The sequence below is a fragment of the Emys orbicularis genome, chromosome 1 (genome assembly GCF_028017835.1).
Source record: "Emys orbicularis isolate rEmyOrb1 chromosome 1, rEmyOrb1.hap1, whole genome shotgun sequence".
NCBI lineage: Eukaryota > Metazoa > Chordata > Testudines > Emydidae > Emys > Emys orbicularis.
In genome coordinates, this window is record NC_088683.1 from 322,279,318 (window position 1) to 322,351,406 (window position 72,089).

Below are 72,089 nucleotides of genomic sequence, written 5' to 3' on the forward strand. Positions count from 1 at the left end.
ATTGCTAATGAGCCATAGAGCCAGGGTTCTCAAACTGGGGGTTGGGACCCCTCAGGGGGTCGCGAGGTCATTACATGGGGGGTCACGAGCTGTCAACCTCCACCCCAAAACCGGCTTGCCTCCAGCATTTATAATGGTGTTAAATATATTAAACAGTGTGTTTAACTTATTAGGGGGTTGCACTCAGAGGCTTGCGATGTGAAAGGGGTCTCCAGTCAAAAAGTTTCAGACCCACTGCCATAGAGCCTTTCCCCTGTGCATCACCAATTTGATTTCAGCCCAGCTCAGCAAGATTAAAAAACATTCCCATCTGTTGGAAGTTTGGTGGGTGAGTGCCAGCTTCCACCTCACAGACTCACAAACAGCGTATGGGTATGTGGGAGGACAGGTGCAATATCGGGGGGGGGGGGGGCAGATACCATGTGGGTATGTGGGAGGATGGGGGAAAAGTGGGCTGTGGGGGGACAGGCAGCGTGTGGGTACATGGGAGGACAGGGGACAGGCGGGCTGTGGGGGGATGGACTGGACAGGCAGCCTGTGGATACATGGGAGGACAGAGGTCAGGCAGAGTGTGAGTGTTGGGGGGGACAGGCAGCGTGTGGATATGTGGGAGGACAGGGCACAGGCAGGGTGTGAGGGGGCAGGCAATGTGTGGGTGTTTGGGACAGGCAGTGTGTGGGTGTTGATGGGACAGGCAGCGTGTGGATACATGGGAGGATGGAGCACAGGTGGGCTGGGAACAGGGGCGGACAGACGGGGTGTGTCTGTGAGTCATCAGACAGGCCAGAAATCACCATTTCAGCTTTTTAAAGTATCAGGGGGTAGCCCTGTTAGTCTGTATCTACAAAAACAACAAGGAGTCTGGAGCTTGTTAAACAGTCTCATGAAGGGTGGTGTCTATGGAGTCGGGTAACCACCACCCCCGGGTGTTGCTGTGGGGGGTGGAAAACGCTGCCCCCGGGTGTGGTGGGCGGAGGTAAGTGGGGGGGGGGTCTGTGGGGGCGGGTAACGCTGCCCCCCGGGTGTGGCGGGCGGAGGTAAGTGGGGGGAAGGGTCTGTGGGGGCGGGTAACGCTGCGCCCCGGTGTGGCGGGCAGAGGTGGGGGGGTCTGTGGGGGCGGCCCCCCCGCCCGGGTGTGGTGAGGAAGGGGTCTCAGTTCCACCCACCCCTCAGGGGAGACCAGCCCGCCCCCCCTCACCTCTCTCTGGGCGGGGGGCGGGGCGGAGCAGCGGGATACCCAGGCACCATGGCCGGGCGTCGCCCCTCGCCGCCATGGCAACGAGCCGCCGCCGCAGCGCGCACGCCACGGGCTAACGGAGCCTGCGGGCTGCGCCCCCCGCCCGCGGGCACGCACCCAGGGTCAGAGGCGGAGGTGACTCCACCAGGTAAAGGCAGGGGCTCACTAGGCGGCGCCCATCGAGGCTGCTGGGGCAGGGACGCGAAACAAAACCTAACAGGGGCCGCGGCGCGAGCGGCGTTGGTGACTGAACGTTCCTCTGTCCTGCCGGCCGCGGGGGGAGGGAGGTGCGGCGCCTCTGCCGCGAAGCAGGATGGGCGATGTAGTTTTCTGGGGTTCACGCGTTCTGTGATGGCCAGCAGAGGCGCGGGCGGGAGCGGACTACAAATCCCAGCGCGCTGCGTGTAGCCGGGTGGGGGGGGGGGGCACAGCTTGGCTTTGCCCCGGCAGCTGAGCCTTTGGGGGGGTCGGGGGTGATTTGTTGGGGGCCCGGAGGTGGGTGCGGCACCGGGGCCTGCGGCAGCGCAGACTGGGCCCCAGCGTGGGGCCGCTGCAGCAGACTGGGCCCGTGTAACGGTGCTGAGGCTGCTCCCCCGCCCCACCGTCTGTCGGGGATTGTGGGGCCGCATCTGGGGCGAGGCTCTGCGAGCGGACAAACCAGCGCCCAGAGCCAGGCAGGGGGCTGGGAACCGCTCCCCTCCCCGGGGCCGAGGGAAGGGGGGAGTTGTGCGTAGGGGAGCTGGCATGGGGGGGGGGGGGGGCGTGAGTGCTGTGTAACGAGGATGGAGAAGTGGGTGTGTAACGGGGTGGGGGGCTCAATGCTGTATAACGAGGATGGAGAAGTGGGTGTGTGTTGGGGGGGTGGGGATGGGGGCTGAGTGCTGTGTGAGGGCACGTGGGAGAATGAAGGAGCTGTGTAAGGAGGGAGTGAGGGCCCTGGAGTGTCATCCAACAAATGATTTATTTTATGTTGTGCATTTCTAATGCACCTCTCAAACACTGACCCTGTTGCATTAGCCGCTCTACATATGCACACATCCAGTTTTACTTTTTCATAGTTCCTTTTGTCTTTGTAATGCTCAGCTCTTCCATCCTGATTGTACAGCCTCCTCTCCCAAGGTTGCAGATTTAGTGTGTTCTGCAACTTGTCCCTTTAGAAAAGGCAGAAAACAAAGTTCCTGCTCCAAAGAGATTTAACATACAAAAGTCTATGTTCAGTATAGTAACTGGAGATGGAACAAAATGTTAGGTCATGCTTTGTCCTGTAGGGACTAGTGCAGGATTTTTCCTTACAGTATATTCTTTAGTGGCTTGTGTCCTCTATTTTTAAAGTGATGGACATTTGTTTTTAGTATCAGAGGGGTAGCTGTGTTAGTCTGGATCTGTAAAAAGCAACAGAGGACTCTCTCTTTGTTTCTAGGGGGAAGGAGAAAACATTTCCAATCCTAGACACACCCTATTTTGTGCATTTTACTCTAGTTGTAGCAGATGCACCAAGATTTTACTTGAGCACCTGCGAGTGGTTTATGATGTGTCCAAAGAGGAAGGATTGATTGGTGAATAGGCATGTGATTTAGGACTCTAGGGATTTCTTTCCCAACCATTCCTAAGATATTTACAAATTGTAAACATTTATAATTTAATGACATTTGAAAAATTATCTCCTGCTGTAAATGCAGTCAATACATTTAGTATGCTGCTCAGTTAGGAAAAGTTAAATATTTTCAACTTATTTATTTTATAGTACTCAAATGTGTGGTACATTCTTCTGGATAGGGACAGCATTTTTCCTCTTCTCTGAAGAGTTGGCACTGGTCTACACTAGAAACTTAGATTGACCCAGCTATCTTGCTCATTGGTGTGAAAAATTCACACCCCAGAGCAATGTAGTTAAGCTGACCTAAGTCCTGTGTAGACTGCACTAGGTTGACGGAAGAATTCTTCTGTTGACCTAGCTATCGCCTCTTGGGGAGGTGGATTACCTACGTTGATGGGAGAACCCCTCCCATCAGTATAGGTAGTGTCTACACTGACATGCTGTAGCATTTCAAGTGTAGGCAAGCCTTTGACAACCCACTCTTAGGCCATGTCTATACGTACAGCACTGCAGCAGCACAGCTGGTGAGAGTGTTCCTGTTGGCATAAAAAAACCACCTCCGTGAGCAGCATAAGCTTTGTCAGTGGGAAAAGCTCTCCCACTGACATACACTGACATAAGCACTCGTGCACAGTGCTAACTTATGTCGCTCAGGGGTGTGGAATATTCACACCCAGGGTGATATAAGTTTTGCTGACATAGGCTGTAGTGTAGACCATGGGTGGCAGGTGGACACCCCCTTCGGGGAGGCTAGCCCCCTGGCCCCGCCCCTTCCGCATGAGGCCCTGCCCCACGCAGCGGAGCCCTGAGTTCCCCCGACTGCCTCTCCTGCATCCGGGGAAGCCCAGGGCCCATCGGAACCCCAAGCCCCCCCCCCTCCCCCCCCCCGGTCCTCCACCACCAGAGGAACACCAGTGCCCTACCTGGGCATCAGCAGCCCAAGCCACCCCCGACTGTGCTGGCCTGAGCCAGCCCTGTGCCATCCGGAGAATGAGAAAGGCAGCACGCCTCGCCCAGCGGAAGAATGGGGAACTTTTTATATATGCGGCACGCCATGCAGATTCCAGGGCGGCTGAGGAGGTGGTATCTGCTACTCAGCTTCCTGGGTTCATCAGTAATCTCTCTCGAGTCAAGGGAGATTACTGATGAACCCAGGAAACTGAATAGCAGATACTGCCTCCTCAGTCGCCCCGGAACCTGCATGTCACATAATAAGTAAAAACCCGCAAATGGCGTCCTGCGACAGCAGCTGTGCCAGGGAAGGCCTATTATACCTGCTGCCTATGGTGTAGACATAGCCTTAGACGTAACACTATCAGTAAGGATTACAGCAGAAGGGCGGGGGATAGTGTAAGGGAGAATGGGGGTTACAGCAATAGCATAATGCAGCTATTTGCTATAAGATGTACACATCTTCGTGTTTTTCTTTTTTAATGGGAAAATAAAACAGGTCACATTAAAACCAATGAAAATAACTGACTCATTTATTGTAGACATTGCAGGAAAAGTGAGATTTTTTTTTTTTTTTAAGCGCAACTTAAAATGAGGTGAGGATAGTGCCTTGGTAGACAAGAACAGGGAAGGTGTTGCAGGTATAATGGGCAGCATGAATAAAGGCAGAAAAGTGAATGAAAAGGGGGTAAAGGCTGGTATCTTTTGCCTCTGTATCTTCTCAGCTATGCTGCTCTTGGTAGTTAGTGTTCCACTGAAAGCAAATGAAATGTTAGGATTCATGCTACTTGATGTTTATATACAATCACAGGACAGACTCATTCTACCTGGAACTTTTGGCATCAATAAAGCTACTTATTTATAATCAGCTGCTAGAAAATATATATGCTAGGCATATTCAAGTCAGGCTTTCTAAGACTGGGAACCAAATGCGGCTTGCTTTACTCATACCCATAGTCCCATTGAAGTCAATTGAAATACTTAAATGAGTATGGCAAGAAAGCTTTTGACCCTGGATGTACAATTTACATTTTAGTGTCTGAGCACTAACTTATTTTACTTTTCATGCTGTGGGATAAACATTTCAATTTAGATCCATCCATTATTAACAATTGTTTATCATTTCAAAAATATACATCTTGCAGTAATAAGAAACAAAATTTATTCAGAAGTTACAAATAAGATACAAATTCACTGAAGTTTCTGAGATAAAAAGACTGAAATTACACTGGGATTCAAATTTAAGAAATATTCTAAGTATCTGTTTAATCTTTTCTCGTCCCCTCAAATTTATATTTTCAATCAATGATGTTGCATTGCTTCTTATTATTTAAAGTAATATTTGTTTATAGTAGTGCAGACAATGCATGCCATTTCCAAACATTCAAGAAGAAATGTCAGGTACTCCAAGGAATGCACAATCTAAGGCTGGGAAGACAAGTGGACAGAAGTTAGGGGAAGGTGTATATGCAGGTCAATTTTGTTATACAATATGAGGTCTTCTTCAACATAACTAATTGTCCCTCCAAAGAATCACCCTTTTAAAAATGAAAATATCCAAAGACTTGAAGCCTGCCACACCAATAATAGAGAACTTGTCTCTGGTGTCTACTTGTCTAAACCAGGGATTCTCAAACTTAATTGCACTGCGACCCCCTTCTGACAACAAAAATTATTACATGACTCTGGGTGGTGAGGGGGACCGAAGCCTGAGCCTGCCCTAGTACCGCTGCCCTGGGTGGGAGGCCAAGCCCCAGCCCCACCGCATAGACACTTCCTACAATGATGGAAAGGGTTTTTCTGTCACTGTAGTAAATCTACCCCATCGAGAGGCAGTAGTTAGGTTGATGGAAGAATTCTTTGGTCGACCTAGTGGTGTCTACACCTGGGCTCAGGTTGGCTTAACTATGTCTCTCAGGGATATGAATTTTTCACACCCCTGAATGATGTAGCTAGATTGACCTTAGGGCTTGTCTACACCACAAAGTTAGGTTGGCTTAACTACATTGCTGTGAAAAATTTCACTCCCTGTGCAATTGTGATTAATCTGACCTAAGTCCTGGCGTAGACACCACTAGGTCAACAGAAGAATTTTTATGTTAACCTAGCTACCACCTCTTGGACAGGTGTGTTTACTACAGCAACGGAAAAACCCCTTCTGTCACTGTATTAAGTGTCTAAGGCTTTGTCTACACTGACACTTTTGTCGCTAAAACTTTTGTCACTTAGGGGTGTGAAAAAACACAAAAAGCACGGGTGTGGACAGCGATTCATTGTGGGGAGCTGCACTCTCGGCGATCAAGTTACTGCCCCTCGTTGGGAGAGCTCTCTACTGGCGATAAAAAGCGGCCACACAGCGCACCTTACAACGGCGCACTTGCAACAGCACAGCCACACCGTTGTAAGGTGCGCAGTGTAGACACAGCCTAAGCTAGAGCACTACAGTGGTGCTGCTGCAGTGCTGTAGAGTTTCTAGTGTAGAGAGACCCTAAAATTTTAGGAGTAGACTAGGCCATAGCATCTACAATAACACACATGGCCTCTGATGTGAGTCATAGTTCCTGAGCAGGCGACAATGTTCGTTACAGACATCAGAGCCAATTGTCCTAGGATGTAGAACCTGAAATGAAAGAAATCTATTTGTTACACACAGACAAGATTAATTTAAAATATTATGAATAATTAAATATTGGATGAATAACCAGTTCTGAAAGATTTCAGTGTTAAAAAACCCCTGTGCTATTGGTATTGTGAAGAAATGTAAAAAAGGCTATGAAATATGAATATTCCTGCAGACTTGTAACAGGTGTCAGACTGGCTGAAAATGAAACTGGATGGTTGCTTTTCTCTGATGTTTTAATTAGTGTTGCAATTCATGCTGCTCATTCAGGTTCTGTTAACATCTCTATTATGTTTATATTTTAAAGAGTTTACAACTTTGAAGGGAAAGTGAGAGATAAGATGGTTATATAGAAAGCCTTGAAATAATAGATAAAGGGAGGGAGAGACATATTCCACATTGATCAAAGATATATAGCTAAATTGATGGCCTTAAATTCAAGAAGGGCAAGTTTAGATTAGTTGTAAGGAAAATCTTCCAAATGTTATGAGCATTTTAACAATGAAACAGTAGCCAAGAGCAGTTGCTGAGGCACTATTAATGGAAAAATGCAGAGATTAGAAAACAGACTTGGAGAAATAGCCTGTGCTTAGACACAAATGACATAACTACACAGCAATTGGCCCAGCTGTGTCGCTCAGGAGTGTGAAAAATCCACACCCCTGAGATACATAGTTAAGTCAGCCTAACTCCTGGTGTAGACAGTGCTAGGTCGATGGAAGAATATTTATTGACATAGCTACCACCTAAGTTCCCTCTAAGCTATGTGGCCGGGGATTCCTCTCCCCCAGCCCGGGACTCGACCCAGCCCAGCCACGGACCTGCTACGGCCGGGGGAGAAGGGACCAACCCCTTCCCCAAATCCCCGCCCCAGCCTTGCCTCTTCCCCACCTCCTCCCCTGAGCGCGCTGCGTTCCCGCTCCTCCCCCCTCTCTCCTGGAGCTTGTTACACCGTGAAACAACTGTTTTGCATTGGCAAGCGCTGGGAGGTAGGCAGAGAAGCGGGGACGTGGCGCGCTCAGGGGAGGAGGCGGAGGTGAGGAGGGGCCGGGGGTGGGGAGGCCGCGGGTGCTCCAGCTCTGGAGCATCCATGGAATCGGTGCCTATGCCTGCGGCCCTGGAGCTGCCGTGGCGGGGAGAGGCGCCCCTCCCCTCAGCCCAGCTGCTGCTATGGGGAGAGAGCTGTAGGGAGTTCTGTCTCCTCGTTGAAGCCCTGGGGCAGCTTGCACCCCAAATTCCCAGCCCCACCTCAGAGCCCTCACCCCCTGCACCCCAACTATCTACAGCAGCCCTGAGTCTCCTCCCACACTCTGAACCCCTCGGCCCCACCCCGTCACATTAATTTTGTTGTGTGCACTAATATGGAGGTGATGTGCCTGGATAACAATTGCAAAGTTAGTAGTTCCTTTAGGAACATAGCCAGTGGTCTACTCAACAATTCCTTTCTCTCTATTTTACATACAAACAATGTCATAATAACATTATTAATGTTACAAAGTCAAGCATACAAAGCTAGGAAATGGCAGAATGAAGGTTGCCTGTGCAGCCATCATTTGTTTCCCTTGTCCATATGCATTATGATACAGACTTGAATTAGATGGTCACATACTATTTTTTCCATGGAACTCCTGCCTCATTCAGTGCAGAGGATGAATGGGGCTCATTTAATGAGTAGCTATTCAATATTTTGTTTTCTCCTTGCTCACTGTATGACCCCATGCCTTATTTACTGCACGCTGTTCAAAACCCTGTCTGAGTGCTTCACAAAATTAGTTAATCTTCACAATACCCCTGTCAGGTAAGGGGGAGATATTACCCTCGGTCTACATATAGGGAACTGAGGCACTGAGAGAGTAAGGTTAAAAGTTTCCACCGATTTTGGGTTCCTAATTTGAGATGCCTAAAACCTGATTTTTCAGAAAACGTAACATTATACAGGAGAACCTCAGAGTTACGAACACCAGTCAACCACACACCTCATTTGGAACTGGAAGTACACAATCAGGCAGCAGCAGAGACACACACATAAAAAAGCAAATACAGTACAGTTCTGTGTTAAACATAATGTCGAGAACTCTGTTTTTCTTCACTCTCTTTTTTGGGTGCAGCAAATCAGATACTTTATTCTCAAGCAATTGCATAGAGGGAGAGAGTGCACTAGGACACAGGGTTTTCCCCTCCTAGGCAGGTCTCTCAAAAGATAAACAATTAAGGCAAGCATTTATACCTTTTGTTACATACAATAATGAGCAACAGCTGCATATTGTTAATACATAGGTCATCCTGATATCTTATTTTTCACATCTATTTAGACTCTAGTCTACATTCCATATTTATCCACACAAGGTCGCAACAACTTCTCACACAGTTCTTTCCCACTCGCCTCACACAATCCTCACTTCTACTAAAAAAATTAAGGGACAGTTTTAAAAAAAAATATTTGAAAGGTAAGGAAATGGTTTCTGGGCTTGTTTCATTTAAATTAAGATGGTTAAAAGCAACATTTTCCTTCTGCATAGTAAAATTTCAAAGCTGTGTTAAGTCAATGTTCAGTTGTAAACTTTTGAAAGAAAAACCATAACGTTTTGTTCAGTTACGAACATTTCAGAGTTACAAACAACCTCCATTCCCAAGGTATTTGTAACTCTGAGGTTCTCCTATATAGCACTTCATATGTTCAAAGCGCAGCTCTAATTGACTTCAGTTGCAAGTGCTCAGCACTTCTGCAAATCAGACACCAAGGTATTAAGATGGCACCCAGAATATGAGGAACACAGTTAGTTTGAACATTTTCGTTTAAGTTTTGTGTCTATGGCAGAGGCAGGGATACAATCCAATTCAGCTGTCTTAACTGTAGAACCATCTTTTCTGTTTCTGCAAAAGCCTGCCTCATTCATTACACCCCTTCCAACTTCTGCAACAAGTCTTACAAATAACAGCTTCCTTTCCTACACATCCCTGATTCTGTGCACTGAATGAGATAGCTATCTTGTGGATAAAATAGGATGTGATCATGTAATTAAAGACTGTATCATGCATGTGCACAAAGGAGCTGGCATTTCCTAACATTTGAATGCTTGACTTTACAACCTTACTATTGTTTTATCTTAGGACTTTTATGTGTAATTTCCTAGTTTTTAAAAAAAGCAAACTGAAAAACAGATAATTCATCATGTGGCATCATATTGACACCTCCATGGTTCATCAGCAGAGTTGGAACCTTTAGCTCCACTGCCCAGTTCTCTGCCACTAGTGAAGTAACTGATAGCAGTAGTAGGTTGTCATCGTTTGTGTGTACCACAAGAGGGGGTGAGAGAGACATTTTGCTAGTGGATTTCACAGGTATTTGCTGTCAGCAGAGGAATGGTGAGACTCACGAATTAATAGTTTTTTTTTCCAGGCTGTGGAGGGGAGTGTTCTCTGTTGGGCACAGACTTCTGCCCATTCTATCCCTACTCCCCTCAGACTTGATCCCTTCTGCTCCATCCCCTCCAATCTGTCCTAGTCCCATCTCTTCCCCACCCTGGCTCCTTCTCCCAGTCCCATTCTTCTTGCCTACTGTGACGGTGCTGCCCGTGGGAGCCAGCTGAGGTCACTCAATCAGGGTGAACTGCAAACAAAACGGGGCAGACAAACCCCAAACGCTGGTGGATATTCCAATATTTAGATTTACCAAGCCAGCACAAAACAGCTTCTATAGTACCTCACTGGTTACTCAGAAGTCCAAACAACGCAGTTCCCTTAAAGTGCCCAGCCTCAGGCCTCCGTCCAGACACCCCCGTCAGATATGATGATGATTTCTGAAAATCTTATCATATACAAGAAAAGGTTCTTCCAATCCCAAAGGATCAGCCACATACCCAGGTTCAATTATAACTTAGATCTTACCCAAAATACACGCTTATAGCCAATTCTTATTAACTAAGCTAAAATGTATTTTAAAAAAAGAAGAGAGAGAGAGAGTTGGTTAAAAGATCAATGTACATACAGACTTGAATTCTTGAGGTTCAGATACATAGCAGAGGTGAGCTTGTAGTTGACAAAAGTCCTTTAGATATATAGTCCATAGGTTATAGTCCAATGTCCATATTCATGGTGACTCCAGTCAGTGACTGGGGATCTCAATCCTTATGGCTTAAGGTTTCCCCTCTTGAAACCCAAAGCAGATCTGAGATGCAGAAGGATCGTGTCCCAAGGTTTTTATACATTTTCAGCAGCCTTTTGGCCTGAGAAAACAATAGGCTCAACTTTCCTTCTTCTAAACATCATGGCAATTAGCACAGGATAATTTATCCATTAAACAGTTCAGATACAGGTTAACACAACCTTCAAAGAGACATATAGACAATAATACTATTTCACTCAAGTATCATCATAAATGTTAATATTCCTTTTTTTATCTTTGAATTAAAGCTATAGCAATAGACAAGACTTGTTTGCTTACATTACAAGACCGGAGCAAACACCTACCCTTCTACCTCTAACAATACAGACTTACATTTCAAAGCTCTGTTCATTTACCTATCTTCCTAACCAGTCTCTACAGGTCAGCCATGGGTCAGGTCAGTTCGTGAGTTAATTAACTCTTTCTGGCCCTGTCACCTTCCACTGAGATATTATATTACACTCATAACGTCACACTACCCTATTTCAGTCTCTAGTCTGCAGGTTTCTCCCCAGTCCCAGTCTCCTTGCCCAGCCACTCCTAGTTTGCTGCTCCAGGTCTGATTAGGATGATCAGACAGCAAGTGTGAAAAATCGGGATGGGGGTGGGGGGTAATAGGAGCCTATAAAAGAAAAAACCCCAAAAGTCAGGACTGTCCCTATAAAATCGGGACATCTGGTCACCCTAGGTCTGATCTGCCTCCCTGCTTTTTCACTTGCTCTCAGTTCTAGCCACCCTCTCTTGGTTCCTCATCCAATCTCAGTCTATCCCCCTTCCTTGTTCCAGGCTCCAGCCTCTTTCTCTTCTCCTACAGCTCCCAGTCTCCTTGCCCAGCCATTCGTTGCCCCCCAACTCCCAGGAACAGTTTGTCCTTTTCCTGCCCCTTGTTCTGGATTTAGTCCCCTCTGTATTCTAGTCAGGCAGCAGTCTCCTTATGCTGTGTGACTCGGCATGGAGATCACTGACTTAAAGCGGCGCAGTTGTAAAGTCTCCCATGTAGCCGCTCTGCTGATGGGAGAGAGCTCTACCGTAGGCATAATTAAATCACCCCAGCAAGCAGCTGTAGTTATGTCGGCAGAAGAGCATAGTGCTGTCCACACTGGCACCTCTGTTGGTGTAACTTATGTTGGTCAGGGGTATGGTTTTTTCACACACCTGACAAACAAGTTTTACCGACAAAAGTACTAGCGTAGACATAGCGTAGGCCTCTTTATTTTTGCCTTATTTTTTAAAGACCCTGGCTATGCTGCATTAGCCTTACTATAGCTCATGTTTATAGAGGATTTATAGTTATTTTATTTTTCAGAAGAAGGTGGATTTTTTTTTCTGAATTGTTTTCTTTGTTATTTCTCTGTGATCCAGTTTAGTTGATTTTAGTTGATTTTGCTTTTTCCATAATTGTGAGGACCACTTATTTATTTTATATATTTTGCTTAGTTTTATTTCTGTATTCTACATCAGGGGTTCTCAAACTTTTTCTTTCTGAGGCCCCCCGAACATGCTATTAAAAACTCCATGGCCCATCTGTGTCACAACAACTGTTTTTCTGCATATAAAAGTCAGGGTCGGCATTAGGGGGTAGCAAGCAGGGCAATTGCCCTTGGCCACATGCCACAGGGGCCCCAGAAAGCTAATTTGCTTGGGTTTGGGCTTCAGCCTTGCCACAGCGGGGCTTCAGCTTTTTGCCCTGGATCCCAGCGAGTTTAACGCTGGCCCTGCTTGGCAGACCCCCTGCAACCTGCTTGCAGCCCTCCCCTCCCGCCCAAGAGTTGCAGACTCCAGGTTGGGAATTGCTGTTCTACAAGCAACTGCAGAGATTATGATACATTGTATCCATCAAGGATGATAGAACATTTGATGGAGTGTACACCTCTACCCCGATATAACGCTGTCCTCGGGAGCCAAAAAATCTTACTGCGTTATAGGTGAAACCGCGTTATATCGAACTTGCTTTGATCCGCCGGAGTGCGCAGCCCCGCCCCCCCAGAGCACTGCTTTACTGCGTTATATCCGAATTCGTGTTATATCGGGTCACGTTATATAGGGGTAGAGGTGTACTTCACTGCTGTTAAAGAAAATGCATAAATACTTTCTCCTGTATCTGTTTATTTTTCCACCCATATAACAGTCCTGTTTAAAACTGCCAACAACCGTGTTTCCAGGTGAATTTAAAACAGGGGTTCTCAAACTGGGGGTTGTCACCCCTCAGGGGGTCGCGAGGTTATTACATGGGAGGTTGCAAGCTGTCAGCCTCCACCCCAAACCCTGCTTTGCCTGCAGCATTTATAATGGTGTTAAATATATTAAAAAGTGTTTTTAATTTATTGGGGGAGGGGGTCACACTCAGAGGCTTGCTATGTGAAAGGGGTCACCAGCACAAAAGTTTGAGAACCACTGATTTAAAACAACGTGCACGTCATTTGTGACACCAGTATCTCATCTAATCATCATGTGGCTCTTTCCTACACTAGAGTAAAACAGCTTCCAGTCAAGACATCCTTAGAAATGTCTTAGTTCACGGATCATTGACAAGAGGAAGCGTTTACAGACATTAGTGTCAATATAGCTGCCACACATGGGCCCTAAGTTTGCTTGTTAAAAATCCTGCACTAGCTAAGCTAAACAGGTCACAAGGGATATCAATCTTCATTCTTTGGCGCATAAGCTGAACTGATCCCTAACTTGGGTCAGGAAAGAATTTTTCTCCTCTGTGGCATACAGTTCACCACTCATCAAGTACATCTAGTATAAAAGGCTTTAGCCTTCTCTGGAGGAGCATCATTATATTGGCTACTACCAGGGGACAGGTGTAGGCAAAGCTGGTAGTACTATCTTTTAAGATTGCCCATTATGAGATCCGTTTTTTAGCTGCTTATAACTTGCCAAACTTTAATCATTTGGGATGAAATTCTATATGCTGGGTGTTCGGCTCAGACTGTTTTTTTTTAAATTTCAACCAAAACAATTCAGCCATATCAGAGAACAAGGTTAGGGAAAAATGTATTTTACCCATGTTAAAAAATTCTGATGACCTTTTCTTTGAACAGTTCTAGTACCCCCAAGCTTTGCAGCAGAGACTTGAAATTGGGTAGGGAGTTGGCCTCTTAGAGCTTCCAGTGCAGAATTGGAGTCAGAACTGGCTTCGAGCCCTTAGAAGTTCCAGTCTTCAGGCATATCCAGTTCCGTTTCCCAGAGAGGGTCTGAGAAACCCAAAGGTGGATTTGGTGTGGCGTCCAAAGCTACTTTCCTTGGTGTCGAGAGATGGAGAAAAGAGGAATACATGGCACCATTGCTCCATGCAGTCCTGTTCCTGAGGATCAGGCAGGCGGTTGGCACTGAAGATTAAGGTGGAATTATCTGGTGCTAAGGTAGGAGGTTCTTGTTATCAGAAGCCCATCTCCTTGCTTCTAAGGATTAGGTCCATCTTATCTAGTTCTGATGGAAAGATTGTCTATTCTCCCCAGTTTCAGTCCCAGGGAGGCTACAGTTTTCATTTCAGGCTCCATTATCTGTTTTGCTGAACAGAAATCCACAATGCTCCACTTGCTAGGGTGATGTTAAGGATTCCCTTGGAATTGAGGATTTGGAGCTGAAGTTTCCTTATTGTTACTTTGGTGCCAATGGAATAGAATGAGAAGTTCATTCTAGGGTCATTTAGTTCCTTTTGCCTCAAACTAGACCTTTCTTGGTTTCACCGTTGGCACAGAGTACTTCAGTGCATCCCTCTCAGTTGAGGTTTCGAACCCCACCTTCTGCACAAGGGCCATTTTGCACGTTTATCTGCCATGAGCCAACTGGCCTTCCTGGACATCACAGTCTTGGAGGATAGGAATGGCAGTCACTTTTTAATCTCCCCCTTGGTATACCAACCTGCCAAACCCCTGTACTACCTCCTTCACTGAGATTCGATTCAGATTCCACAGCTGAGGAAGAGAGTGTAGGCCATACTCCATAGAACTCATTTTTCTCCAGAGGATGTTATGATAGACATCATCAGTATTATGGAAGATGTAAAATCTTCCAAAACCTGCTCATCAGGAGCATGGATGCATTGGTCTTTGAGCTATCTACTGTTCAAGAAAAGTCTCACAAATTGTTGGATATTCTGGAAATGAGTCAGTCAGACAGAGGGGTTGTATGGATCCTCATGGATCCTACCAAAAATTTCTGGATGGCACCAGCATCCATCTCACCAAGTTCTCAGAAACTTTTCAGAGGGCTCCAATCTTTGGGTCCACCCCAGTGATGTAGATCTTTTTTCACAATCTTTTTGAAGACATCCAACGGCAGGGGAGTAACCTTGTTTTATGATTCAAGTAAAAGCAACATTCCTGGGACAAAGTGTGTCCAAGCTTTCAACACCACTGTCCATGCCATGTCCTATGATTTCAGAGAAGCCTTGTGTTTCTATTGCTGTCGTTTCATGAGCATTGAAATTCATATTTGAAGAAAACCCAAAAAAGCCGACAAACATTTGCCTCGTCAGACCTTGTTAGGTACACTACACAAATTAAAAGAAATGTACAGAAGTACATTTGTCTTTATAGTGCATGGAGTGTAACTGAGCTCTTTAGACATAGTGTAGCTGGGAACTACTGGGTACGAGATACCTTCAGGGCAACTGCTACTAAGGAGAAAATATTTTTAAAAGAGAGGAAGGATAGTCTTGTGGTTAAGGCGCATTCAAATAGGAGTTGAGAACTGTGGTCAATTCTTGACTCTGTCTCTGTTCCCAAACTTCTGCTTACATGGCCTTTCCCTTTCTCCTGTCCTTTCCCTGTCTTGTATATTTAAAATGTAACCTGGTTAAGATGAGGTCTTTCAAAAGTTCCTAACCCAGTGGGCTCTTAATGTTGATTGGATCTCCTAATCACTCATGTAATACAAATAATATAATAAATGTAAAGCCTCATGTGATATGTGATTCATGGGTGGCTGGTTGCTAATATATGTTGTGGTGTTATATAAATGAAAGCCTGATTCTGTACACGAACACTTAGTTTGCAGTGAAATGGGGCGTAAATGTATCCTGCACTAGCCTGCTGTCTGGGTTCCCTCCCCACTCTGAACTCTGGGGTACAGATGTGGGGACCTGCATGAAAGACCCCCTAAGCTTATTTCTACCAGCTTAGGTTAAAACTTCCCCAAAGCACAAATCCTTTTCTTGTTTATGTGATTTAGACCAAAATCCAGGAAAAAGGGCCACATGGAGTCCCTGTTTCCCCAAAATATTCCCCCCAAGCCCCTTCACTCCCTTTCCTGGGGAGGCTTGAGAATAATATACTAACCAATTGGTTACAAAGTGAGCACAGACCAAACCCCTGGGTTTTTAGGACACTGAAAATCAATCAGGTTCTTAAAAGAAGAATTTTATTTAAAAAAAAAAGGTAAAAGAATCACACCTGCAAAATCAGGATGGAAGGTAACTTTACAGAGTAAATAAAAAGATTTAAAACACAGACTCTGACTCTACTTTCCAGTTACAAAACAGGAATGAAATTACCTCTTAGCATAGGGAAAATTCACAAGCTAAACCAAAAGATAATCTAACGCATTTCCTTGCCTTTACTTACAATTTCTGTAATTTTAGATGTATCATTTCAGGTATCTTTTCAGGAGATGGTTTACCTGCTTGGTCTCTCTCTCTGTCCAGAGAGAGAACAAACAAAGAGAGCACAAACAACACCTCTCTTCTTCCCCCGCCCCCCCCCTTGATTTGAAAGTATCTTCTTTCCTTATTGGTCCTTTTGGTCAGGTGCCAACCAGGTTATTTGAGCTTCTTAATCCCTTACAAGTAAAGTGATTCTGTACCTCTGGCCAGGAAGGATTTTGTTACTGCCTACATAAAGGTTGTTACCCTTCCCTTTATATTCATGACACCTGCCATGAACCAAGCGTCTATGATGTGGACCCTGCTGCCGTGCACTAAAAGTTCCCTAGTGCGCTTTGACTCACTTTGAAACTGGACTAGATTAAAGCACATTAGTGAACTGTTAGTGTAAGGCAGCATGGTCCACACAGGCACTTACCCTGCCCTAGCCTGCCGTGCACTATGTTTACACCCTAGCTTGCTGTAAACCAGGGGTCTCAAATATGTGGCCCCGGAGTTATTTCCTGCGGCTGCCAAGCTCCCCTCCCCCGCTGTCCCCGCTCCCCCGCCAGTGTGCTGCATCCCCGCTCCTCTGCCTACCTCCAGGCGCTTCCTACCGCCGAACAGCTGTTTGGCGGCGCTTAGCACTTTCCAGGAGGGAGGGGGAGGAGCGGGGAGCCACGCGCTCAGGGGAGGAGGCGGAGAAGAGGCAGGGCAGGTGTGAGGATTTGGGGAAGGGGTTGAAATAGGGGCAGGGAGGGGGTAGAGTTGGGGTGGGGACATTGGGGAAGGGGTTGGAATGGGGGTGGGGAAGGGGTGGGGTAAGGGCAGGGCCTCATGGAAGGGGTGGAGTGGGGGCAGGGCCGGGGGCAGCCGAGGGGGACATGGGACTTTTGTACCTTTATATGAAAAGGTGTCAGTGATGCGGCCCTTGGGCCAATGTACTAGTCCTCATGTGGCCCTCGTGGTGATTTGAGTTTGAGATCCTTACTGTAAACTGAATATTGACAACAAGATGGCTCAGCATGGGTGCTGCAGTCCACTTGCATGTAATGATTTAACAGGCTCAGGGTAGAGGAAAAATACATATGCTTTACCAGTCATTGTGGTTTATTGTCAATAATCAGCATAATAAGGAGGTACTATAATAATCTGTACATCTAAATGGTAAAATGGATGTAAAGCAGCCATACAAGGAATAGCAAAACAAAAACTACCTAATGATTTTCTGAATCATTATTTAGCCTGTACAAGTTTTCGTCTTATGATTAAATGTTATGTTTTAGGTTTGTGAGAGACGATGAATTTGGCTGAGATTTGTGATAATGCCAAAAAAGGGAGAGAATATGCGCTTCTTGGGAACTACGACTCCTCTATGGTATATTACCAAGGTGTCATCCAGCAGATTCAGAGACACTGTCAATCAATCCGAGACCCAGCAGTTAAGGGCAAATGGCAACAGGTATGATGAAGCGGTATTGCACTGTATGTGGTAGATTTGGAAAGAAATACAACATTGCACAAGCTTTTTAAAATGTAGCCCAAGTATATATTGGCTAAATTGAAGTTCATGATATTTATGTGGCAATATTTCTTGTGACATAGTTAGAAGGGATTCTTTAGTTCTAATTGAATCAATTTTCTTGTCTTCATAGTGTGTCTTGCTAATCAACGGACTAATTGTGTGTGACTGCCTATTTTGGAAATACTATTATGTTTTCTACTAATACTATAATGATTTCCTTTTGCTCTCTCATCTTTCATCCAACTAATAAGCAGTAAGCTATGATGTGAGATGGGCTTGTATCATTAAAAAGATCAATATAGTTGCAATTATCTAAAATGTTATCTGCAGATAGTACTCTTAGGCCCTGATTTCACAATCACTTGGGCATGTGCTCAACTTTATTTGCATGAGGAGTATTTGTGGTTCGATTTCTAGGAGTGATGGAAAGAGTGAGAATGAATCTGTAGTGTTAATGGGAGGTAAATTGCTCCCAAGCTACTGATCTGTGTTAGTGCAGAGGTGGAGGAAGCAGACTGGCATAGCAATAGAAATAGATAAGCAGCAGACAGTGTGCTGCATCACTTAATGCTATAAGCAGGTGTCATCTGAGATTCCAAGGCAGATAGATCCCACAGCAAGGAAAACATACAAAATGCCGAAATGCATAAATCATGGATTCAATACTTAAACACAATATTAACAACAGATGTGAAATCTTTGAGGGATAATGTCACAGTTTTTAGGCCAAAACATTTGATATAGCTCAATATTGTAACAATATTAGCGTTGGATCTTGGAGTCCATTAACTTGCATGAACTCACATATGTCAGTCTGGGTTTGGATAAATTCTTACAGCATAAATCTCTTGGATTCCAAATATCACTTTGAAAAAAAAAAAAACAGGCTACATGCGGCGGTGGGAAGGGATGAGCAGAAAAACTGCCTATTTTTGTGGAATCTAGCAAAATCAATGGGACAAATTCTGTCCTTGGCTCTGGGCATGCTGGTATCATGACTTTAGTAGGAGCCCCCTGCAGGCAACCAACCAACACTTGGTCCAGTGTTATGTGCTGTGCAGACTTTAAACAAACACATATAATTAGATTGATACTGATGTCAGACACATTTTGGCAAAATAAGGCACTATATAAATTAAAGTTGTTGTAGACAAAATGTTCTGTGTTAACTTCAGCTCCATTAAAAACGCGCACACAAAAAATCTATTTATCAAGGCAAAATGGACAAAGTAAAGGGACAATACAGGTTTATGTTTGTACGTGATACTACTGTAAACAGGCAAAATTTAAAATAATTACCTGAGATTATCTCCTTAGTTAAATTAAAAAAAAAAAAAAACGTGCACAAGACATATTGCATCCCATTCAAATGAAGTTTTATACAATAAGAATTTGTATAAGATATGTATACAAAGTGTAATCATAGTATACACTTTGTACACACATCCTCCAAAGATTAATTTGTTGATGTTGGAAAACACTTTTTGTGTAACGGAGGGAATTCAGGACGAAGGCAGAAGACAAGCTGATCAGTTTTCAAAATGATCTAAAAGGTCCAATCCTTCCATCACTGAAATAAATAGGAATTTTGCCATTGACTTTAATGTGGCCAGAATAAGTCATTAAAGCTCAAGTGCTTAGGTAAGTGCTTAACTTTCAGACCAGGATTACTCCCACTGACTTCAACAGTATTCGTAGGAACATAAGAATGGCCATACTGGGTCAGACCAAAGGTCCATTCAGCCCAGTATCCTGTCTACTGACAGTGACCAATGCCAGGTGTCCCAGAGGGAGTGAACCTAACAGGTAATGATCAAATGATCTCTCTCCTGCCATCCATCTCCACCCTCTGACAACAGAGGCTAAGGACACCATTCCTTACCCATCCTGGCTAATAGCCATTAATGGACTTAATCTCCATGAATTTATCTAGTTATCTTTTAAACGCTGTTATAGTCCTAGCCTTCACAACCTCCTCAGGCAAGGAGTTCCACTGGTTGACTGTGCGCTGTGTGAAGAAGAACCCTCTTTAATTTGTTTTAAACCTGCTGCCCATTAATTTCATTTGGTGGCCACTAGTTCTTATATTATGGGAACAAGTAAATAACTTTTTTCCTTATTCACTTTCTCCACACCACTCATGATTTTATATACCTCTATCATATCCCCCCTTAGTCTCCTCTTTTCCAAGCTGAAAAGTCCTAGCCTCTTTAATCTCTCCTCATATGGGACCCATTTCAAACCCCTAATCATTTTAGTTGCCTTTCTCTGAACCTTTTTTAATGCCAGTATATCTTCTTTGAGATGAGGAGACCACATCTGTACTCAGTATTCAAGATGTGGGTGAATCATGGATTCATATAAGGTCAATAAGATATTCTCCGTCTTATTCTCTATCCCTTTTTGAATGATTCTTAACATCCTGTTTGCTTTTTTGACTGCTGCTGCACACTGCATGGACGTCTTCAGAGAACTATCCATGATGACTCCAAGATCTCTTTCCTGATTAGTTGTAGCTAAATTAGCCCCCATCATATTGTATGTAAACTAAATATCATACTATTCATAGGTCTTTGCATTGGGGCTATGAAAGGTCTTGGCACTTACTAAGGTTTGTCAAACTGCCACATTAACTTGACATTTCTAATACTTGGATTTCATTGAAAAATTAATTTAGTGCATTAAAGAAAAGGATCTCCTTGATTTCAGTGGGAGTTGGATCAGGCCATGAGTCAACAGATAGTAGATTAACAAGTATGAGATACATTTTAAGGAATTATCTATTTGAATGGTGCTAGTTATCTACTATATTCTCTGACCAGTAGAAAATGGAAGTTTCAAACATACAATGCAAGTGTATAACTTCAAAGTCAGACTTCCGTTATAAAAGTAAGAAAACGTGAAGTAATATCTTTTATTGGACCAACTTCTGTTGGTGAAAGACATAGGCACCGACTCCGTGGGTGCTCCGGGGCTGGAGCACCCTCAAGAAAAAAAATGGTGGGTGCTTAGCACCCACTGGCAGCCCCCCTATCAACGGCTCTCTCCCCCCCAGTGCCTTCTGCCCGCCGGTGGGTACCGCCGATCAGCGCCTTCCCCTCCCTCCCAGCGCCTACCGCCTGCTGTGCATCAGCTGTTTCGCAGCATCAGGAAGTGCTGGGGGTGAGGGGAAGAGCAAAGGCACAGTGTGCTCGGGGTGAGGGGGCAGAACTGGGCGGGGAAGGGGTGAGAAGAGGCAGGGTGGGAACAAGCAGGGCGGGGATGGGGCACTGGGAGAAGGGGTAGAGTAGGAGCAGAGCCGGGGGGAGCACCTCCCGGCAGATTAGAAACTGGGTGCTTATGGTGAAAGAGACAAGCTTTTGACCTCCACAGAGCTCTTCTTCATGTCAACTTGTCTGTTTCACCAACAGAAGTTGGTCCAATAAAAGTTATTGCCTCACTCGCCTTGATTCTCTCATATCCTGGGGCCAACATAGCTACAATAACACTGAAAACAAATTATAAAAGTAAGTCATGTTCCCAGTTTCTTCTGTTGCTTTAGTTGTCTTCTTAACCTAGGCTACCTTTATTTCCCTTTCTCATGTCTGTGTTACTGAAAACATTTCCTGATGCTTTGAATGTATTGTGACGGTTCACCTGTACAAGTGAACATCTCTGTCAAGTTTTGAACAATATCAGGGCAGCCCATGCTCTCAAGGTTCCATTGAAGTGTAATAGGAGTAGTCACATATCTAAGAGCTGCTGGATTGGGCCGTTAGTTCTTCGTAAATGTTAATTTATTCTATTGTAGTAAACATTTTCTAAACCTTTTATTCTGTTGTAAATTGAGATTGTATATATAAAAAAAGACCTGTGCAAAAATTAAAACACTTTTTTCCCCCCTGAAATCACTTGTTTATTTTGAAGGTCCGGCAAGAATTACTGGAGGAATATGAGCAAGTAAAGAGTATTGTCAACACGTTAGAGAGTTTTAAAATAGACAAACCTCCAGATATTCCTGTATCCTATCAAGATGAGCCATTTAGGGATCCTGCTGTTTGGCCACCTCCAGTTCCGGCTGAGCACAGGTAACTGGAAAGCACTTTGGGATAGTTCAAACCTTAACTCCACCCTTGAACATTAATATCTCTTACCAGTGGACAAATTGATTTTTCAAGAGTCTGTTGCTACCTAAAAAGAATTCTGCAGTTCAATTGTGGGGGTGATTTTTGAGGAATTGGATGTGTTTGTACAGTGGAAGAGGAAGTGAGTTTGGGTATTATGGTGTGGTAAGGCCTATGTATGGAGGTTGGGCAGGATATTAATATTTCCATAACTGATTTTCTTGACTTTTGATGATTGTCCTGCTAAGAAATTCACTTGAACAACTTTAACGCTAACAAAATTCTTTGTTTATTATAAATGCCTTGGAATAATAAAAATTACAGATAGAAAAGACCTATTAAATCATCCACTCCAGATCCCTGATATTGTAGGATGGGTTATTCGTGAACAGTGACTGTTTTTGAGGTCAGTAGTGGTTCAGGTATGGCCTAAGATACATAATATGTTGCCTGAAGCCAATTGCTTTAGTACTGAAGGAAATCTGCAGACAAGGTGATGCTTTACAGAGCTAGGGCCTGATTCAAAGCCCACTGTAGTCCATGGAAATACTCCCATTGAATTCAGTGGACTTTATAACAGTAGGGTTACCATATGTCTGGATTTTCCCGGACATGTCTGGCTTTTTGGTCCTCAAATCCCCGTCCGGGAGGAATTTCCAAAAAGCCGAACATGTCCGGGAAAATAGGGAGGCATGGTAAGGGGATCGCCTCCTCCCCGGGCTCCAACTTTCCCGGCTCCCGCCGCTCTCCACCACGCGCTGGGGCCGAAGCAACTTCCCCTGCGCAGCAGCAGCCGGAGCTCGGGGGGGTGGGAGGGAGGAGGGGGAATGCGGGGTGCTCAGGGGAGGGGGCGGAGTTGGGGCAGGGACTTTGGAGAAGGGGCAGAGTTGGGGCGGGACTGGGGGCGGGGAAGGGCCGGAGTTGGGGTGGGGAAGGGGTGGAGTTGGGGCGGGGCCAGGGCCCCGTGGAGTGTCTCCTTTTTTCAGTATTGAAATATGGTAACCCTATATAACAGGCCCCTAATGTAGGTCTCTAGTCTAATTTTTTACTACATAAAAGTGTTACACATTGTAGTTAAGGGGTTCTCTGAAAATAGTTGAGTTGCCCATTTTGTTGTTTGAAAGAGTGGTCAGTTGTCTGATTTATTTATTTATTTATTTATTAAAAACTATTTTCATGAAGTCCTAAAGACTTTCTTATCAGGTCATAGGAGGCTTTTTTTTGCCAGTTGGAATTGAGGGATACAATAGAAAAAAGTAAAGCATCTATATTAGTTTTAGGTTTCTAAAATACCTTTCATCTGGAAGGATCCTGCTCAGCAGAACTGGAATACAGGCACCTGTGGGATGGACGACAGCAATCCGTGGGAGGTGGAAGGGGGTGGCCTGCTCTTGGGATATTTATCATCTTGCAAGATATCACTGAATGATGTAGAGCTGAGTTAGCAAAATTGGGAATTTGGTAGTAATTGGAAGCAGTTACTAACCAAAAGCTATTTTGTAGCCTATATGAAATGTGTTTGGTTTTCTTAGTGCATTACCTAGTGGACAGGGGCCTGATTCCTCATGACTTTGTACCATGTGTAGTCATTTACCCCTTGTTCAAAGTGGGTGTAAAACATTACCATAGCTTGCTGCTTCAGTTTCCCCCATCTCTACCCCATTACACTATTGTGAGTGTCAAGCTACTCAGTGACTCCAGAGCATGAGTACCAACCTCAGGACAGACTATTAAGAACCAGGGCACTAGCCCCAAATTGATTGTGAATTTTATCCTTAGATTTCACCAACCAGTTATCAAGTGTAAACTCCTCAGGCATTATAACAGCCAAACAAGGAGTCATAGACAGTCCCCTTGGGTACTCCATTCTATCTTGTCCCCAGGTGAACATACCTTTGTGATAGGTGGTCCCTTACACCAAGAATCACAACAATATTCAGGTTATTCCCAGTCCCAAAGGACCAGTCACTTACCCAAGGTCAGTTGTACCTTAGATCTCATGCCAGAGACAATGCTTGTAACCAATCCTATAATAAATTATATACAGATTTATTAAAATATGAAAGGAAATAAGAGTTACATACAAGGTTAAAGCAAGTAAACAGATGTTACAATCTTAAATTTCAAAAGGTAATAGAAGCTTCTATAATAAACAAGTGCTATATGTTTTATAGGGCTAATCCAGGCTAAGCAGATGTGGGGACCTCTTACTTATGCCTAGGAAACCTGGCCCTCTAGAGTCCAAGCAGCATAAATCTCCAGTTCCTTCTTATTACGAGTTTTTATCTCCCTCATCCCTTGTTCTCTGAGCTGCAAACTCAGCTGATGGGAGGAATCCACTTGCATGACTCCTCTTCATGTGGGGAAGGCAAAACAAATACATTTATTTTGTCCTCTTTAATGTCCCACAATAGTCCATCTGGTGTCAATGGACCTTCCGTGTTGGACAGGATGTAACACCTTCTGTGGGAGACCAGCATTTCACACTAGCTAATGTCTCTCTCTCCTGTCTGGTGATTTACAGAGGCTTACAATACAACTTCTCAATTATTACCTTACAATATGGGATACAGATGTTATAAATGAGATTAATGCATGCAGCAGCTCACAAGCATTCAATAAAATCTAAACACATTCTTATAATTCTAATACCTATTTTAACAATACTAACAGCCAGACTGGCTCCAGCTATGTATCTGTCAATGTTCAGTTGAGACATGGGGACCTTAGTATGAGCTGGCACCTGGTCTGCCAGTGTCACAGTGAGTTTTAAAGTTTGCAGGCGATTTTGGATGAAGGGCAGTATAAAGTGCAAAGTAGATTTATTTATTTATGTTGTTTATAGATTAAACTGTTTTTTGGCTTGGGTGTAGGGTCATAGATGGGAGAGGTGACCCATCCCAGCAGGTCAACCCCACTTGTAAAATAAATTAGTCTCATGCGGCTGCAGATGAGTAAAGAAAATTACTTTAAACGGTAACAGTAGCACCAACTCTGTTTCTTTACGCATGATGAAAAATTATTTGAAGTAAATACTTAATAATCACATCCAGTTTGTGAAAATGTGTGTGTGAGACTTTTAAAAATTAATCTTTCAGGAAAGTAGTTGCAAGTTTTGAAACAATGGCAGCAAACATGAATAAAGGGATTTATTAGAGGGAACATTCGTTTAAATTGATTACATCTTGGCCATATATTTTGTTCTGTATTTCAAGTCTAAACTGACCTCCCAAGCAAAATGAATATGACCTCAGTTTAATCTTAAAACCAAATTCTGACCCCTCATACCACGGCTCAGTTTCCGTTAAGGTCAGTGGGAGGTATACAAAGGTGTATGAGTATGCAGTTTGGTTCTATCTAGTCCTAACTTTTTGGACAATTTGTAAGTGTTGACACTTTCACATGGGGCGATTAAGATTGAGAATGGGTCACTTTTTTCTCATTGTCTTGCTCTCTTAGATATTGAGGCCTGTCAAAGTTCTTAGCTGGCCTATTTCCCGGAATTTCTTCTACGACTGTTCTTATAGGATCTGTGCTTTTGAATATAGCATAATTTAGTCCCATGATTTATAGCTACAGGAAACTGAAACTCAGAGCCTGAAACTGAAATCTGATTTGTCTTTTCCACATGCATTTTGGTTGGTTATTGTAGGGTTGGTCACAAGTGCTGAGTTGTTGGTATTGATCTTTTTTTTTTTTTTTTTTAAACTGTGATTGATATATTTTCTTTGTTTGCCAGGGCTCCACCTCAGATAAAACGTCCCAACCGAGAAGTTAAACCTTTGAGGAAAGAATCACCAGGATTGCAGCCGCGAGGGCCTGTGGGCAGAGCACACCCAATATCAAAAAGTGAAAAGCCTGCCAGTAGCCGAGAGAGGGAATCTAGAGCTAAAGGGAGAGAGGACAAGGTAAAAACTGGGGGCGGAGGAGTTGGAGGGTTGTGTGTGCAGGCGGGAAGCATTTTTTTAAAATAAATAAGCAAAAACTTAAGTTTTCCTGTGCAAGGGCAACATGGAGGGTCTACATCAGATTGTGGACAAAGCACGTATTACGGAGTGATTCAGTTGTAATATCACCAAGCTGGATACTGCTTTAAACTCTCAGCACTGTTTTTAATCAGGAAGGTTTTTTTATAACAGCACAGTTTACTGTAGCTTTGTTTTTCTGCATGTTTCAGCAAGGTTATGGGCCTGATTCTGATCTCCTGTATAATAGTGTAAATCAGGAGTAAATTCTATTCAGTTTAAGAGATCAGAATTGGGCCCCATTATAAAGTTTTCCAAGTAAAGAATATAGAAGTGAGATCAGTGAGAGTCTTTAGATATTATGCAGTTTTATTAGGATTCTGCAGGATTTAAATTAAGATGAGTTAAAACAATTGAGATTGTTCTGTAAATTCTGCAGTGATCTACAATTATTTACAAAAGTATTTTTAAGTATGTTCTTAACTAGCAGGTGATGTACCAAAAGCATACAGATTAAAAAGACAACCAAGCTTTTTTAAGAATCCTATCATTAGGAGATTATTATTATAAATAACAAGACATTTAGAGGAAAATGTTTCTTTGAAAAGCATTGGGCGGACGACACAGTGTTCTGAATTAAAATGGGCTGGGAATTGAAGTTAGTTTTTGAAAAGGTTTGTTGTAAAAAGAGAAACAATACTAGAGTGAGAGAGAAGACAGTAGGAACTGATTCACCAACATGTAACTATAGAAGACATTTCAAAAGGAATTCTTTTTGAGAAAGTAAGATGTGTGTGTGAAAAATTGGGTGTTTATAACTGAAACTGCCTTACAACCTTAACTGTGGAGTCACTATCAGGAATCCATAGAAGCCATGGTATAAATCTGTGATACACAGACCTCAGTGGTTCAGGAGTCAAATTAACCAAAAGAGCCACAGTAGTGTGAATTCATTGTTTTATTTACTACTGTTCATATTTAAACAGTATGACAGAGGAAATACTTAGTTTTTATATACATATATATTATTCTCAGAGCAAATAAGTTTAATAACTTAATTGGTTAACATAGTAAAAGCATCCTGATTGGTTAATAACTTAGAGGGGTTAATAATTAAATCAGTGTTTTAATATTATGTGCTGCAAAGAGCCGCAGGAGACACGTTAAAGAGCCACTTGTGGCTCATGGGTTGCAGTCTGAGTATCACTGGTATAAACAGTACAAGACTGGAGCATAATGAGATGCCTTTACTTTTGTGAGATATGGAATCTTACCTATTTGGAGCTCCTGGTATAATACAGGTTGTGATTGGTGAGTTAGAAAATATTTTGGTAAGTTTTCATAGCTACACACTAAATACTCAAGAATGAGAAAGGACTTAAAGGGAAGAATCCAGCACTGTCAAGGGATAGACAAAAGTGACCTTTGTATCAGTTATTTTTGATTCTGTAGAAGAGGGTATTAAGCAACACTAGTCCTCCTTGTCACTGGTTGTTTGGACATAGTCTTCTAGCAGTGCCAGTGAATACACTTTAAACTTCAAATAAACTTAGAAGTTGAATCATTTTAGAAATCTCTCTCTACATACTTAGAACAGCAAGATTTACAATAACAAGGGAACACTCTGCAAGCTATAAAAAGCTTTTCAGGAACGGTGAAAATTGTTTACAGTTCTGCTGGTTAAATGAGGAACTGGAATCATGTTGTGTGACCAGTTTAATACACCAGGCATGTATGCATTCAAGTCTTGCCTCTAATGAGGGTAAAACCATGCACTTTAAAGTTTCCTGTAAGGAGCATTATAAGGCTTTACTATGGATGAGGTTGTGCTGGTACTACTTCTAGGACAGTAGTTATCTCTTGGAGTAATACTACTAATAATCTACAGCAGGGAAGCCAGATGGAGAAGTTTCATAAATAGAAATATATTTCATATAGTACGTAACTTTTTAAAATTGCTTTTATCTGAATATTTTTTAAAAACCTTCTCATAGTTTACATTAATACCTAAAATAAGCAAGAACTTAGATTTCTCCTACCAGTTTTGTCCTTGTCCGCTAACAAGCATTGATGTCATGTAGTGTTTGGAATGGAGCTGAAATTAGCATACTTCTTTTTGTCAACATGTCAGTTGACATGAGATCAGTTGCTGCTTATGTTCCATTTATTTTTAAATGTACTGGAGTAGGGCACATGATGATTAAAATTCTGTTGGCTGTTGAATAGACACTTGTTGCTATAAATCATGCTGCTCTACAGCATGCAGAGAGATTTCTAAAATGACGGAATGTTGTATTTTAAAGGGGATTCGTTTGGTTGCCTGGCCAGATCTTGTTAGAAGTTGTAAAGATAAGATTCTCATCCAGTAAGATATTGGTGCAATGTGATTGGTTGTAGCTTGCAATGGGTATGCTAATGCTGATACGTAGATATAAATGCTTCTTTTTCTGGATTTGTAGCCAAAACAACTATCTCATCTTATGGGTTTGTAACCATCCCCTTCCCAAGCCATGTAACAATCTCTTCAATCTGATTGTAAGCAGGGTCATGGAGTTTGTCCTTTATTTGCCTGTAAAGTAATTTGCATGTTTATGGTGCTACATAATTAATAATTTCTACCCTGAGATCCCACTCCGATGGTGTTTATGCACTAGCATCCCTTTAAAATGCGGTTTCCCAAGTGTTTTTTTCCCCCTTTCTTTCTCTACTGCCCAGAAAGCCTCCAGGCTGGTTGTCGTGGTCCCCCCCACTGGAATATTGTCAGGAATTTCAGCCTGTCAACCCAGCCGCTTATTTTAAATAGGCAATGTGTGTATGTTACAAAGGTTGTATAATGCCCCATGTGTGCCCTAGGAGAATGTTTGGGAGTACTCTGAAAATTAGATTAGTGTCTTCTAATAGGGAAGCCACCAAAGCTATGCAGAGCAGTTCTACCAACCTAATGCTACAAAAGGAGATGCTGTTATGCCTGGAAAAGTATTCAGAACCACCCACGAATGTATAACTCAACCATTATTTGGGCAACTAATCCTTAAATCTGTGAGTAATTCCAATTACTTTAATAATGGAGCTACTTGCAAGACTAGTGATTAATCACCCAAATAAGGGCTTCAGAATTGGGCTTATTTGTAACTACTGTTAATCATTTTGTTGCATGTGAAAACTGTAAATATTTTAAATCTTACTTTAGTTCAGGTGTAGATCAGTAATACAATGCCCTGTTCTACAGCTTGAGTGTCAATTTGGCAGAGCTTCTATTTTTGAGGGTTTATTCATTTCATTTTTTGGAGTTTATTTTTAGCAATTTCTGAGTTTTATGTAGTGTCCAAAGAATCAGGGTTTTTCAGGGCCCTCTTTGTATATTCTGTAATGAGTAATGTATGCAATATACATAACTCATCACAGTATGTTATGTAATCCATAATCTCTTTGTAATGTTCCCTAGTGAACTTTAATGTAGTACTGTTTCAAACAGCCCTACGGTTAAGTGCATTAGGGAACTTTTAGTGTGCACCAGCAGGGTCTAAACAGACCAATTAATGTGTTATGCTCATACAAAGCACATGGGATCTTTATAGAGGAGAAGGCAAAAACACTGCATTTATTGAAAATACAATAGTTAGCATATGCTTTTTAGTCACACACTCACTCACTCACTCACTCCTGCCAGTTGATGTTTATAGTTACCAGTCTGTGTTGTAGAGTAGCAGCCGTGTTAGTCCGTTAGTCTGTATCCGCAAAAAGAACAGGAGTACTTGTGGCACCTTAGAGACTAACAAATTTATTAGAGCATAAGCTTTCGTGGTCTACAGCCCACTTCTTCGGATGCATCTGTGTTGTAGCTCGAGTCAGTCTAATGGCCAGTTAGACTGAGCACGAGTGAGGAGCTGAGCTCTTGTTGGTCGCGATCCGATGCTCCGAGGCTTTGCAGGACTGAACCCAGAGTTCCATGGCAAAACATCCCAGCTTTATAGTTGTAAATTCCCATGTGAGTCCGTGCATTTTGCAATGTCATCCTGTAATCATTAGTCCTTAAGTGGTGTTATCATTTGATGGTTATTGTCGGGCTTCCCATCGTTATCTCCTATTTGTTGTCTCGCCTTCGGGGGTGCCTGCCTCACCTCTGAGGTCGTCAGTGCTGCTAACATGGTTAGCATCCGATACAATGGATGTTTTCTGATTGTCTCCTGGTTTTTCCAAGTCTCTCACTTCTTCTTGACCATCTGGACATTTGTGATGGCTTTCACACCTTATCTTTTCCTGATGCATACATTCCTCATTCACACAAACAATCTCTTACAGAACCCTTCAAAGGTACACAGACAGCATTTTATATTCAGCAGAATACACTGTAAACCAAGCCTTGCTAAATCTTATAACTAAAACAATTCACATTGGGGCTTCAGGCCCTCGACATTCCTCTAATCTCCTTAACATAGACACAGTACAAGATCCTGTCTCTTACTTACTAAAACCTTAAAGCAAAGAAAAGAAATGTATATTTAACTAGAGTGCCTAATTTGCAATACATATAGGAAACCATAGTAGATTTTATAACTTATCCTAAAACAAAAGGGTGACCATAATCAGTCATAAGGATTGTTCTGGTCTGTCATTCCTTTCTGCTATTCAAAAAGGGTGGCTGACAGGATAAAATCAAATCATACATTAATTCTCATAGTACAGTTATAAAATCCTGCTCCTACAAATGTGCAACACATTAGTGTGCTTTAGAAATTACACCCCTGTTGTCCTCATTATTGCTCCATGTAGACGAGCCCTTAAGTAACCATTTCCAGTGTCTTTCCATTGTTTATTGGATAAACACTGATTTCATCACCATCCATTTCATGAAGGGTTTACTCAATATCTTCCCGCCAGTATTCGAGCCCAAATCCCCGAGGGACCTTAATCTCGTTATCTCTGCTCTCACAGAGCCACTGGCAATGTGCTCCCTCTCCCACCTCTCCATGAAGGTGATATTCTTGGTAGCCATTACCTCAGTTAGCCGGGTCAGTGAACTGGCGGCCATGATTGCAGACCTCCCTTACGCTGTATTCCACAAGGACAAAGTGTCCTTACGGCTACACCCTAAATTCCTCCCAAAAGTAGCGTCAAAGTTCCACCTAAATCAGTGCATCTACCTACCTGTTTTCTGCCCCAAACCACACGCCTCCCATGCGGACAGGGTCCTGAACTCCCTTGATGTCTGCTGTGCACTGGCATTTTACCTCCACGGGACTTGCTCCTTTTGCACATCGCCAAAACTATTTGTGGCCATTGCTCACTCATCCAAGGGCCAAACCCTCTTCTCCTAATGAATCTCCAATTCAGTCTCTGGGTGCATAATGCTACACACAATCCAACATTTCCCCACCTGATGGAGTTACAGCGCACTCTACACAAGCGTAAGCATCCACATTGGCCTGCCTAATGGACATCTCATGGCACAATCTGTAGTGCAGCTACCTGGCACTCCATCCACATGTTCACGGTCCACTATGCCATAGCACACGCGACGGGTACGGAGGCTGCTGTAGGCCAAGCAGTACTGCAGACTGCACTTCCTCACTGCTCACTAATCACCCATGTATGGCATACGTATAGGGACTATCACTCAAAGAAGAAGAGGAAGTTACTTACCTGTAACTGGAGGTTCTTTGAAATATGTGGTCCCTATTTATATTCCAATACCCACCCTCAAGTCCTCTGCTGCAGACGAGACTGCACAACAGAGGGACCCTGGTGAGGCATCGACTCACCCGACCTATTATATCCTCGGCTGCGAGCATGAGGGACTGCACTACACGTGTGCAGGTCAACAGACACTGCTGAGAAACACTTCCAGTCTCAGGTGCATGGCTCACATGCACACCAATGTATGGAATATAAATAGGGACCACACATCTTGAAGAACCTCCAGTTACAGGAAGTAACCTCCTTTTTCACCAGGACTAAGATTGTCAAAATATCTGCAAAGTGGCATTTAGTTCAAAACTAACTCTACGGCTGCAGGAAATTCAAATGAGTTATGTCAGAACAGGTTGTTTATAACATGACACTGTTTAAAAAATACGTTCTGCTGTGGAGGCAAATTTTCAGATGTGATTGTTTAGTATATAAAAATGATTTATCATATAAATGAATGCATACAATTGAGAAGGCTTGTTATGCTCGAAGAGTGCCAGCTTGTGAAAGCTGTGCGTGAGAGCACCATGAAGTGGAGATGAGAGCCTGTAGCATTCTTATATTTTATTTTTGTTTAGCGTAAGACTGATTTACTTATGCAGTTATTTTCAGACAGTACTTGTAGTATCCTTACAAATCCTTTTGTTCAGGCTTTTCCTTTTATGCTGCCACCCTGTGGTTGTTTGTAGTAATTACATGGTTATGTAACGGTCTTAGTGCAAGTGGATAAATAAAGTTGTTGGCATGATCCCAGCACACAGCAGCTGGGCGGATGGCTCTCTGGCGTTGTCTGTTTTTTGTTTTCACTACATAGATCTCACATTATTTTGCAGTATTTTGTTTATTTGTGTACCATCTTTTTGCATAGCAATAACCTACACTCTGGTTTGCCCAAATGTTGGAGCACACCTCAGCTACGTTTTTCAGCCCTGCTGCTTTCTGTCACCTTTGCAGTGCACCAATAGCCTATTGAAACATCCCCTGGCTTATTGCTATTAAAGCTTGGCTTAATTTTGTTTCAATTTAAAAATCCTCTTAAAATCAGCTTTTCCGGGTGGAGCAAATCCTTCCACTGTAAAAATAAAACAAAAAATCCTAGCTCATTGTAGGGGGTAAGAGAGAATTCAGTATCAGAGAGAGTCTGCAAACACCTTTTCGTCACTGTTCTTATTGTTGCCTTTATAGATCGGTAGATAACTCTGTCTTTTAAAATCTTTTCAATGCTATGGGTCCCTTCTCATTGTTCCTTTTTTCATGACTGTGTCATTTTGACAGAAGTTTCTGGTCCCAGTGCAACTTTCAACTTGCTTGCTATTATGGGTTCAGTTTTGTAATAAAAGTGAGAGTTGAAAGACGCTAGAAGGGCACAGACTATTCCCTGTAGGGCATGTGGGTTAATGGGAAAAGGGAAGGGGCATTGTTAACTGCCCCTTTCTCCTCTGCTAGCTCATTTCTCTCTCTGGCTCCCTCTTCCTATGCTGCCTCTGTCCACTTTCCCATAGGCTGCTTTTCTGAGGCAGCTGGGATACTTTAACTTTGTTAATAGTACTTAGAGGCTGTGTTAGGAGCTCTAAACCAGCTTCCAATTTAGCCTAGTTCAGTTAAAAGCAATGCAGTTGCTCCTCAGGCTCCACTGAGGCTAGGTCTACACTACCCGCCCGAATCGGCGGGTAGAAATCAATCTCTCGGGGATCGAATTATCGCGTCTCGTCAGGACGCGACAATCGATCCCCGAATCGACGCTCTTACTCCACCAGCGGAGGTAGGAGTAAGCGCCGTCGACGGGGAGCCGCGGAGGTCGATTTTGCCGCCGTCCTCACAGCGGGGTAAGTCGGCTCCGATACGTCGAATTCAGCTACGCTATTCGCGTAGCTGAATTTGCGTATCTTAAATCGACCCCTCCCCCCTGTAGTGAAGACCTGTCCTTAGTCCTGCTGTTGGGCTGGGAGGGGAAGTAGTTTCCTGTTGAAGTGTTAGAGGAGAATTAGAAGTGTTGCTTTAGAGGAAAGATGTTGCTTTTCCCATAAGATCAGCAGAGCTGTGGAATTACTAACTTTGGAGTTTATGATCAGTTTGGGGCTGAGGTTGTTTTATCCAATTGTGGGACAGTTCTGAACACATCGGATGCTCCTTTAATAAAAACAATAATTAGGCTGAAATGTAGGGTTGCCAACTTTCTAGTTTCTGAAAACTAGATGCCCCTGTTTCGCCTCTTCCCCCAGGCTCTTCTACCGTTGTTGCTTTCCCCCTCAACTCCAGTGCGAGTTGCCCAAGAGACTTGCAAACTCCAGCTCCAGCAGGCCATCTGGGAATTCAGGTAGCAGAGCGCTGCGGCCGTGTGGGAGCAGCCAGGCAGCCCCGCTGGCGAGCTAGGACACAGCAGTCCTGCACAGCAGCCTCCCGCCTCCTTCTGCGCGGCTTGCCCAGCAGCCCCCTCCCCTGCTCACTTGAGCTCTTGCCACCCCGGAGCTGCCTTAGCGTGGCCAGGGGAAGCGCTGGCGGGTGGAGCAGCTTGCTTTCCTTCCCTCCTGCGGAACATTCTATGTCCACTGGGACCCCTTACCCCGTTTGCACACTCTGTCCTCCGCCGCAGCCCTGCAAACCGTGCTCCTCAAAGGGGCGACAGGCTGCCACTCCTGCCCCCCCCCCCCCCCGCAGTAACTGGACTTTCCAGTCAAAAAGGGTTGCTAACTCTGACTAAAGCTATTCCAGGAGATTTTTTTCCCCAACATGATGTAATGTCATTTTCTTAAAATATCCTATTAAAATCTCCCGGATTGCTTTCAATAGTCACTGGGAGATAGATAACAATTTTGGGAGACTACAGGCCAATCCTGGAGGACTGGCAACCCTAGACACCTGACAACCCTACTTTAGGGCTCCTAATGCAGCCTTTTAGATGAACTTTAAAGTATCCCGACAGTGTGTGGGATTGGGTTGTGAGACAGAAAAAGGGAATAGGAAATAGACAATTGCTGGAGTTGGGGGAAGAGAAGCAGCCAAGCAGGGAAGACCTTTTTCTTTAAGTCCTGACTATATTGAAATAAATAAAGAAAATTTGTATCCGTTAAAAACCAGGCAGAAAAAATCTTATTTCTCCCATTAAAGAGAACAGGTATAGGGATTAAAAAATTTTTTTTGGTGGCAGGGTCTAGATGTATATTAGTACCGGCTGGCCTAGCAGATGTAGCATCATCTGGCCCAGCTAGCCAATCAAAATGCACCTTTGGACAAACTTGTCCTAAGCCAGGATCTAATATAGCATTATGTCACGGGTAATATAGCATTACATCACAACAGGGTATGCACAGATAGGCTTGTGCTGCATCTGCCTCGCGTGTTGAACATCACAAGAAGTGTGCTGGTAATCTAAAGTGACTTATTGCTACTAGAGTCTTGTTTGTAAAATAAAAAAACCAACATTTTAAACTAATTTTTGGATTTGGGGATCAAGGTAACTCCCCTTTATGAAAGATGTGTGACTCTATAGCACATTCTGTTGGACTGGCGATAGTAACAAGTATCTGGAGACTGTGGAGATAAGATGTGAAAATATTGTGCTTCCTTGGCTGTCGGAGGAATGAGACAGCCCACAGTTCTGTGTAAAAATCTGAAATTTCTCTTGGCTTAAACATAGTAGCAATTGAACAATTTTACTCTATGATTCAAATCTTGGAGCTGTTAAAAGTAAAAGTTTCATGATAGACTCCTGTAATTTCTTAATGTTCCTAGGGAAAGAAAATTCCACAGGAAGGTGCTGGTGATGGGGAAATTCAGAAATTTGATGGAGCAGGATATGATAAAGACCTGGTTGAAGCACTGGAAAGGGACATTGTATCAAGAAATCCAAGCATTCATTGGTATGAGAATTTTCTCAGTTAAATTCTTTAGCTAGGTTGGAGGGGAAAGAGCATGTCCTCTCATTAAATTGGGATCTTAACTCTTTTAAAATGGCAAACAGCCATGACTTTCCAAATAGGGGAAACAAGGGCTTCTGGTTCTAATCGCATACTAATTTGATTGCAGAGTAAGACTTTCATTCTTAACCAGTATGATATGGAAAATGTCCATTACGAGTACCTACTCAAAAGCCTAACTGCATCCCAGAGAACATTAAAGGTATTGTTTTGATGATCACTAGGGATCCTAGAAATCCATTTGCAATGGGGAAAAATGAGGAAAAACATGGATTTTGCATTTTTACAGAGAATCTTTAGTTTTTACATTTTGTGAAAAAATAAAAACGTATATTAACTATTAACTAAATTTTACTGAAAGTACCAATGTCACTTATTCAGTGTGTGCAACCTCCTCCTCTTGTGATTGATTTTTGGATGTGCTTTAAATTTACAGTGGAATTCTGTTTATCTGATCTAATTGGGACCACAGGACCAGATCGGATAATCAAGAGAATTGGCAAGAGCTTTCTACCCTTATTTCGATCCCAGGCTGCTGGTGGTTCGGTTAATATGAAGAGCCAGATATTGGAGGCTTGGCTAAATGGGATTCTACTGTATATCAATAAAACATTGTGTTCAACTGATACCTATATGTACTGAGGCTAGTTCAGTGTTTCATTTTAATCATGGAAAAACATGGATATTTGATTCTTTATTAGAGAGTTTTGGATTTTTTTTTTTAACATGGAAAAGTAGGATCCCTGATGATCACGTGAGCCAAAACAATTTTTAATTGAGTGCCATAGTAACCTTAGCTGAAAGTAATTTTTTTGCTGCCTTTCACAGGAGAGGACAATGTAAGGCCAGAGATTTATAGCAATGTTCTCAATAGGAACATACTGGCATAATAAAAAGGATAGTGGTAAATACAATACTTTTCTCTGTTTTTCATGGCTTAAAAACAAAGTGAAATGTTATGCTCTGTAAATGTGTGCTGGTCTTTCGCAGGGATGACATAGCAGATTTGGAAGAAGCCAAGAAATTATTAAGGGAAGCGGTGGTTCTGCCGATGTGGATGCCTGATTTTTTCAAAGGGATCAGAAGGCCGTGGAAGGTGAGAATGTACGACTACATTCTGGGGACTGGCCGTGGCACTTTCATGTATGCCAAGTTGTATCTACATGAGCGTAGCATCATGTGCTCATGCTCCCTTGTACTGATGGTATACTGTAGTATTTATAGCTATTATACTGCAGTAATAGCCTAAAATACACATTTATTTAGCAAGGATGGATAATTCCTTAATTATAATAAATGTGGGATTGATCCAGAGTAGCTGGGCCACAGTAAGTGGGAGCCCAATTTGGATCTGATTCACAACTTGAAAAAAAATTGTTGAGGAAGCATATGAGCTGCTGTGTAAACAGAAAATGAAATGACCTAGCTTTTGGTATGGGATTGATTGTCCCTTATTCAGGGAATGTCTTATGATACAGTTGTGGGCTTGTCACTTCATTGAGTTAGTTATGATGATGAAGTCCAGGAAGATATTTCCTATTGAATATCCTCTTTATGGCCCTGATTCAGCAAAGCTCTTAAGCAAGTGGTTAATGTTAAATACATGAGCAGTCCCAGTACTTAAGGCCCAGATTCAGCAATGTACTTAAGCACGTACTTGTTCTAAATACCTAACCAGTTAGTAGTTAGGGTGGGATTGTGGCTTCCCTTTCATGGCTGGAGCTTTTCTTCTTCACTTTGCTCTGTGGGAGAAGCAGACAGAATGTGGCAGTTAACCCTCTCTAAGCAGGCTAGTGCGCCTGAGGTCCTCCACATACTAGAGGCCTGTGTGGGGAGTGCACAGCCCCTCTTCCCTCCTAAACCCATTGGTGCTCATAGGCCAGCACTCTTCCTGACTAAACATAGGTGTCATGCATTTGCAGCCATCACTTTCTGAACATCCAAGAGTGGTTGTTTCCTTTCTCTGACCTGTGTTTGTGCCAAGAGGATCCTGTCTTTAGTTGGGCATCCCACAGCTTCACTAGTGGTAGTTATAACTACAAGAAATAACCCTGCAGTGATTTCATCAAACCACTTACTCCCTGCAGTGCATATTAGCTTCTTATTGGGAAACACTGGATCAACAGAGCCCCAGAGGAAGAGTAAAGAAGGCTCTGTGCTTATAAAAGATTTTAACTAGTCAGTAACTGCCAGACTCTCAGGTTGTATAGAGAGAAAGCAGCTCGTGCTTCACCCTCCTCCTTCCTTCCTTGTGCATCTGTCTAGCTTAGCTAGAAATTCAGGCTCACATTGTGCACTGATCCTTACATCTTGTGCATCCCCAGTTGGCATCATTCTCCCACTGCTTTGCACCCTATGAGGTCATTCACACCTGTGCAAAGTGAATGTAAAATGCTACCATTCCCACTTGGTAATGTTACACCTCGTTTACATAGGGCTAAATGACAACCCAAGGTGTAAGACAGTGAGCAGTTAGGCCCCTTGAATCCATTGGCATTGGGTGGGGTATAATTCAAGGCAGAACTTGGCCCCCTGTATGGCTATTCATTTTAAGACTGAAGCCTTGTCTAGAGTGGGTTTTTAGCCTCCAGTGTAGCCAGACTGGTGCAAACCCCTAACGTGATTTGAACTGGGGCAGTTACCTCTGCTTTCAATTCAAGGTCGGCGCAGCTGCAAATCAAGTTGCACCGGTGTAAACCATGAGGTTCATAGATTTTTAACTCCAGAAGCAATCGTTAGATCTAGTCTGACCTCTTGTATGTTCAGTACACCCTCACTAGAACAAACCCTTAAGGATCCAAGCCATCGTTCGTTAGAGCCAGGGGTTTGTTATAGCAAAAGAGAGTTCTTCCAGCCTAGGGGCTGCGGCGAGGCTTGAGGTGGGATCCAGGGACCGGGATTGTTATTGTGAAGGGTGTTATAGCAAGGGTGTACCGTACAGGCCACAGAATTTTATCCAGTTCCCCTGTGTACACCATGGTCTGCCACTAGTATTGCTGTAAGGGTGCAATTCTAGCAGGGACTAACATTCCAGTGTAGACAATGCCTGGATGAACTTGTGTAACAGGAGTCCATTTATCTTTTATAGTTGCTGCCTTGGAGTTTAGGATAACTTGGGCATCCTTATAAAGGGAGGTGGGTTGTCAGCTCTCTGGAAGGAATATGATCGTTTGTAATTTAATTTACCGATGAATGTCTGTGAGAGCTTGCAATAGCTAAGTGTTAAATGGCAATAAAGGTATTAATGGTTAATGGAAAATGTAGGCACAGAGAGGCTATTGCTCTTGATGAGTATGGGGAAAACATTTTTGAATAATTGTATTCCCGGTTGATTTGTTTTTATAGATCTCTTCCATGTCACTCTTTGTGCTCCTTGCAGTAAATTTTGTGTAGAACAGACAAAATTTAATTTGCAGCATGGATCGCGTTTAACAGATATTTTATTGTTGTGCTATTTTATGTAAGATATTAATTGCAAAGCACATTAGGATGTGCAAATCTAATTCCAGCTAATTTGATTACCTTTGAAACACAGTCTGACTTTACCTCAGTAAGCTCTTGTTTAGTATGAAATCAGATCTTGCATTTGTAAAAGAAAGCTGCTCTGAAAGCTGCCATATTCGCGACAGCAGAGCATTTGGCGTTTCCATATTTCTTCTTGTCCCTTGCTGGGTGGGGAAAACATTGTGTTGTTCATTACCACAATGGCTGAGGGAGGCCCACAGTTTGGAAAGCAGATTTTCAAAGTGTCTTGATGAATTTATAATTAGTTAATTATCAAGTATTATTCTCCATCTTGGGGCAGTTCTAACCTTATTACAGAAGGGGAAATGGTTGTTACCACCACTCATTTTCAGGAACTCTTGCCATGAGAGCCCATTTAAAAACTAATGCCTTTTTTCACAGTCAAGACAATTAGCAAGCCCCAGCGTGGACGCCTAATTTGGGCCCTGAGAACTTTGTCTCTCCATCCATAATGTCTTTTACACTTTGGTGAACCAAACAGGCACTGATGTAGAGGAGACTAGTGCTCTCCCACTTTGCCGTCTCTTTTACCTGGATGGGAGATGGAAGGATGGTCAGGCCACTAGCCTGGGACTTGGGAGAACTGGGTTCATTTCCCTGCTGTGCCATGGACTTCCAGTGTGACCTTGGACAAGTCACATAGCCTCTCTGTGTTTCAGTTTCCTCTCTGTATAGTGGGGATAATAGTCCTTCCCTACCTGATAGGGGGTCCAGTGAGGATAAATACAGTAGATTTTGAGACACTCAGATACTGTGGTAACGGGGGCCATGTAAGTACCTTAGTAAGAATAAATAACATGAGAAACCCACATATACAATTAATGGTTTCAGTGAAACAAGTGCTTGGAAACAAAAAGCAGGCCCAGGCACATGGCAGAGTTATGTTTTTAAGCAATTAAAATGCAGACCGTGGGTCACATTTAGACCTAGTGCAACTCAGCTGATTGCTGTGGATTAGCATTTTGCTTACATCAGGGCTGAATTTGGGGGTCTCCTCTTGTCATTTATTTATTACTCTGTATGGAATTTTAGGGTGTTCTGATGGTTGGCCCCCCTGGGACTGGCAAAACCATGCTAGCAAAAGCTGTTGCTACGGAATGTGGGACGACGTTCTTCAATGTTTCCTCCTCCACTCTGACGTCCAAATACAGGGGCGAGTCTGAGAAGCTAGTCCGCCTGTTGTTTGAAATGGTAAGTCCTCGATGCTAGGGACCTTTGTTGGTTTATCAAGCCCCTCACAGCACATTGTTGCAGGATTGAGTTCATTGTCCCTAGAACCTCTCCAGTGGATGGGTGTGCACGCTTATATAGCAGACCCTTCTTGATGTATATTTGAGGATTGTGGAGTAAATTACCCTTGTCTCTAGAAGCAAAATGTGTTTCATCTATTTTCTCTGTTCCAAGCTGAAGGTTGGTTTCTGAAAATCAAGGGCCAGATCTTGAACTGCAGCTGAGAAATACTTACACACAGTCTCGCCCCAGGAACTGTGTTGTGTGTGTGCAAATATGCCATTTACCCTCTCCTCATCCTTATTTGCTTCTGCACTTCCAAGATGGTGCCCATTAAAACACCTTGCGATTTTTAGATAGGCTGGAAACTCCCCTCCCAACCTTTGACTTCACAAGAAGCACAATATGTATATTACAAATAGTATATTTTGATTGTTCCCTCACCTCCTTTGCAGGATCAAGACCTAAGAAAACAAAGGTCAGATATAGAACAATCCCTATCAGTCTGCATCCTTAAAGGAAACCTGCACAACACTTTCAAAAGATGAGCCTGGGAGCTTGTGACATACCCAGGGTACAATCTAGACTAATGAGTAACTGTGTCATCCTTGCCCTATAAACTTTATACTGATTTATTGCTGTAGCCTCTAGTCTGGACTGCTCACAAACAGCCTCCAGCATGCAAGTCACTGCCAGCTATGTCTGTGTGTGTGCTGCAGGGTGACCTCAGCTCACTCCCTGTCTTAGATTCCCCCCCCCGAAATATGTGTCCTGTACTGCCCAGCCCTCTCCTGGACAATACAAGTATGTTAAGTCCCTTTTTTTATTTAAGATAATATACCAGCTTAGTATTTCAAATAGTTCTTCAGACACCTCAATTTAAACACACTGGATTAGATAAAACAATAAAACAAGTTTATTAACTACAAAGAGATTTTAAGTGAATACAAGTAATGAGGCATAAAAGTCAGAAGTGGTTACAAGAAAAATAAAGATAAAATACAACTAGCGCCTTAACTATGTTAAATGCAAAGCGAAGTTTTTCTCTCCACATGCTCTCAACAGGCTTATTGGCCAAACTTCGTAGGCCAGGACCCCTTCTTCCTTTGTCTCTTCTCATGCAATGAATTGATGGGCAGAAAGAGAGGGAGGAGAGGGGGTGGCTTGGGGTGTTTGTCCCCCTTTTCTATAGTGTCAGCCCCCCCTTTGGAAAACATTCCCAGCTGAGATTCGGGAGACAGAGCATCTACAGAAAGGGATCTTCCCTGCTGCTCTTCCTCACCTGTTGGAGCTTCTTTTGTTTTCCTTCCTGCTTGATGACTTTGTTTACTTCTTAAATGCAGATTAAGCAGAGCACATTCTTTTGTTTGAGACAGATGTGTTTGCCACCTCAGTTTGGAACATGTGTTAATAACATCATACAGGGAAATCTTCATGGGCAGCGGGTCGCATTGGCTGGGGGCGTCTCAGCCTCCCCAAACATTCAGGCATGACCCCGCCCCCTGCCGTGACCACTCCCTGCGTGTGGCTCCAATTCTCCGGCTCCAGCTCCCACAGAGCACCGATGGTGTGGCTGGGGCCACGCACCGCCCGCCTTCCCGTGCTCCTGAACTGAGGAGGCTGCAGCTGGCGCTGGGGCCGCCCGCCCTCCCGGTGCTCCTTTGGGGCTGGGGGGCTAGCCGCAGGGGGTGGGGGAAGGGAGGGCTTGGCTCCGGTGGGGGACGGAAGGGGCAGGGCCTTGGATGGAAGGGGCGGGGCTGGGGGTTAGCCTCCCCTGGCAGTTCACGCGACGTCCATGGAAATCTTATAACTGCACATACAGTGTTGCTACACATTTTATCAAGACAATATTGACGAGCAAATTGAGTCTTCAAATGACACCTTACAAGGCATACTTTGTACAAAGATTATTACAACAGTGTGTAGGGTGTGGACACAGGTACATTCTTTCACAGAGCTTAAATTCATTACTCTGCTAGACACTAAAAATCATGGACTGAACAGAGACACTGGATTTATGTAAAAAGCAACAGAGGGTCCTGTGGCACCTTTAAGACTAACAGAAGTATTGGGAGCATAAGCTTTCGTGGGTAAGAACCTCACTTCTTCAGATGCAAGATGCAAGATGACTTGCATCTGAAGAAGTGAGGTTCTTACCCACGAAAGCTTATGCTCCCAATACTTCTGTTAGTCTTAAAGGTGCCACAGGACCCTCTGTTGCTTTTTACAGATTCAGACTAACACGGCTACCCCTCTGATACTGGATTTATGGTTTATTACAACAATCTGTAACCAACTAACCTCCCCCCTCTCCTTTTTATCCTATGACTGCAGAGGTGTTAATGGGCCACTCTACCTTGAATGGTCCCTTAGAATACATGCTAAAGAATCTGTTCCACTTTGTATTTAGCTGTGCCATTTGGAGTACCTTTCCTGGACCCAAAGAGCTCTGTGTGGCTCAAAAGCTTGCCTCTCTCACCAACGGAAGTTGGTCCAGTAAAAGATAATCCCTCACCGACCTTGTCTCTCTAATCTCCTCGGACTGACACAGCTACAACTACACTGCATACAAGAAAACAAGTAACACACACAGACTTCTGCACATGCTTAACTTTCTGCACTGTGAAAGTTACCATTGACCTCAGTGGTACGATTGTGTGTGTGTGTGTGTGTGTGTGTGTGTGTAAAGTTAGGCACATGGGGAAGTCTTTGCAGGGTCAGGATCTTAGATGAATTTTTCTGTGGCTGGGACATATCTTCCATTTGTTCAGCACCGAGCACAATAGGGCCTGAAGCCTGACTGGGGCTGGTGCTTGCGACTGCAATCTAAGTCATTGTATTTTCACTTCAATAAAGGCCAGGTTTTATGCACCAACAACAATCTTCATTGATGAAATCGATTCCATCTGCAGCCGCAGAGGCACTTCCGACGAACATGAAGCAAGTCGCAGGGTCAAGTCGGAGCTGCTGGTTCAGATGGACGGTAATTGGGGTTTAGATACCTCCGAGTTGAGCTTCTGTTTCTCTTCTGGTTATGGACATGCTTTGTAGACACTTCATTGTTCAGAAATGAGTAGAGCTGGCAGAAAACAACCCCCTCTTTTTATTGGGGCGGGAGAGAGATCTCTTTAATTCTGAAGTGTTCAAAATGGGCCCATCTTTTGGTGAATGAGAGTCCAGAATATTTAATTTTTTTTAAAGTATACTTTTTATAAGCATGACATTGCTGCAAAAGTTTTGTTTTATATAAAGCCATATTCAATAAACTTTCATTTGAAAAATGTAGCCTGCTCTAGGAGAAGCCTATTTTGAACATTCATGCAGTTTAACACAGACATTTGTGTGTGGTGCAGTGCACAGGGGGTTTCTGCAATACAAAGTTGTGAACAAACGCCTTCCTTGACTCTTCCACTCAGGACCTCTTTGTTTGATTTGACTAGACCAGACCTTGCATTGACAACTAGTGTCCTTTTATTAATAAGATTTACCATTGGATCACTATTCTCTGTATATGGACCATTTAACACCAGCATCAAAGGAATATTTATGGTACAGGGGTTTGACTACCCCCCACTCTGTTGTTGCTCATTGTAGGGCAGCACCCCCAAGTGTGTAGGCACACGCAGAGGCAGAGGCAGATTAAGGTTTCCTGGGGCCTTGGACCAGAGCAAGTGGGGGGGCCCACCCCACCCCTTCCACCTGCAGTCCTGCCCCAGTTCCACCCCTTCTGCCTGCGACCCCACCCATGGCCTCATCTCTTTGTGCCCCTTTTCCCAGGCCCCACCTTTGTTCCCCCCCCCATTCTGCACCCCCACTGCGGCCCTGCAACCCATTTGCTACTTTCTACTCCCCACCCCACTGCGGCCCTAAGACCGGAGAAGCTCTGTCCCCCTCCGCCACAGCCCCAGGCTGCAGCGGGGAGTGAGACCTCCCCCAGCCCCAAGGCCGCGGCAGGTAGCGAGATATCCTTCAGTCCCAGGGCCACAGCAGAGGTCCGGGTGCTGGGGCTTCCCCTGCCACCCCGTGGCTTCTGCGGGGGCCCAGGGTAAGGGTGCTGGGGCTTCTCCTGCCCGCTTGGCACTTCTGCTAGAGAGCGCGGGGGCTTCCCTTGCCGCCACCCTCAGCTTCTGCCTGGGACAGAGTCGGAGGGCGCTGGGGCCTTCCCCTGCTGCCCTCCAGCTTTTGTCAGGAAGCAGGGTCAGGGGGTGCAGGGGCTTCCCCCGTTCTGCGGGAGAGCAGGGTTGGGGTGCGGGGGCTTCCCCTGCCACCCCTGGCTTCTGCCAGGGAGCGGGTTCGGTGCACGTTGGCTTCCCCCACCCCCCGGCTTCTGCCAGGGAGCCAGGTTGGCGTGTGGAGGCTTCCCCTGTCCCGCTCGCCCGGCGGTGCTGTCCACCACTGGGCACACCACAGAAAATGAAGGGACAACAGCTTTTTTGCCCAGAGGGAATCAGTTTCTTTTTTAATCTAACTGCTTGGGTTGGGGGGTGACGGAAAGTTTTTTACCATCTCTTTAGTAGCCAATACAGAATAAGTTGGTAGTTTCAGTTCAGTTCATAGTGGGCAAGTTTCCACGCATCACAAAACTACGTTGTTGGCAGTCTGGCAGCGGCCAAGAACTGAACGGTCAGGCAGAATAAACTGTTCTCTCCTTCCTAGAAGTAGGTGCTGCCTCCAAAGCAGAGCTGGGGTATGTTGGGAGAGTGGTGTAGAGAAGCTTGCACCCATGTTGTGCCCATGTACTGATAAATGCAGTGCCTCCTTCTCCAAGGTTTGTCAGTCCAGCACCTTTAGCAAGCATGTTATTTGCTCCGATCATTAAAATGACTCTTTCCTACACTGTTGGACTTGCAGGAGTAGGTGGTGCACTAGAAAACGATGACCCTTCCAAAATGGTGATGGTGCTGGCTGCTACAAACTTTCCCTGGGACATTGATGAAGCATTGCGAAGAAGATTAGAGAAACGGATTTATATACCTCTGCCAACAGGTACTATTGCTACAAGCATTTTCCTTTAAATGTTTTTTCTAGGAAACTGTTCTTCACTGTATCTCTTAGTATTGTGAAGACCGTTGATATTTCTGTTCTAAATATTGCATTTGTGGGGTTAATAACATGGCTGGCTGTTTTCTTTAAAAAATTGCTTGGAGCTCAGAAACAATGAGCTATGCTATTTCATTACAGACCCATTGATGGGTTCTTACGTTTTGAAACCAAGTTAGTTTTAATGAGCCTGGAATTATTTTAAATGTTGCAGTCAATCCTTGAGTGATCATCAAAGGAAGCCTTTGGACTTTTTAAGAAATATTGCAAATGCATTCCCATGCCCTTGCAGATGAATGCAGAGAAGTGGATCCATGAATTATCACTTTCAAGCTTAGCACATTGTAAATCACTGCTTGCCGGCCTTTATGTCTAGACTTCAAGTCACTCAAAATGTAGCAGACTGATTGCTTTCCTACCCAAGATGCCTTGGCTTGTATTGTCATTCATTCCTGGCTGTCACTCGTATACCCTATTAATTTCAAGATTCGTATCACTTGAAAGTTGTATAGCTTTGTTTCTTCTTGGGACAGTGGATGCCTTGTGTCACTGCATGAGCACACAAGATAACAAGATGTGTGTTCATGGTGACAGCCGTTGTGATTGAGTTTAACAGGTATAAGGATATTTTAATAGGTATACAGCTTGTTTTTTGCAGCTCACAGACAGTAATAGCTCATAACAGGATGACTGTCTTTATGACCGATTAGTCTAAAATTCTATCAGTTTGCTCTGGTTTCTAATTGAACAAGACTTGCTTTGGACGTAGTGTAATACACCCTGCACTTCTTACATGAGGTAGATTTGCCACTGTAGCTGTGAGTTTACATTCTATCATCTTATTCCGCATATGAGGAAGTTAAATTGTTCTGTGCATCTCCAGATGATGTATTTACATTCATGCTTTGTAATTTGAGATCACCAGGGATTTCAGTTGGAAAAAGTTTAAACAAAATAAATAAATTGTAGGATCTGGTGTAGTGTGAATTTTATAATGTGATATTTCTAAAATGACATAAGGCCCTGGGAAAAACTTAGGAAAATATTGTGTTTTAGAGAAACAATTCTGCATGTGTGCCATATGTGCATCTATGGTGTTCTGTAAATAATAAATAACCCTTCTAAAGAAAATGCCCTCTCTCTGTACAGACCCCCTTTCTGGATTATAGGTAATTTTGTAAGGCACTTAGGTACCACAGTAGTATAAATACGTTCTATATTTTCTTTTTCGCTGTTCTCTGTTAGTCACCAGGGACACTTATAAAACAGGAGTTGTGTTCTTAAGATTTTATCTGCTCATCTTGCTGCTTCCCTCTCAAAGTGGTCATCCTCTGTTTTTAAGACATCAAAGCTGGTTGCTGTAGAAATGAAGATGCTGATGTAATGTACATTTTCCCTTGCAATAAAAAACTGAAAAGAAACCCTCTTTCTCTTCACCCCTGCCCCTCAAATAACATAAAGGGACAAATTTTCAAATGTGGGTTCCCAAATCACAAGCGTAGGACTTGCATACGCACATTTTTTGTGTGCAGAAAGGTTAAATTGGCTGTGTAAATGGGTACTTATTTAGTCAGTTACCATGCTGTGCACACAGCACCTGTGTTTGAAAATTGGCCAATGCGATTGTTTCTAAATATAATTTCTCCGTTTTCCATGAGGTTTCAGTAACTCTGTTGGGCCCCAATTCAGCAAAGCACTTAAGCATGTGCTTAAACTTTAGCATATGCTAAGTGCTTTGCTGAATGCTCTCTACTGCTATGTAAATGGAAATATTTGTGTCATCAAGTCCATGGTGTTTCTAATAAAACCATGTAAATAATGTGCTGTCCAACTTCTGAACAGTAGGGTGTATCCCAGGGGTCAGGAGGAGCATCAGAGGTTTGTAGGATCACGCCTTTGTGTCTTGTAAGAATAATATTCCCTGCTGGTCAGCTGTGTACAGTGAGAAAATGATGCATAACAAGGCATGTGATTATTCCAGAGACAGTATCTGTTTGTCTCAGGCACATTGTGCAGAATGAGGCAAATGGCTAAGTGCTTTCAGTCACCTGAGAAGTGTAAGCATTTGGTATGATTGCACTTCCTGAGCTGTTTTATGAAGTGTCTGTACAGGATATTTTTTAACTACATGCTCTGCCAAAAATGTGATCGGTTTTGTTTTTCTAATATGTGAGTATCAAGGAGATCACTCACCATAGGTGCTGCCCAGTGTTCAGGCAGGGCATGCCAGGTTCTTTTCTTTCCTGGCACCCCCTGTTGAGAGCTGCTCTAGTCCTGTGGTGGTGTGCGCCTTCTGTGACGCAGCCCTCCTGCTGGGTGTCATGTTGATGTCCACCCCTTCTGGAGTATAAGAGTCCAGCAATGGGATAGCCCTCTAGGTAAAGCAAAGGGCTCCCGAGTCAGGGTCTTGACTCTTCTGTCTTTAGTGCCTTCTCTCATCTAGATTGCCCATCATGGTTAGACTTCTGGCTTTGATACTCCTAGCCTAAGGGGTGGTAGAGCAAGCTCTCCACCAGCTTCCGCTCCAGGGCTCAGTAGTAAGCAGCTACATCCTGCACCCCAGAGTGCTACACTGCTGCTTCTCTGGGTCACTTGCTACCTGTCCCCTCTTTTCACAACAGATGAAGTACAGTAGAACCTCAGAGTTACAAACGTTTCCAAGTTACGAACAACCTCCATTCCCAAGGTGCTCATAACTCTGAGGTTCTACTGTAAAGACTTTTAATAACTGGAATCAAAGATAAAGTCTCAAACCTTCAGAGAATCTCTAGGCTCTTCCCTTCTGGTGTGGCAATTTTGCCAAAGGAGGGCATCAGGCAGCAGGGGCTCCTGCAGTGCACCTTTCCAGGAACTCAGAATGTATGTCAGTTCACCTCCACTGTATGCTGCCTTGCTGAGCTGACCCGTTCCTTTTGTGCTCCTCCTCCAAGCCATGCATGCTTTGCAGGTATGGCCTGGGGAGGCTGCCTGGGTCCGGAGCAGCTGCTTATCCCCTTCCTTATTGGTGCTAGGTTTGTATAACCCATCATAAGGAGGCTTTTCATCTGTAGTTTCCATTTAAAGCCTAGATTGTGTTTGTCTTTTTGAGTATTTGTGTGTCATGGTGACTTGAACAAAAGTATTGTTAAACTTTAAACAAGTGATTCTTGTATCCTAGCAAAAGGCAGAGCAGAGCTGCTTAAGATTAATCTTCGGGAAGTAGAGATGGATCCTGATATACACCTTGAAGAAATTGCTGAGAAGATTGAAGGCTACTCTGGTGCTGATATAACTAATGTTTGCAGGTATTTTGTTCACTTTATTTGCAAACAAATCTAAAATCAATAATTATGTTACTCAGTAAAAGAGAGCAGCACCAGGCCCTACCCACAATAGTTGAAAGCATCTTAGCAGAAACCATGTTTAAGGCTTGAATACATTTGCTAGCACTATTCAGTACAATAGTATGGTTCTTAGAAAGCATGGAGTCTGTGTACAAGATGTGATGGTGTCTACTATGGTCGTGGGAGAACAGACAGCCTGAGCAAATGTTTTGTTGCCATTGTCTGCTTTCATCGACTCATGTTTTAATCTTCTAATCTAGTATAAAGCCGGGTGGTTTGGGGTTTTTTAACCCTGTGGGTTTAGGAGCTGGAATTTCTTGCTGCAGAGAGAAACAAGATATTTTACTTATTCCTATATAATATTTTCTATTGCAGTCATGTCCAGAGACCCAATCAGGACTCAGATGCTTTCTGTGCTAGATAGAGCTGGCTGGAAACTGGAATCCCTATTCTGCAGGATATTCCAAAATTTAAAAAATTTATTGCTTTGAACCAAAAAGATCAATGACATTTCCTGCAGAACGGGAATTCCAAAATTTTGTTTTGAAAAAGTCAAAATGACCTTTTGTTTTGATCTTTTTCAAACATTTCAGTGGCTTTCTGCGCTCACTGGAACACTGTCAACCTGCCAGGCAGGGAGATGGGCAACTTGGGGACCCTGAGAGCTTGGCTGCCAAGGAGCCATAAGCCTGGGAGCTTGGGATCTGAGGCTTCCAGGGCCTCCGGGGTCCCCCAGGCTTTGCAGCAGACTGCCTGGTTTCCATCAGAATTTCATCAAAATCATTGTTACTGCAAAACATTTCAATTTAGAAGAATTTGCATTTTCTAATAGAAAAACGTTCTGCTGGAAAACGTCCAACCCGTGCGAGAGCTAGGGGCTGTACATCAAGTACAAACACCTGGTCCCTGCCCAGGGGAACTTACACTCTACGAACATGTCTCAATAATTTGGTGACCCATATTTCTACTGATTAAGTGGCCATTAACCTGTGTTGAAATGACTCAAGAGTTTTGAAATCTTTGTGTTGAACTGTACAATAGTTAGATTAAATGTTATCCCTCGGGCCTATATTCTCCCTTGCTGGGAAAACTGCAAAACGAGAATCCATAACTGAAAATTCCACATGGGCCATGCTGTGAGAAATGAGCAACATGCTCTTTTCTGGTGAGCAGGGGTTAGAAAGGGCCAGGGGAAGAGTCTACCAGACGAATAGAACATAAAGATCTGCAGGCATCGGTGTCCTCAGCCCTGTGGATTAATATGTCATGTGCTTTTTGGCTGCCACTCTGCACTTTCCGAATCAAGTCACCCTGCCAAAACTGGCAGCAGGGCTGAATTGCAAGTCAAGCTGCCATTGGCTCCCCTCTCCCCCCCCACCCCCAGGGACTGCACACTGCTAAGGAGGTTGAAGCCATGGAGTGGGAGTTAGTGCTGCAACAGAGGGGAACAGACGCTCCTGAGTGTTTCAAAAAGGAGGGAGCAGTTGAGCACAATTTTTTTCATGAATTTAGTGACTGCATTGAAGTCACAAGATTCATCTCCATGAATCATTGTAAAAGGTTTTCAGTTTTATAGTTTTAATTATCTCTGCACATTTACCATATGCTTAAATGGATTTGGGTACCAATGCATTCTTTACATCAAATGAATGTAGTGATCTTGGAACATAGAGGCAAAGAAAGATGTGTTCTACATCTTAAAAGTTAATGCTTTCTTAAGTGTTCCTTCCAGTGAAGCCTGAGAATATAATCAAAATTCATATGGCTCGCAGCACACACTACTGACACTTAGTTCCCATGTATTTTCCTTTGTTTCCAGGGATGCCTCTTTGATGGCAATGAGACGGCGCATTAACGGCTTAACCCCAGAAGAGATCCGTGCACTTTCTAAAGAGGAACTTCAGATGCCTGTTACCAAGGGGGACTTTGAGCTGGCTCTGAAGAAAATCTCCAAGTCTGTTTCAGCTGCAGACCTGGAGAAGTATGAAAAATGGATGGCGGAGTTTGGATCTGCTTAACCTCAGTGACGTCTCTTCTGTGCTATAGTTTTTTTTAATCTTTTCCTGTTGTAAACTGTAAAATGAGTTAGAAATGTTTTAAAAGATTTAATAAAAGGTTTGATATTTTTTTTCATCTGGTGACAAGAATCTCCCCCCCCCCCCCTTTTAAATTTTGTTATGCTTGAAAGGAACAAAAATGGTAACCCACACGAGACATAAAGATGCTTTCTGACTGAATAGTAAAATGCATAAATAGCAAGGGGAAAATACACTTTTGAAGATAAGCGGCACTTTTCCAGTTAATGTCAGTGTTCCTTATTTTCACACACACTAGTCCTTTCATGGCCCAAATCTGTAAATCAGACATGGGAGGGTGATGAGAGAAACTAGCAGAGACTTGCTGCACACCTTATTTGTAGGAATCGCTGTATTTCTAGTAAGGATCAGGTTCCTTGCCCGTGTATGTGGCACTGAAGTTACTGTTCGGCTGCTGCTTCTCCTTTCACTAACTTATTTTGAGAAAGTACATGGGTAAAATTGGCCTTGTTTACAGTAAGCAGAGAGCAGTTTGCATCAAGACTCAAATTGTTAATGATTTTGTTGGAAACTTTCAGCCTGATTTTCCTCCCACTCTCACCAATTTTACACTGGTGTAACTTCACAGACTTGACTTTACGCCAGTGGAAGTGAAAGGAAAATTGGGGCACTTGATTTCTTTTGGTCAATCTTAGGCCACATTTGCACCAGTTTAACCAAAGCTGTGATTTTTAAACTGATTTTAGTTGACCCTCTACTCTTGCACTATTACTCATCCCCCTATATTTTGTTTGTGTTTTCTAGATATTTTTTATTCTTATTTATTAAACACCAATAGTGTGCTTGACTCAATTCAAGACTAATACCAAGCCCAGTCCTGCTCCTAGAAGACAGACACAGGACACGGCGCTCTCGTTTTCCTATCAGTCATGAACACTCTTTCCTAGACTTGGTACAGGACAACATTTGTTTGCGCTGTGGAACTGTTTTTGCAGTTAAAACTATTTTATGCAGTTTTCTTAAATGTGTAAAAATGCTGCGACTGGGGAAATGATTAATTTCGGTAGATTGTCTCTCTTCTACCCTCCCTCCCCCCATGCCAGTGGAGTGCTGAAAAATGCTGGATTGGCAGCTTTGGAGAATGAAGGCCTCCGTCCCAGAGTGTGGCTGTCACACTGGAAGTGGCTGTGCTGGCCCCTCTCCACACAAGTTTGTACCGGAGCTTCCTCTGCTCGGAACAGAGAGAGAGTTCAGTTTCAGTGGCCATCCTGTCCTTGGCCTCTCTGCTGAGGCCATTAATAAGGCTGCCAGTTGTGACGATGGGGATTGTAACATCGACCTGTTCCTTAGGAATTAGACCGAGTCCACTTTTCATATAATCGCCAAACTGCTATGGCATGGAAGCAACTTCTTGCTATAAGTGACTTTGACCAGACCTAAAAAGGTTCCATCTACCAACTCCACCGAGCGAGCCATTCCTTCATAGTACCTGCAGGACGTGGCCAGAATTGTTTAGATGAATTGCTAGTGCAAACACAACTCTGGCGCCTCACCCATTCACTTGTTAGGGGAGAGAGATGTCTGGGATTTATTCTACAGCATATAACTGGTTACGTGGGCTACGTTTGCAATAGTTTAGCTATGGATTCATTATCTGTTGATGCCTTGGATGTAGACAGCACCTTGGGCTGAGCCTGTGAACGGTACGGTTTGCTCTTTTCAAACAAAGGGGCTGCTCTAACTTGAATGGAAAAAATCCTAATAAATGTCCTGATGACTCTCATTCATGTTGCATTGTACTTTTGTTTGGATGCAGACTTTGGACTCAACTGTAGTTCTTCTGGCCCAAGCCCCTGTGGCTGACTTGGGCACGATGCCTCTTGAGCTCTGGCAGTGCAAGGGGAGCACAGGTGCTGCAGAGACCTTCCAAAGGGTGCAGCATTTGCTCCACTGGCCAGAGCTGGGGAAAGGGAATTGTGGGCCCTGCTGTGCTGTACCCCTGCCGGGGGAGGCTACAGGGTTCAGGGAACACATGGACTCTCGTTGTGGTCATCCCTTGCATGGTGGAGAGAGAAGGCTCCATTTGCCCTCTTTCCCCTGACTAGGTTGCTGCACTTGTGCAGGGCTGGGCACATTTGGACCCCTTGCGTTTTCACGTATCCCTAATGATACGTGTGACCATCAGACTAAATAAAGAGGCAGTCTCGGAAGTTGCAAGAGGAGCAAGTGGAAACCAAGTGTAATCTGTATTGTTCTAGAACAGAATTCATCCCTACTCAGGCAGTCAGCACAAACCCTGTGGGCTTAAATGGGATTTAATTGGTTCATTGCCCTTTGCACAAGAATGAATGTCACCCCTAGTGAATAGCTGAGCCTTTCCTGGGGGGGGAGAAAAGCTTTTAAAAAATTGCAAGCTTCCATAATTACTCCTTGCTCCTTCGTGGGTAGTGAAGCTGTCAGACATTGCACTTTCCTGTAATTACTGTTGTTCATTTGATTTTAATGTTATTCTTTCATGTGGCTACTACATGGACACTGCAGAAATTAAAGGACCCAGTGCTAGGCACTGTACAAACAGAGAGAGAGAGTCCCTGCCTGAAGAGCTTACAACCTAGGCAGACAGAAGACTGGAGGGGAACTGGAGGCAGGAAGTGACTTGCCCAAGGCAATGCAGCAGCTCTGGGACAGAGCTGGAAACAGAAGCGCTTCTCCTGATACCCAGTCAGGTGCCCTACCCACTAGATCATGTTGCCCTCCTCTATAGGTCCATCTTGTAACAAAAGTCTCCTTTGCTACCGTGATTTGCTAGGGTTGGTTGCCTCAGTAAACAGGGGTCACGCTTGGGGAATCAGTCATGGACTTTTCCCTCCTACCCCTTCAAATTCTGATCGGTGTTTTGGGCTTTGAAGGTTACACTTCAGCTTCCGATCTGGTGGGTGCGGCCGTAACTCCAATGAAATCAAAGGGATTGTAACTGCTACAAGTGACCACAAGTCTCTAACATTGCTCTCTGGGCTGCTGCACAATGCGAGTGGCCCCCGCAAGGTGCGTTCAGCCACCGTGATTCAGAAAGTCTCAAACGTCCGCATGTTCTTTTGTGTCATGTGAGGCAGTGACCCGCCTGCCAATGAGCGTGCTGGGAGGGTGGAGTGATCTTAGGAGAGGTTTCATTTCCCTTAGCTCCTCACTCAAAGTGCCACTTTAAAGTGACAGGTTTCAGAGTAGCAGCCGTGTTAGTCTGTATCCGCAAAAAGAACAGGAGTACTTGTGGCACCTTAGAGACTAACAAATTTATTTGAGCATAAGCTTTCGTGGGCTCAAATAAATTTGTTAGTCTCTAAGGTGCCACAAGTACTCCTGTTCTTTCCACTTTAAAGTGTTAAGCCACCACATCGCATCATCGGAGCCGTCTGTGAAACAAAATTCAGAGTGGTGGGGACTTAAATATTCAAACACTTTTTGAACCCATCCACACATGCAAGACCAAAATGTTATATCACTGAGCCCCCCATAATGAGCCTTCTCTCCCTCACCTCAATCAATTTTCTCGTGTTGATGGTGCCCTTATAGAAATGTATTTCACAGCTGCAGCACAGACTTTTAAAATCACAGATTTTATTCTTTATCTGTATCATGGTAGCGCTCAGAGGCCCCAGCCAGGATCAGGGCCCCGTTGTAAAACCACACTGTAAGAGTCTCTGCCTCAAAGACTTTGCAAGATGAGGCCCTAATCCTGCATTGCAGCTCCCTGCAGTTGGACCCTTGAACCGGCACAAAGCCCCACTGAGGCCAATGGGGGTTCTGCAGGAGTCTACCTCACCTACCAGCTTGCAGGATGTAAGAGTGAATGGGGAGGGAGGGCAAGGCTAACAGTGACAAGAGCTCATGGTTACCTAGATTAGCTATGGGCACAATTAGCAGGAATCAGCTGACTTTAAAAAAAATCTCTCTGTAATTGTGACAGTAAGTCATAGCTTTCATTTACATAAGAACGGCCGTACCGGGTCAGACCAAAGGTCCATCTAGCCCAGTATCCTGTCTACCGACAGTGGCCATTGCCAGGTGCCCCAGAGGGAGTGTACCTAACAGGCAATGATCAAGTGATCTCTCTCCTGCCATCCATCTCCATCCTCAGACAAACAGAGGCTAGGGACACCATTCCTTACCCATCCTGGCTAATAGCCATTAATGGACTTAACCACCATGAATTTATCTAGTTCTCTTTTAAACGCATTTGGTGATGCCTGAACCACCATGGGCACAAAGTCCAAAAGAACCGCAATATAGGACAACAATTGGATCACTTTGTGTATATATATTTTTGTTCAATGTGTGGCCTCTCAGTATTTTGTACCTAAATTACAGGGGAACTTGTTTTAAAACAGTATTAAGGTATCTCTTTCCAAACATCTGTGAACATCTCTCCTGCTGGCACCATTAACGTTGTAACCTTAATAAATTGGTTGTATTGATAAACATGGAGAGTCTTTCTCTGTTTGCTCTTGCAAATGTTTTCCTGATGTTTGATCTACCCTAGATTGAGATTTTTCAGCATGTGGTGTTGATATTTGAGTCACTAAAACTCTTGGCAGCCAGGGATTGATGTTCACAGAATCTGTGTTTTGGATCGAACCATCAGTCATGCTTTCCATTCTCGGCTGGCCTTTTGTGGCCACAAGCTATAAAACAGTGTATCCTGCATGGCTGATGCTGATGGAGGAAATGGGAAAGGCCCTCTCTGATTTTCAGCAGAGAGTTAATGCCCTGCTCAGACCTCAGACAGTTGTTCAGATCTACTTTATTACCTGCTCCTGGGGCCTGAAAGTCTAATCAGGCACTCAAGAAGCTATATGATTAACAGCTTGCTAACCAGGCCTTTCAGAAGGGTAAGCTCCAGTAACTGTCAGAAGAGAGGGCACATGGCAGAGCTGGGATGAGAACCCAGGTTTCCTCAACCCAAGTTGTGTGTGTGTTTTCTAATTATGTTAACTTTTTTAAAGGTGTTTTGTGGTCACAATATTCTCCAACACTTCAAGAATGAAGCTTGCTGACCAAAGGACTGTTCTTTCCGTTGCTGAACCTGTTGATCCATTCCACCAGCTGAAAGGAAGGTAATTTCACATAGAACCTGTAGTACACCCATTTAAAAAAAGAGAATACAAAGTTGCACCATACTGCTCTGGTCACTGTGAAGGTGAAAGAATGGGCACACACCTTGTAAAGGGAGAGAGTGCACCAAACTATCTGGATAGTTAGAGAAACAATGAGATCATGTGACACCAACCAAGGAGGAAATGTGAAAAAATCCTTCCATCAATTTTGGAATAAATTGTCCTGAATTAGGTCCAGGAATGTAAGCTGCAATTAGGGACCGTTGTTCCTATCTGCGATTACAGTGCTTGGTACATTTTGAGCATGACTATAATGCAAATTATATTATTGCCCATTTGTGCATAAGTGAAAACCTGGGAAAGTGCAAAGTGTGAGTGGTACTCATCAGTCACCAGTGTAAAGTGAGTGGGCGTAATGGATGGGGACTGATTTGACTCAGCAAAGTGTCCACATGGCAAAGGCACAAAGAGGGACCATTTGTAAGCCAGTGGCAGGTATGCATCCAGGCAGTCTCTCAATGTGCCCATGAGGGAATAAAACTTGTATAAAGCCACCAGTGGTGGGGGTGAGGGTTGCCACAGTAAACAGCTGACACTGTGGAATAATTGTAGCCATGGGGTTGTCAGCTGAGCAGTGAACTGGCTTCAGAAGTTTTCTTTTACGCTACAGTCTACTTCTGTAATGGCCAAGAGACCCAATGTTCCTGTATCATCCAATGCAAAGCCCGGAGGCTGAGCTGCCGCAGACATATGCTGCTTGAAAGGTCATGCTGTATGCCATTGTTAAGCTGGGGGGGGGGGGTTACTTTAATTCAGATAACGAGGTGAGTGACCTCCACCACATCATCAATGTCCCTTCAGAAGGAATGGCCCTCACTGCATCTGCATAAACCACACACTTCATAGCCTGGATTTCACCCTAACTAAGGGAACTGGGACCACAGATAACTGAACTGCATGAGCCAGTAGCAAAAATCCCCAACACTAGATGGGGAGGGCTCTGAGTTACTACTGAGAATTCTTTCCCAGGTGTCTGGCTGCCGGGTCTTGTCCATGTGCTTAGGATCTAACTGATCACCATATTTGGGGTCGGGAAGGAATTTTCCCCCAGGTCAGATTGGCTGAGACCATGGGGTGTTTTTCGCCTTCCTCTGCAGCAAGAGTCATGGGTCACCTGCAGGTTTAAACTCGTGTAAATGGTGGATTCTCTTAACTTGAAGTCTTTAAATCATGATTTGAAGACTTCAGTCACTCAGCCAGAGGTTAGGGGTCTATTTCGGGAGTGGACAAGGTTCTGTGGCTTGCCATGTGCAGGAGGTCAGAGATGATCATGATGGTCCCTTCTGACTTTAATGACTATGAATCTAAATCACACTTCTGTCTTGCAGACTGGAGGTGACTTTTGAATCATTGCATGACCCTTGCACAGTCCGTGAATTGAGCAGCACATGTTTTAGGCCTTCTCTACATTAAAAGCATAACGCTGTGTCTGTAACCAGTTCATGACCTGTTCATCTGACCCAGTTACAACAAACACGGTTGAGCTGTGGCCACAGGAGCAGCTTTTTGCACAATAGAAGTGTGTTTTTTCCCCCCCATCAATTACAAGACCTTATTACCTAACTGTGTCTGCATCAGTGCATTCTGGGAAACTCTGGGCAGCAATCCCATAGCAGCTTAATAGAGAATCAGGAGAAGAGGGGAAGGCACTGTGGTGTTGTTCCCAGTTCTCATGGCTGTCCCTATAGAGTTAAGGGGGTGTGGTTGTGCTGTGTACTAACTGCATCACCTGGTTTCTGTAACTGTATGGCTTCTTGTTCTTTCCTGTAACACTAACACTCTTCTCAGGGTTAGCTGGTGAGACTTCACTGAGTATTTCCTGCTATTTTGAATGTTTGAGTTTGGGGTTTTGGAGTCCCTTGGGCCCAGCAGGACCTAGGGAGCAGTTGTGTTCCAGCAGCGTTAACACGCCATCTCAGTGAAGGGTTTTGTCAGGGAACACTACCTCTGATGTGCAGCGAAAAACACTCTCATGAGCGCTGTCCTCGGGCACAGCAGTGTAGCTTTGTGCAAAGTCTCCCAAAATATGTCTTATTAGCTTAACAAAGATATAGATGCTCTGAGCCCGATCTCAGCCCCTTACTGCCGTTAGCGAGCATTTACTCACATGAGTAGTTCCATTGGCGTGAGAATAACCAAGAATGGGAGGAAGGCTTTCACCAACTGGCCTTTGGAAAGCAAAAGGGGTAGAACATGTTTGCCTAAAGAAACCCCAGAGTCCCTAAGTCGTGCTTTTCCACAGGGGCAGAGAAAATGTCCCTGCTTTTCCACCTCTCGCTTACACAGCTGCTGTGCGCTTGTGCTGTGCTTTATGATCCCAATATACCTTGAAATGTGTGTAGATGTTTTCATGTCTCTTCACAGATGTCTTTCACACACGGATTGGTTCAACAGGCACCTATCTTGCTTAGCAATGGGTGTTCTTGTATAGGCTGTTGTGCCATTTATAATTGAGCGGGTTGATTGTATGAGATAAAGTGAAATAAAGGTCATTGGGCTGGTGAAGGTGAGAGGAAATGTGCGGAATAGCAATTGGGTGGAAAGTAACAGAAACCATAGCAACTCTGTGAAGGGTTTATAAATATAACAAAAGAAAAGGGAATAGCCTGAAGGAGCTGCTGTGCTGACAACACGCTGCAATATGCATGTTGATCAGAATAATGCCGTATTCACCTCTGTGCCAGTCAGGACGATGTACTGTAACAAAATGAGTCTGCTTCGGAGACTGAAGGAAGGACTGCCTCAGTCACTAGCTTCTTATCCTGCCTGGTTTCTCAGTGCTTTGCCGGTCTCCATATAGAATTGCTAAAGACGCCAAAAGGGCTCTCTCTCTTATTTAGGCTGTCACGGAGTCGCAGGCTCAGTGCTCTGGAACTGCTCTGTATGAAGCCAGACAGGACTCTGGCATAGCATGCCTCAGCCATTGTCGCCAGGGCATGAAGCCTTTTCAGCCATGGCCTTCCTGGGTCCGACCCTGTTCTCACCATGCACTTCCCTCAGTGAGTCCACCTGGACGGGACCCCTGGGGAAGCCACAGGAGCCATGCACCCCAACTTCACAGTCAGCAGTGACTCTCAGAAGGGTTTATTAGTTGATAGGAACATAGCATAGAACATAGCTTGTTAGCACAGAAAGCAGGACAATTCAGTAAAGTGCATCTTGGGGAAAGGGAAACCTAAGTCTTGGGGTCCTGGCCCTCCCCCTAGAGTCCCAAACAGGTTTATAGATTCATAGATTCTAGGGCTGGAAGGGACCTTGAGAGGTCATCAAATCCAGTCCCCTGCCCTCATGGCAGGACCAAATACTGTCTAGACCATCCCTGATAGACATTTATCTAACTTACTCTTAAATATCTCCAGAGATGGAGATTCCACAACCTCCCTAGGCAGTTTATTCCAGTGTTTAACCACCCTGACAGTTAGGAACTTTTTCCTAATGTCCAACCTAAACCTCCCTTGCTGCAGTTTAAGCCCATTGCTTCTTGTTCTATCCTTAGAGGCTAAGATGAACAAGTTTTCTCCCTCCTCCTTATGACACCCTTTTAGATACCTGAAAACTGTTATCATGTCCCCTCTCGGTCTTCTCTTTTCCAAACTAAACAAACCCAATTCTTTCAGCCTTCCTTCATAGGTCATGTTCTCAAGACCTTTAATCATTCTTGTTGCTCTTCTCTGGACCCTCTCCAATTTCTCCACATCTTTCTTGAAATGCAGTGCCCAGAACTGGACACAATATTCCAGTTGAGGCCTAACCAGCTCAGAGTAGAGCGGAAGAATGACTTTTCGTGTCTTGCTCACAACACACCTATTAATGCATCCCAGAATCATGTTTGCTTTTTTTGCAACAGCATCACACTGTTGACTCATATTTAGCTTGTGGTCCACTATAACCCCTTGATCCCTTTCTGCCGTACTCCTTCCTAGACAGTCTCTTCCCATTCTGTATGTGTGAAACTGATTGTTCCTTCTTAAGTGGAATACTTTGCATTTGGCCTTACTGAATTTCAGGCTATTTACTTCAGACCATTTCTCCAATTTGTCCAGATCACTTTGAATTATGACCCTATCCTCCAAAGCAGTTGCAATCCCTCCCAGTTTGGTATCCTCTGCAAACTTAATAAGCGTACTTTCTATGCCAATATCTAAGTCGTTGATGAAGATATTGAACAGAGCCGGTCCCAAAACAGACCCCTGCGGAACTCCACTTGTTATACCTTTCCAGCAGGATTGGGAACCATTAATAACAACTCTCTGAGTACGGTTATCCAGCCAGTTATGCACCCACCTTATAGTAGCCCCATCTAAGTTGTATTTGCCTAGTTTATTGATAAGAATATCATGCGAGACCGTATCAAATGCCTTACTAAAGTCTAGGTATACCACATCCACCACTTCTCCCTTATCCACAAGACTCGTTATCCTATCAAAGAAAGCTATCAGATTGGTTTGACATGATTTGTTCTTTACAAATCCATGCTGGCTATTCCCTATCACCTTACCACCTTCCAAGTGTTTGCAGATGATTTCCTTAATTACTTGCTCCATTATCTTCCCTGGCACAGAAGTTAAACTAACTGGTCCGTAGTTTCCTGGGTTGTTTTTATTTCCCTTTTTATAGATGGGCACTATATTTGCCCTTTTCCAGTCTTCTGGAATCTCTCCCGTCTCCCATGATTTTCCAAAGATAATAGCTAGAGGCTCAGATACCTCCTCTATTAGCTCCTTGAGTATTCTAGGATGCATTTCATCAGGCCCTGGTGACTTGCAGGCATCTAACTTTTCTAAGTGATTTTTAACTTGTTCTTTTTTTATTTTATCTTCCAAACCTACCCCCTTCCCATTAGCATTCACTATGTTAGGCATTCCTTCAGACTTCACGGTGAAGACCGAAACAAAGAAGTCATTGAGCATCACTGCCATTTCCAAGTTTCCTGTTAATCTTCCTCACTAAGCAGTGGGCCTACCCTGTCCTTGGTCTTCCTCTTGCTTCTAATGTATTGATAAAAAGTCTTCTTGTTTCCCTTTATTCCTGTAGCTAGTTTGAGCTCATTTTGTGCCTTTGCCTTTCTAATCTTGCCCCTGCATTCCTGTGTTGTTTGCCTATATTCATCCTTTGTAATTTGTCCTAGTTTCCATTTTTTATATGACTCCTTTTTATTTTTTAGCTCATGCAAGATCTCGTGGTTAAGCCAAGCTGGTCTTTTGCCACATTTTCTATCTTCCTACTCAGTGGAATAGCTTGCTTTTGGGCCCTTAATAGTGTCCCTTTGAAATACTGCAAACTTTCCTCAGTTGTTTTTCCCCTCAGTCTTGATTCCCATGGGACCTTACCTATCAGCTCTCTGAGCTTACCAAAATCTGCCTTCCTGAAATCCATTGTCTCTATTTTGCTGTACTCCCTTCTACCCTTCCTTAGAATCACTTTCACCCAAGTTGCCTTCCACTTTCAAATTTTCAACGAGTTCCTCCCTATTTGTTAAAATCAAATCTAGAACAGCTTCCCCCCTAGTAGCTTTTTCAACCTTCTGAAATAAAAAGTTGTCTGTAATGCAGTCCAAGAACTTATTGGATAGTCTGTGCCCCGCTGTGTTGTTTTCCCAAAAAATAAGGTGATTGAAACAGTTCCAGTTGCCTGGCCCCAGACACACCTGTTGCCCCTTCTCATTCCTTTGTCTCTTTCCCCCGGCCAGCAGGTCACCTGGTCTGCCACCACACCTCTGGCTGATTCTTGCAGAGGAGGGGGCTTAGTCATCAGTTGCCAGACTACAGAGTGTTGGTGGTTCTCTGTCCTGGGCAGCCAGGCTGCAGTCACACCTGCCCTCTAGGGGTTGCTGCAATGATCACACACTTTTATCCCACCACCTAAATACTTGAGTAACACATACGGGAAACTGAGGCGCGCACACACTATTCAGAGAAGACATTAAGAACATTCCCAGTTTGTCACATCGGCATATTTGACTTCCAGCTCAGATTTTCTTTAAATGGCTCATTGGTGTTTATTGATATGATAAGGATGATGAATAACTAATAATACTGAGATAGGGGCTGCCTGGTGCTGAATACTGTATGGATATATAGTAAGTGGTGGTCTCCTCCCAGAAGGGCTTACAAGCTACATAGATAAGACAGACAAAAGATGGGCGGGGAAACAGATGAAGTGACTTGTCAAGGTCACACAGCAGGTCAGAGCCAGGAGTACAACCCAAGTCTCCTGACTCTCAGGCCCCTGGACCATGATGCATGCCAGTCTTGACAGAACTTGTTAAAGAAGATGCCATGTGATGACACTGTTGATTATAAACATACTTTCTGCTAGTTTGATTAATCAGCTGTGACCCATGGGATGTGAGGTGCTGTAGGGGAATTCATTTACAGTGTTTGTACAGTGAAGATTAGCATATTGTCAGCATAAGGCACAATTGTTTAAAATAAATATTTGATTATACTTAATTTATGCTTGTGCACTAAGGTCCCTGAACATTCAGATCCCTTTGTTGATCATATCTAAATAGCTATCTAGGCATTTATACCACATTGCTAGTAAACTCTGCCCCCCCCTCTTAGCTGGGGATCTGAGCAGTAATTCCTGCATTTCTCCTCTCCAGACTGCATTCCTGTGTCTCACTATATGTGGGTGAGAAGGTGACAACAATGTAGAGGCCCCAGCTCATAGAAAATACTGCAGCCAAGGCTTCGCTGGCCAAGGCTGCCAGGAGCACACAGCCCCTTTGTTCTCCATTCCAATCTGCTTCCATTGCCAGTTCAATGTCCTGGTCCTGATCCTAAAAGCCATCAAATGAGCCAGCTCTCAACTCAGCTCAATCAGTGACTGTACCTCCGTCCACAGTAGGATGACCAGATGTCCCAATTTTATAGGGACAGTCCCAATTTGGGGGGCTTTTTCTTATATAGGCTCCTATTACCCCCCACCCTATGTCCCGATTTTTCACACTTGCTGTCTGGTCACCCTAGTCCACAGCCACGGAGGCAGTTGTGCTCCGCTGGGACACTGATGCTTGGAAAATCCAGAATGAAGCATGTGAGAGCAAGACACATTGTTCTGGGTCATCTCAGAGAACAAGCTTCAAGAGGAGATCAGGCTAATCTAGTCTGCTTGTTGTCAGGGCATGCTGACCCTCGTCTCTGGTAACATGCTTCCACCATATTCAAATTAATGGAGGGCGAGGGGCAGAGAACAACAATACCCTGTGACCAGTGGAGAGATACCAAGCATAGCTCCCTCTGCCAGGGAAGGGAGAAGAGCAGGAAACTCCATGACGTTCACTAGGGACCTTGCCATGCAGATCTAATTTATCTGGGAAGCGCTTAGCCGTCATGGTGATGATGGGCCCAAGAGAAAAGTCTATGCTAGATCCATCACCAGAGCATCTGGGTGCCTTGAAAACTCCAAAAGCAGGCACTTTAAGAGATCTCTCTCCAGGTCATTCCAGACCCTGGCTGGGGTTTGTTTTGTGCTGGTTTTGTGTGTGTGTGTTATGTTTATGCTCCATGCAGGAGGGAGAGAAATTGAGCATCAGCCTGAACTCTGATTTTTAAGGCAACTTCGGGCTGGGAGTCCATTGTCAAGTTGTCTCTTGCTGCAGGTGAATGACTAGCCCAGACCATGCCCACGACAGTGTCCCCTTTCACTGCCAGCAGCCCCTCCCTTTGTGCTCAAGTCATTGTGGCTGTGATATTGTAGCTTCTATCTCCATGACTTGGGGGAGCAAGGTGAAAACAGCTCTCTGAACCCTCTTTCCTCTCCAGTGCATAGGGCAGCCACCACCTGGCCTTGAGACTGTAGACTCCTAGGAATTTAGCTCTTGTTTCTGTACATCTCACTTATAAAACAACAACACGTGCAGCTATGGGGGATAGACAGATACTAGGCTGTGCTGCTAATAGAGGCACCTTTAGCTGAAGGGACAGCAAAACCTAGGTTATGCCACTGGTGCCCACTCAGTCACATTCGCTACTCAGAGACAGAGGCCAAAGCATCTATCCCAGTTCACCTCCCAGCCTCTACCACAGGCACAAGCTGACATCTTGGGGACAACGGCCTTTGAGTGCCATGCCCTTCCAGGAAGAGGGTCTTCATTTCAAAATAAAGTGGGGGAGGAATAACTTGTAGGAAAAGTTTGCATCCGCCAGTGGCGGGGAATATACTCCGCACTGGCATGGGAAGAATTTGCTATAGCTAGAGAGTGATTAGCGCACATGGTTGTACCTGGAGGGCGGAGCAGGTCCAATTAAAGATGAGGCCCAGCCGTGACGGTTGGGGGGGGGCTAATGAAAGAAGGACTTTAGGAGCATATGTGTGGGGATCCTCTTCTGAGATGGGAACTCTAGAAAAAGACCAGGAGAGGCATTGAGATGCTATAGGGGTGGAGCAAGTGCCTGTGGTGAGCCTGGATAAAAGGGTAGGAACCAGGCCCCCAGGGAGACCACCCTAGGACGTGTTGCTTACTACCAGAGCCAGACAGAACTCTGCAGAGCCTGGAAAGGGTATAGGGAATGGGGCCTAGAGACAGGTAAAGGTAGGAAGGAGTCTGAGGAAGCAGATCTTAACTGCTCACTAGAGGGTCCTTGGACACCCAGAGCAGTGGGAAGGCCTAGGTTCCCCTACCAGCTGCTGAGGGGTAAAGACTCTTGAAAGCCCTGGGGGAAAGGATGTAAGGACCACTTGGCCCAGAGTTGAGGGCCAAGACCTGGTGCAAGGTCATTGGACTATTGATTGGGGGACTCTCCTACCTATAATGTGTGGTAACTCTGTAGGGAAGAAGAGGTCTCAGTCACTCAGATTTCAGTTGCTTGATCTCTGTGATGTCATAACCCTACTTGTTTCCCAGTTGTCTGCACAGACTTCAAAAGAAAACCAGGGTAGAAAGAGAACCTCAGTTCTACTGTTTAAATAAAAAACAAAATACAGAAACACTCATTTCAAACCTACATTATACAGGATAAAGAAGGGCCTGAGCCCACTCGTGTGTTTCCCTTTGCTGGTCACCCAGTGAGAGAGGAATGACACAACAAGGCTATGTAATTCAACAGCCTTCCCCACCCAATTATGCTCCTCTACTCGTCAATAAAACTTTCCATTGGGATGGGATCCCCTTGCTAACTCCTGTCCAGACAAACTCTTGCAATTGCATGTGCTTCCACAGCTTCACCGTGACCTCCTCTGCAAATACCGTGCCGATAGGCCTAAGGTTGCTGGAGAATAGGGTGTTAGGCTCTGTCCAGTGTCAAAGGAGGATTCTTTCAGAGAGAGCTAGAATTGCTAGTGCTGGTTGTTTTGGGAGAATCTGGAAATGAGCCAGACACACCCTCATCTGTGCAGGCTTGGTTCAGCTAGCAGTGAAAGGGAGAAATCCAATCAGGTACACAGATGTTGTTTTATGTTTTTCCAGGGGGAAAAAAAACACAAAGTTTTATCTCCGTGCCAAAGCACATGAGATATAAAGATGCTGGGGAGCACGGCATTCTCAACACTTGGCAGGATTTCAAAGGATGTCTTGCAGGGCCCAGTAATAGCTATTCAGGGCCTTGCAGTTGGCAGAGAGCAGGTGAAGGTGCCATGCATTGTGCCAAATACTTAACCATTCTTTCCTGCGAGAGGTTGAGATTCAGTTCTCTGCCCCATGTGGTTCCAGGGGAGGTAGGTGTGGCACAGAGAACGGTACAAAGCCAATGTTCTGCAAATCACAGTTCAGTCCTGGCCTGAGGAAGAAGTCCAGAAGTGAGCTCAATTTGTATGATAACCCAGGTCTCGTAAAAGAGATGAAGACCTTCTGGGCTCCATGAGCCAGAGTCAGGGGAAGGTGGAGGCTGGTAGGGAGAAAGATGGACTCTAATAATTTGGGTTCTCAATATACTATACCAGAGGTGCTGAGGGCTATTTGGGTTTGGTCCTACCTGTAGATTTTTGTACATAGGCTGCTCAGGTAGTTTGTTAACCAGTTCTTGAAAATGTTTGCTCTGAATTCTCTCTTCGTACCATTTCTTTTTTGGGGGGAGAGGGGAGCATCCAAAAATCCTGATGAATGACACCGGTTCAAAACATGTTCCTGTACATTTAGCTCTTTCCCCAGTGAGCAGCATCACCAAATCCTTTCATCACCCTTCTTGCCATCTCTGGTCTGTTTATATATCTTCCATGCCCTTGCTACTTTATATTCTGGTGTCCATAATTGGACTCAGTTGTCTGAATCCTACACACTGTGCTAGAATAGTATTTTCTGCCATCTCCGGTGCTCCTCCTGATTATATATCCAAGTACTTGGTTTGTTACTTTGACAGCAGCCATACATTGTGCTGACAGTTTCATGATTCTTTCCTCTGTCTCTTTCTCATTGTCAATAATTATTGGCTAACTTGCCCTGTGCTACACTGAAAATCAGCCCACTTTCTCCATGGATGTTACAGGCAATGTCCTCTTCCACTTTCTTCTGTCTCGGAAAGAATCTCTGCGCGTTTCTCTCAGCCCCCAGACAGTATGCAAGGCCACGTTGAGGCTGGCTACAGTCTGGGACTGCTTGCACTTATAAATCAAGTTTACTTTGCAGTTCAGAGGCAGAATCCATCATTTACCTGCTGTGCATTAAAGACACACATTTTTCTCATTCTCTCATGCAGAATATAGTTAGCAGATGGGAGGGAGCATATGGCCTAACGTGAGTGAATGCAATCCAAATCCAGTGGAAATGGGCCAGGGCCACGGAGAGGTGCGGGAGGAGAGAGGGAGCATGCATGTGTACGTGCGCATGTTGGGGGGGACGACTCGGTAGCTCCCTGGTATGGTTCTTCCTCCCTACCCCTGTATCTGTGGAAGCTCCTCTGCTCTTGTTGTGGCTCCAACTCAGCAAGGCACGTAAGCTTGTGCACAGTCCCCATTAAAGTCAATGGGACTAATCTAATTAAGGCAGTACTTAATACTTTGCTAGAGCAGAGCCTCTGAAGTGATTACACCAGGAGCCTGGTGGGGCAAAGCTGGCAGATGGCAACTCTCTGGAGCATCACCCTGCAGCAAATCCATGGGGATTTCCCCTTGGGAGATGATGATTCCCCTCCCCCCACCCCACTCTCTCTCTCTCTCTCTCTCTCTCTCTCTCTCTCTCCTGTACAGTGAACCCACCCACACAAAGCCTGGTGGGAGTTAAAGACAACTACCAGCAGGAGGCCATGACAGCACAGTGACACAGAGCCCCGTGGGGCAGGGCAGTGTGTCTATAGGAATAACTACACATGGTTTATGAAATAACAAATTCTTTTCACAGGCTTGACTTTTCTAATCCCTCTCTACAAGTTCGCCAAGAATCCCAAAATGTCAGAGCTATTATACATAAAGGCAATCCCTGAACCTCACATATAACACAAAAAGATATAGTATAAAAGAGAAAACAATCTGCTGAATATTACAAACAATCTCAGCATCTCTCTGCAGCCAACACAGATCTAACCCTACCATCAAATCCAATTCCAACAAAACCAAATTGGGCTATTGGTCAGGGCGGTCCCTTCTGGCCTTGAAATCTATGAATTCCCCCTATACGTTCCTTCTTCATAGACCATGGGGGAGAATTGCTTTGAGCAGGGGGTTGGACTAGATGACCTCTTGAGGTCCCTTTCAACCCTGATATTCTATGAATTGCATTGGTTCAACATGCTTGTAACACTCGCTGCTGTGTATTAAGATAATGATTATAATCAAATCTCATGCTTCAGGGCCTCAGATGGTTGCCTACAGGGGTCAGGAAGGTGTTTTTTGTTGTGTGGTTTTTAACCCTAAAGGTGTGTCCCTAAATTATGTAACACTTTAAGTCTCACCCATCCCTTGTAACGCTGAAAGAAACATGCAAATTTAAGGATTACCCACCCCATAATGTGTTACATAATTTGTGGATTACCCCCAATACACAACTGGCCAGATGTATTCTGGGCCTTCCCCCTCCCCCCCAAACCTCCCTCTGAAGCATCTGGAGATTGGCCACAGCAGGAGACAGGACACCAGAAGTTCCATTGCAGGGGCCTCAGATATTGGTGTCACCTCATTCTTCCCTGTTCGCTGCCTGTGGCACACAACGGTTTAGTCTTCAGAGAACTGAAATGTTTTAGTCTCACTAAAGTCTTTGAGCTCAATATGGGGGGTAACTGGGTGAAATGTAATGGCCTGTATTATGCAGGAGGTAAGATTAGATGATCACTGGTCCCTTCTGGCTATGAAATGCTACCTTTGCAAGTAGCCAGAGTGTCTGAGGCATTAAATAAGGCAGATGGAGGAAACTTCATGTGCTGGGGTGCAAGAAATACTGGAGCTATATTCTTTGAAAGAGTGCCATTGTGATATGGCCAGGGAAGTAAAGTCAAACATTCCGTTCTCATTCTTTCAGGGAAAGGGGATCATTTCAATTCAGATGTACTGCTAGTATGATCATTTATTACTGATCACGTCTATTGCAGTAGCACCTAGAGGCCTCTTCTAGGTTGTTGCCCCATTGTGCTAGGCGCTGTACAAGCACAGAGGAAATGATAATCCCAAGACAAGACAATGTAGACAAGCCAATGCAGGGTGTGTGTTTGGCGGGGAGAGGGAGTGTGTGTGGAAGAGAGGAAGGGGTAATAAAAATAGTAGCAAGTTCTAGCACAGATTTGCTGTATGCCCCATTTTTAGCCAGTCAGTAGCAGTAATGACTATAATAGCAACATGAACAATAACTGGCAACAAAATAACTGCAAGCACTACCACATCCTGGCCAAATCTATTTCAGATATTATTGAATATACATAGATGTAACTTACTTGGTGTAAGAAGCTGTGACATAAAGCACCCCTGTGGTCACACCCTACGCAGTATTGTAATAATCTTTGCACAAAATATGCCGTGTGAGATATTATTTGAAAACTACCAACTCACTGATCATTAATATTCTTGTCTGATGTATGTCTGAGATGTGTATTGAGAGTCTGAGTTTATGCTGGAATTATAACAAAAGGGTGTGTAGACCAGGTGTGTCAGCAGGAGTTGTTAAACATGTTTATCCTAAACATAAAGAATGTGTGTTTACCTCAATTTACATATATGCAGTAAACAGACCCATCAAACTAACAAAGGAAGGGGCCAAACCTCACATTAGGAAAGGGGGGAGGAGACAGCCTGGTGTCTACACCCCCGCAGGAGAGAGAAGCTTGGTCTGGGTTTTAATGTTCAAATAATAAATTGCAAAGGTTTACTAGTGGGGTGGGCGGGGGGCTGAACCTCAAGTGATAAGCAACTGAATCAACTAATTGTCTACAGTATAGAGTGAGGTATTTTTAAAAGCTAATGACAGACTGGTGATTAATATTGTGCAATGTATCGTATTAACACTACGTGAGGAGTTATGGATACTCGTTGATATTAGGCTGTACAGTTGGCCCAGATACAAAGGAGTGTCACAGCCATTTACCTGTCTCCTATGTAAATTAAGCATGGTGGAATCAGAAACAATGGAAGCCCCATTTACATACAGGGGGTGGGAAGCCCACAGGAAGGGAAGAACAGCATGAGGCCATCCTGTGGTCATTGAATTTTGGAAGATATAAGCAAGGACAGAAGCCATCTTTGGCATCCATTACTAGACAGATACAAGAAGCCAGAGCTCTTGCAAGCTGAGAAAGATGGGTGATTCCACTAGGGTTACCATTCGTCCGGATTCCCCCGGACATGTCCGGCTTTTTGAGCTAAAAATAGCGTCCGGGGGGAATTTGTAAATGTCCGGACTCCCCCCCCCCATGCAGAGCGCGCAGCCGGCCGGATGGTGCCACTTACATGGGGCTCCGACAGCCAGAGAGAGCCCCTCCTCCCCCCTGCAGCTGAGATCACTCCCTCCCTCCCTGCATTCACAGATCAGCTCCAGCAGTCTGGAGCTCCTCCTCCACTGCTGCCCAGCGTGCCGGGTCGGGCGGCTCAGGCCGTTTCTGAGCAAGTTCATGGAGATGTTAGGCGAAGGCCAACAACAAGGGGACCAGGGGGTCGGAGAAGGGGCAGGGAGGTTTTGGAGGGGGCAGTCAAGAGACGGGGGTGGGGGGATGGGAATTTGGGGAGGGGTTTCTGGGGGGGGTGGAGAAGGTTTTGGGCAGTCAGGGTACAGGTAGGGGGTAGGGTCCTGGGGGGCAGTTTTGGTGGGGGGTCTTAGGAGGGGGCAGTTAGGGGACAAGGAACAGGGAGGCTTAGGTAGGGGGTGGGGTTCTGGAGGGCAGTTAGGAGCAGGGGTCCCAGGAGGGGGCAGTCAGGGGACAAGGAGCGAGGGAGGGGGGGTTGGGAGTTCTGGGGGGGGGCTGTCAGGGGGCAGGGGTGGGGAGAGGGATTGGAGCAGTCAGGGGACAGGGAGCAGAGGGGTTTAGCTGGATCGGGAGTTCTGGGGGGGGGCTGTCAGGGGGTGGGGAGTGGTTGGATGGGGCGTGGGAGTCCCAGGGGTCTGTCTGGGGGTGGGGGTGTGGATAAGGGTTGGGGCAGTCAGGGTACAGGTAGGGGGTAGGGTCTTAGGGGGCCAGTTAGGATGGGGGGAGGGTTTCAGGAGGGGGCAGTCAGGGGACAAGAGGCAGGGAGGCTCAGGTAGGGGGTGAAGTCCTGGGGGGTAGTTAGGGGCAGGGGTCCCAGGAGGGGGCAGTCAGGGGACAAGGAGCGGGGGGAGGGTTGGGGGTTCTGAGGGGGGCGGGAAGTGGGAGGGGCAGGGGTGGGGCTAGGGCAGGATGGGGGCGGGGCTAGGGCGGGGCTCCTCCCGTCCTCTTTTTTGCTTGCTGAAATATGGTAACCCTAGATTCCACCAACGAGGGGTTGAAGTCTCCGGAGCTGAATATAGGTGAGAAACCTGCTTAGGTAAAGATCTTTCAGCTAAGAAGCCAAGGGAAGACAGCACCTTGTATTCTTTCCCTCAGTCAAGATCTTCCACAAGTCAGCCATGGCTGGAAGGAAGAATGGTTAGTGAGAGAAACCATCTGGAACAAAACCTGTATCTTGCTAGAGTGTGTCAGACTTTTAGAAGCGTGTTTTGTTTTGTTTTACTTGTAACTCCTTCTATCTTCATTCCTTATACTTGAATTCACTATAGCCTGTGTATATTCTGTTAATAAATTTATTTCATTTTTACCATAAACCAACCCAGTGCAGTGTTTAAAGGGAAGAGTGTATTTACCCCCAGTTAAGTTAATAAGCTGTGATCAGGGCCGGCTCCAGGCACCAGCTTACCAAGCAGGTGCTTGAGGCGGCCACTTCCGAGAGGGGCGGCACATCCAGCTGTTCGGCGGCAATTCGGCGGATGGTCCCTCACTCCTGCTCGGAGCGAAGGACCTCCCGCCAAATTGCCGCCGCAGATTGCGATCGCGATCGCGGCTTTTTGTTTGTTTGTTTGTTTGTTTGGCTGCTTGGGGTGGCCCAAACCCTGGAGCCGGCCCTGGCTGTGATGTGTCTTAAAGGAACCAATGAACCATATTATTTCTCTGAACTGTCCCAGAGAGGGCTGGACATTGCAGAGCACGTGGTTCTGGGAAAATTCGGGACTGGGCAAATTTAACCAAGTAGTAGTAGTTTTCAGTGTGGTAGCCGTGTTAGTCTGTATCAGCAAAAACAATGAGGAGTCCTTGTGGCACCTTAAAGACTAACCAATTTATTTGGGCATAAGCTTTCGTGGGCTAAAATCCACTTCATCAGATGCATGGAGTGGAAAAAAACAGTAGGCAGGTGTGTATATACATACACAGTACCAAGGCTGGTGGAAGCCAGAGTGAGGATTGGGGGCTTGAGGCAGGCTGCTGGAGTCCGAGCTGCTGAACGAGGGCCGTCTAGCACATAGATGCTCAGGGTGTGCCCTGTAGGCTGGTTGTGAGTGGCCCAGGTTGGGAGCTACAGATACAACAGCAAAGCACTGTAAGGCATCCAAAGTTACAGGGCAAGTGGTGACACCCCACACTGGTCTGATTTGCACCCCTGAACTGTGACACCCTCTAACAGAAGCCTAGACCATTTCTATCAAATATGGCATTGGCTAAATGAAGTTACACAGCCTACTGATGTCATGAGAGCTCCTCTGACAGCCAGCCAACTCCCTCATACAGCCTAATTCTTTAGGTAACCCAGGTAGCTTGAGAAGTGTTATGGGTTTCTCTCTCATGTCATTGATTCCTATGGCATTTGGCAAATTTTGTTTTCTCTCAAAGAGAAGCAGCAGTACATTCCGCAGCTCCTCTTTGAGGCATTTTCTGAAGCCCTTTCTGCTCCCAACATCATTCTCTCACTGCCATTGTTGTTCACTGCATAACTAAAACACATGTATTGTGGGTGGAATGCCCCATAAGAAGGATTTGTTTTTGCCTTGAGTAGCAATAGCCCATACTATGAAACATACATTTTTATATTCTCCTCTTTCC

General features: G+C 44.5%; 1 protein-coding gene across 1 annotated transcript; it reads left to right on the top strand.

Annotated features, from left to right (window-relative positions):
* The first annotated feature begins 17,460 nt into the window (after positions 1-17,460).
* Positions 17,461-50,494, top strand: KATNAL1 (katanin catalytic subunit A1 like 1). Its single transcript, XM_065420674.1, has 10 exons — positions 17,461-17,622; positions 21,592-21,752; positions 25,528-25,696; positions 35,174-35,301; positions 36,349-36,454; positions 39,916-40,074; positions 42,970-43,096; positions 44,965-45,099; positions 48,311-48,437; positions 50,296-50,494. The coding sequence occupies exons 1-10, from the start codon at positions 17,461-17,463 to the stop codon at positions 50,492-50,494; spliced, it is 1,473 nt and encodes a 490-aa protein (XP_065276746.1).
* The last annotated feature ends 21,595 nt before the right edge of the window (positions 50,495-72,089 follow it).

Excerpts from the sequence above, each read along its gene's own strand:
- KATNAL1 (XM_065420674.1), top strand. The coding sequence starts at position 17,461 with ATGAATTTGGCTGAGATTTGTGATAATGCCAAAAAAGGGAGAGAATAT. Across the intron at positions 40,075-42,969 it reads TCCGCCTGTTGTTTGAAATG|GCCAGGTTTTATGCACCAAC; the intron begins GTAAGTCCTCGA and ends ACTTCAATAAAG. Across the intron at positions 48,438-50,295 it reads GATATAACTAATGTTTGCAG|GGATGCCTCTTTGATGGCAA; the intron begins GTATTTTGTTCA and ends CTTTGTTTCCAG.